At 44.0% G+C, this 72,089-nt stretch overlaps 1 long non-coding RNA gene across 1 annotated transcript; it reads right to left on the reverse strand.

Moving 5' to 3' along the window:
* Nucleotides 1-17,089: 17,089 nt before the first annotated feature.
* On the reverse strand, nt 17,090-40,852 carry LOC137570550 (uncharacterized). The gene is made up of 4 exons (XR_011031084.1): nt 40,787-40,852; nt 35,318-35,424; nt 26,975-27,088; nt 17,090-17,436 (listed from the first exon to the last, which is right to left on the reverse strand). It is a non-coding gene; the product is annotated as an uncharacterized lncRNA (long non-coding RNA).
* Between the last annotated feature and the right edge of the window lie 31,237 nt (nt 40,853-72,089).

Genomic DNA, 72,089 nt, shown 5'->3' on the forward strand with positions numbered 1-72,089 from the left:
CTTACCGATCCATAGGTGGAAGTCTAACTCATTTTTTATAAAAATGCCCCAATATTACTTTAATGTACGATCAATCAAAGAAGCATGTGAAAACAATGGGCAAGATGAGGGTTACAGTCCTCCACATACAAAAGGGAGGAGGTTAGTCATTGGCTCATTGGCTGAGAGGTACATCAAGTCACAAACTACTGCCTCCGAAAAGAAATGGATACTGCGTGCTCATGATAGAGATTGGATGCAGATATGATATCAAGATAGAGATAGTAGACAATCAGGCACTGCAGCAGTGTTCAATTTCTTCTGTGTTCAGATGTTCAGCAGTATATTCCAAACAATATGCGGTGTATAGTGGTATATACAAGAGAAGGAACACCGCTCACCACACCACCTCGCTGACCAGGAGCAGGACCGCAGGCAGCTAGCCATAGATCCACTAGGAAGAGAAAAGATATCCGCTCAACCGGTCCATTAAAAGTCAAATTTTATTGAAAAATGAACACACTGGACATGGCAACTCAGATCACGCGTATCAGAGCCTAATACATCACTCCTTAGTCATAGCTAAAAATTAGACTTTTAACCACTTGAGGACCCACCCTTTATCCCCCCTTAAGGACCAGCGCTGTGCTAAATGATCTGTGCTGGGTGGGCTCTGCAGCCCCCAGCACAGATCATGTAGCAGGCAGAGAGATCAGATCACCCCCCTTTTTTCCCCACTAGGGGGATGATGTGCTGGGGGGGTCCAATCTCTCATGCCTGCATGTGGCTGGCGGGGGGGGGGGGGCAGCTCAAAGCCCCCCTCCGCGGCGAAATTCCCCCCTCCCTCTCCTACCTGCTCCCCCCCGGAGATCAGGGCTGCACAGGATGCTATCCGTCCTGTGCAGCCAGTGACGGGACGTCCCCTGTCACATGGCGGCGATCCCCGGCCGCTGATTGGCCGGGGATCGCCGATCTGCCTTACGGCGCTGCTGCGCAGCAGCGCCGTACAAATGTAAACAAAGCGGATTATTTCCGCTTGTGTTTACATTTAGCCTGCGAGCCGCCATCGGCGGCCCGCAGGCTATTCACGGAGCCCCCCGCCGTGAATTGACAGGAAGCAGCCGCTCGCACGAGCGGCTGCTTCCTGATTAATCAGCCTGCAGCTGGCGACGTAATACTGCGTCGCTGGTCCTGCAGCTGCCACTTTGCTGACGCGCGGTATGAGTGCGCGGTCGGCAAGTGGTTAATGGACCGGTTGAGCGGGATCTCTTTTCTCTTCCTTGTGTATAGTGGTAGGTGAGTGAGTCACAATCACATCCTGTAGTTGTTGCACACAGTGACAAAATCAACATTGGTTTTGATACTGGTAGGACAAAACCAATGTTGATTTTTGTCACTGTGTGCAACAACTGTGTGATTGTGACTCACTCACCTACCAATATACACAGCATATTGTTTGGAATATACTGCTGAACATCTGAACACGGAATAAATGTAATACTGCTTCAGTGCCTGATTGTATACTATCTCTACTTTATTGATATCATTACTTTAACGTACTATAGTGAGGAGCAAAACATCTAACATGCAAATTTCAACTTACCCAATAAGAAATAGAAGTTATGGAATCCAACCTCTGCTGTTCATTAAGCAGCTGCTACAGGTTTTGTTCTGTTAATCCCTTACTAGGCTATGAGGATTTTGCGGCTCATAACTACTGTAATACAAAGTATACGGTTTTAAGTAATTTAAACTTTTAACTCTAATAGATTTTTTTTTGCTTAAAGTACTCCTGAGTTCTGAACTGAATTTTTTTTTGTTTACTTTTAAACACGATGTATGTTTCAGTTCAGTGGTACTTTAATGCTTTCCCTTTCGAGTTAACAGTTAGTGGCACTGAGAAAAAATGTATAAGGGGTCATTTACACTTTGCCATTCTCCACGTTTTTTTTCTTTTGATTCTTAATTGCGGTTTTGCATTTTATGTTTGCATTTGTATGTGAATTTTTGCTTGGGATTTTACCATGAATACAAAATGAAGTTCATTTACATGAAAAAGTAATTTCAAAATTGTGCAAGATTTTTCACCAAAAATTAGATTTTTCTGCAATTTTTCTAGTTTCCAATAGAGATGGCCCGAACGGTTCACCCGCGAACGTATTTGCGCAAACTTCGGTGGTTTGCATTCGTGAACGAATGCAAACTTTATGGCGGTTCGACTCGCGCCCTATACTACATCATTAGGGTCAACTTTGACCCTTTACATCACAGTCAGCAGGCACAGGGTAGCCAACCAGGTTACACTCCCTCCTGGAGCCCCACCCTTATAAAAAGCAGGCAGCGTTAGCAATTTCACTCACTCGTGTGGCTGCAGTAATTAGAGAAGGGAGAGGTGGACTGCTGCAGAAACGTTAGGGAAAGCTTAGTTAGGCTACAGTTAGGCTTGTTAGGTTGCTCTTTCTTACTGATACTTATTGCTAAAAAGCACTCCTCATCCATTTCTCAACAGCTCTTTTGAGAGCTAATATTGTTCTTGTGATCCATTTTTTTTGTGTCTGTCCCACAGGCACTTGTGTTGCATATAGAGCCCTGTCAGTCAGTCGCAGCTGCTGGACCTTGGCCCCTTGGTAATTCCTACTGTGCCACTGCCAGGCCCAGCACATTCCGTGACTACCTGTGTGTGTGACAGCTGCACATTTGTAATACCCATCACTGCATATACCTACCTGTTGTTCAGTGCACCCACCCACCTACGTTACCGCACGCAGTGTGATATTTAATACCACTCCTCACTGTACCTGTTCACAGTACGTGTGTGCGCGTGTGTGTGTGTGTGTGTGTGTGTGTGTGTGTGTGTGTGTGTGTGTGTGTGTGTGTGTGTGTGTGTGTGTGTGTGTGTGTGTGACAGCTGCACATTTGTATTACCCATCACTGCATATACCTACCTGTTGTTCAGTGTACCCACCTACCTACGTGAGCGCACACGGTGTGATATCTAATACCACCAGTCACTGTACCTGTTCACAGTACGTGTGTGTGACAGATGCACATTTGTAATACCCATCACTGCATATATATACCTGTTCTTCAGTGCACCCACCTACCTACGTGAGTGCACGCAGTGTGCTATTTAATACCACCAGTCACTGTACCTGTTCACGGTACCTGTGTGTGTGTGTGTGTGAGACAGCTGCACATTTGTAATACCCATCACTGCATATACCTACCTGTTGTTCAGTGCACCCACCTACTTATGTGACCACACGCAGTGTCACTGCACCTGTTCACGGTACCTGTGTGTGTATGACAGCTGCACATTTGTAATACCGGTCGTTGCATAATTGTTCACAGTACCTGTGTGACCGCACGCTGTGTAATATACCACTCCGTGCATACCTGATAACTGCACCTGTGTGAGAGCTGCACATTGTATTATAATACCAGTCACTGCATACCTTTCACTGCACCTGTGTGACTGCACATTGCATTAGTCAAGTCAGTGTGCATATCTTTCACTTCATCCCCCCCCCCAATATGGACAAAGCAGGTAGAGGCAGAGGCAGACCCAGAGGAAGGCAACCCGGCAGGTCTGTTTGAGGTTGTGCTGATGTGATTTAGTGCGGCCCTGGACCAAAGTACAGTGCTCAGAAGAAGGCACGTCCCATCAACTCCCAAGATTGTCAGTCACTACTGTTACAACAAGATGAAGGCGCTAAGCAAGTTGCACCACCTCATATGTCTGACTTAGGCGACACTATGGACGTAAGGTGTGAGGAGGAGGATGATGAAGTACCTGCTGTTGGTGCAGTTTATGAGGTGTCTGAGGCAAGCGAAGCTGGGGAGGATGATTATGATGATTATGATGACACGGATGCCACGTGGGATCCTAAGAGACAAGATTACCAAGGGGACAGTTCAGAGGGGGAGTCAGAGAGGAGTAGGAGGAGACGAGTTCCTGAAAGAAGCAGGGGGAGCTCATCATCAGAAAAAGCTGGTGGCAATGTCCGGCGCCATGTATCGCCACCTATGGACAGCCAGCCAACATGCCCTTCAACGTCAGCTGCTGATTAAACCATAGTGCCATCACCCCAGGGGTGCTCAGCGGTTTGGAAATTTTTTAGTGTGTCTGCCTTAGATCAGAGCAATGCCATCTGTTCTCTCTGCCTCCAAAAATTAGGGACAACTGCCGTACGAAGGCACATGGAGAAAAGGCACAAACTGCAATGGGAAGAGCACCAGAGGAAAAGCAGCACACAAAAGCAAAGCCACCCTCCTTCTCCTCTTCCTCCTTCAGGTGCATAATCTTCAGCCGCTTTCTCCCTTGCACCTTCACAATCACAGCCACCCTCCTCCACTCCGCCTCTCACCTTGAGCGGTTCCTGCTCCTCTGCCCACAGCAGCAGTCAGGTGTCCGTGAGGGAAATCTTTTAGTGGAAGAAGCCAATTTCTGCCAGTCACCCTCTTGCCCGGCGTCTGACAGCTGGCTTAGTGGAACTGTTAGCTCACCAGCTGTTCCCATACCAGCTGGTGGACTCTGAGGCCTTCTGTAAATTTATGGCCATTGGGAAACCGCAGTGGAAGATACCAGGCCGCAATTATTTATCTAAAAAGGCAATACCCAAACTGTACTGTGAAGTTGAGAGGCAAGTGGTGTCATCTCTGGCACACAGTGTTGGGTCAAGGGTCCATCTGACCATGGATGTCTGGTCTGCCAAGCACGGTCAGGGCAGGTACGTTACTTACACAGCCCATTGGGTCAACCTGGTGACCAATGGCAAGCAGGGAGTATGTGGCTGTGCAGCGGACCAACTTGTGACATCTCCATGGCTTGCAGGCAGGCCTGCTGCCACATCCTCTCCTCCTGCTACATCCTCTTCGCTGTCGTCATCTTCCCCCTCCATGGCTGAGTGGGAGATCAACTCTACTGGTGCTGTGATCTCCTTTCCAGCTACACAGCCCCAGCTCCCCAGGGCCTATGCTGCATGCTAGGTACCAAGGTGTCACGCCATCTTAGACACGTCTTGCCTCAAAACGGAGAGTCACACTGGAGCAGCTCTCCTGGCTGCTCTTAACAAACAGGTGGATCAGTGGCTGACCCCGCACCAACTGGAGATCGGCAATGTAGTGTGTGACAATGGCACCAATCTCATTTCGGCTTTGAATTTGGGAAAGTTGACATGTTCCCCACATGGCACATGTGCTGAATCTCATAATTCTGAGATTTGCGTCTAAGTACCCAGGCTTACAGGATGTCCTGAAGCAGGGCAGGAAGTTGTGTGATCATTTCAGGCAGTCTTACACGGCCATGGCACGCTTTGCCGATATTCAGCGGAGAAACAACTTGCCAGTGAGACGCCTGATTTGCGATAGCCCAACTCACTGGAATTCGACCCTGCTGATGTATGACCGCCTGCTGCAACAGGAGAAAGCCGTCACCCAGTATCTCTACAACTACAGTAGAAGGACACACTCTGGGGAGATGGGGATGTTCTGGACGAAGAACTGGACACTCATGCGAAATGCCTGCAGGCTCATGCAGCTGTTTGAGGAGGTGACAAACATGGTGAGTCGTTGTGAAGGCGCCATCAGCGTCTTCAACTTGATCCCGTATGCTTTCTTCCTGGAGCGTGCCATGCGTACAGTGGTGGATCAAGCTGTGGCCGAGCGTGAACAGGAACAGGAGGAAGAGTTGTGGGATCAATTCTCATCAGAACCAGATGTTTCCTCAACACCTGCGGCAGCACAGAGGGGGAGGAGGAGGAGGAAGAGCCGTGTGGGGAAGAGGAGTCAGACTCAGATGATGAGGAAGGTGTTTCTTTGGAGGAGGAGGAGGCGGCAGAAGAACAACTGCAGCAGGCATCGCAGGGGGCTTGTGCTGCTCAACGTTCCCGTGGTATTATTCGTGGCTGGGGGGAGGAGGAAAACTTACCTGACGTCACTGAGGAAAAGCAAGAGGAGATGGATAGTATGTCTGGATCCAAATTTGTGCAAATGGCGTCTTTCATGCTGTCCAGCCTGTTGAGGGACCCCGTATAAAAAAACTCAAGGGGAATGAGCTGTACTGGGTGGCCACGCTACTAGACCCTCGGTATAGGCACAAAGTGGCGGAGATGTTTCCAAATCACCAGAAGGCAGAAAGGATGCAGCACTTGCAGAACAAGCTGGCAACTATGCTTTACAGTGCGTTTAAGGGTGATGTCACAGCACAACGGAAAAAAGGTACCACTACCAGTAATACTTCTCCTATGTCCACGCAGGCAAGGACAGGACGCTCTAGCGATCTCATGGTGATGTCGGACATGCAGACATTCTTTAGTCCAACACCTCGCCTTAGCCCTTCCGGATCCACCCTCCACCAACGCCTCAACTGGCAGGTAGCCGAATACCTGTCCTTAAGTATGGATGTACACTTAAGACACTGTGAGCAGCGATGAACCCCTGGACTACTGGGTGCGCAGGCTTGACCTGTGGCCAGAGCTGTCCCAATTTGCCATCCAACTTCTGTCTTGCCCTGCCTCAAGTGTCCTGTCAGAAAGGACCTCCAGCGCAGCTTGAGGCATTGTCACTGAGAAGAGAAGTCGCCTAAGTCACAAAAGTGTTCAGTACCTCCCTTTAAAATTAATGAGGCATGGATGCTACTGCCCGCCCGAAGACTAAGTCAGTACCCACACACAGCATCTCTGCATGCACACCGTGTGACTGCCTGCCCCAAGACTAAGTTGCTCCCCACACAGCATCTCTGCCTGCAGGCGGCTTGACTGCCTTCTCCGCCACCACCAACAGGGTCCAGGACACCAGGCGGATTCCTGAATTTTTAAGGCCGCTGCTAGCATGGTGCATGTACATGCCTTTCTGGTGTGTGTACATGCCTGAATCTGCAACAACAAAATAAAAGGCATGTACATGTGCCAATTCCGCCTCGTGATCGTTACCTTGTCGCAGTGAAGGGGCTTCCGTATCACAATGAAGCAATGACCGACGGCTATATGAGTGTCTCGGGGGGGGGGGGGGGGAACACCCACGATAATAAGGTCTTTGCTTCATTGTGGACTGACCAAATTCGATCAGCTGGACAGTCACTGTTCTGTCATTCAGCTACCTCAGCCCGGCGACCATATGGGCTGGAAAGCCGCCATCACCTGCACTCTCGTCATGGTGCACACCAATCCAGCACGGCCGGCACAACACAAACAGCTGTTTGCAGTCATTGCATACCTTTCACTGCATCTGTGACTGCACGTTGTATTATACCTAGCAGTCAGTGCATACCTTTCATTTGAATGGATGACAGACTTGCCCTCCATAACAGATTCTCATTAAAGGATTGAAAGTTGATTCGTCTCATATACAGCAGGGCCTCGAAAGTCCTCCTGTATTGTTATTTTTTGTCACTACCTCGGGACTTGCATGCCAAGCCTGCTGCCTTCCTTGGATGTGTGGTGGTAGCCGTTTCTCAGGCTCCAACTCCGGACCGAAATCGAACCCTGATTCCCTGGCCATTACCCGTGGTCACCATGGTACTGAGAAAATAACATGGAAGCTTGTTTATCAGTGACACAGTTGAATGGATGGCAGACTTGCCCTCCATAACAGATTCTCGTTAAAAGGAACCTTAACTGAACAGGGGGTAAAGAGTTTTACTTACCTGGGGCTATTACCAGCCCCCTGCAGCAGTCCTGTGCCCTCGGCGCCGCTCTGGAATCCTCTGGTCCCCTGCTGTCACTTAGTTTCGTTTTTGACGACTCACCAGTCAACGGCCGCCATGCGTATTATTGGACGCATTCACCAATGCAATTAGCGCTATTGCGGACCGCAACGCATACAAAAATACGCGTCGTCGCATTCCACACGCGTAGATATGTGGCAACGCGTATTTTTGTACGCGTTGCGGTCCGCAATAGCACTAATTGCATTGGTGAATGCGTCCAATAATACGCATGGCGGCCGACGACTGGTGAGTCGTCAAAAACGAAAGTAAGTGACAGCGGGGGACCAGAGGATTCCAGAGTGGCGCCGAGGACACAGGAATGCTGCAGGGGGCTGGTAATAGCCCCAGGTAAGTAAAACTCTTTACCCCCCATTCAGTTAAGGTTCCCTTTAAAGGATTTAAAGTTGATTTGTGTCATATACAGCAGGGCCTCTAAAAGTCCTCCTGTATTGTTATTTTTTTCACTACCTCGGGACTTGCATGCCATGCCTGCTGCCTTTCTTGGATGTGTGGTAGCCGTTCCTGCTCCTTTGCCCACACCGTGCCTGCTGCCTTCCTTGAATGTGTGGTGGTAGCCGTTTCTCAGGCTGCCACTCCGGACCGGGATCGAACCCTGACTCCCCGGCCGCACACGTTCTTTAACAATGGTAAAGAAAGAATCATCGACAGTATGAACAGCGATGGACTACTGGGTGGCAGGCTTGACCTGTGGCCAGAGCTGTCACAATTTGCCATCCAACTTCTGGCTTGCCCTGCCTCAAGGGTCCTAGAAAGGACCTTCAGCACAGCTGGAGGTATTGTCAGTGAGAAGAGAAGTCGCCTAGGTCAAAAAAAGTGTTCAGTACCTCACCTTCATTTAAAATAAATGAGGCATAGATCCCGGAGGTCTACTGCCTGCCCGAACACTAGGTCAGTCCTGACTCCCCACACACACACACACTGTTGTTCTATCATTGAGCTACCACAGCCCAGCGACCATATGGGCTTGAAAACTGCCATGGCCTGCACTCTCGCCATGGTGCGCACCAGTCCAGCACGGCTGTCACTACACAAACAGCTGTTTGCGGTGCGTTACACAGTGAGTTTGGTGTTTCACTGTGAAGCAGTACACTAATTACACTACCTGATTGATGTATACACATGCAAGATGTTTTAAAGCACTTTATGCCTGCAATTTAGCATTGCAATGTAATTTCTGCACTTAAAACGCTGCTCTGCATCAAATCCAGATTTTTCCCCGGGATTTTTGGCGTGTATCCCACTCATCCATGCAAAAACTCAGATGTTAGACCCCTTGAAACATCTTTTCCATCACTTTTCTGGCCAGAATTAATGTTTCTAGTTTTCATAGTTCGCCTCCCCATTGAAGTCTATTGCGGTTCGCGAAAGTTCGCGCGAACCGAACTTTTGCGGAGGTTCGCGAACCGAAAATCAGAGGTTCGAGCCATCTTTAGTTTCCAATTGACCTGTAATGAAACATGAGTCACACAGCCAAAATGATATCTCTTCTATTCAAACGTAAAATGGAGGAAAACTACAAAACTTAAACCTTAGATGAACGTATCAAAAAAGTGATGCCAGTTGAATATATTACAGGTCTGGTGATCACCGTTTTTGAAAAATATGTAAAACACAAGCAAAATCTAAGTATGAACCTTGCCTTAATCCCACAAACCTGGTTTTGGCCAGCTATGAAATCAGACTACTGTAGTTCAAAATGTGTATTCCCTAAGATAACTGTACATGTTTCTGTCCATCACAAGCAATGATGAGAGACCTGTGGCAAAGTGCTCAGCTACTAAGTTCTTATTAAAGAGAAAAACAAATGAGGTTTTGGGTGACAAAGAGATGTAATCTTTCATATTCATTTATTTGTAACAAAAATGTTTTAATGAAAATAATTAAAACCAGTTTACTGTGTTGTATTAACGTTTGTGTAAAGCAAACCTGTAACTTTAAAGAGTTGCTGTCAGCGATAATATCTCAGAAAAGAACACATATACTGTATAAGTAGATACATACTTGCTCTACTTACATAACATATGTATTGCACTGACCACATTTTGATTTTATTGATTTTTTCATATTAAAAAAAGGATTTTCCATTTTGACTGTGTCCATCTTGAAACCAATCCCGAAATTATTTCCTCCCTTATTCTGTCTGTGTATCATTGCCTGCCCTCCTCCCCGTCTTCATACACGCCCACCCAGCTCTGCATTAGAAAGTGCATTGTCTCAGCATGAGAAATATTGGCCAATCAGAGAGGAACAGAGGCGTGGGAGGGGAAAACGGGAGGGAAAGAAGTTTCAGCCAATCAGGCTGCATTAGTTATGTCTGAGGGGAAAGTAAAAAAAGAAAAAAAGAAAACCCAGCATGCCCTGCAACTTCCTTTGTGCGGCAGATATACCAAACAAGAGCCAGGAAAACTGGGGAATTATGTTTTATGGAGAAGAAAAGTAAAAGTGATTTTTCCCTTATTCCCTACCCTTATTACTTTTTTACCAGATAAAAATAAAGAATTTTTTTTAATTTTATGCCTAACAGTTACCCTTTAAGGAAAAAAAGTTAGATACTTATCTAAGCAATAGGAGGCCTCTGGATGACCCAGAGGCTTCCTGACCTATCCACGAGCCCACTGTTGCTATGCAGGGTCCCTCTGAACATTTCAAACAAGATGTTGCTAGATATATTCTTGTGGCCACACCCTCCTTTGTTGAAGAGAAATCGAGAGCCCAATATGGTGTAGCATGTCAAAATTGATTGGATAAATGAAACAGTGAGATGGTAATACTCACAAACACGGGTTACCACCTAGGTAACCACTCATTAGGCAGGTGAGGAGATTAGACCTGTCCTCACTCAGGATTAAGAAGTCGCTCTCTGTAGATAGGAAGAAAGGGGGTAGATCACCCCTCCACCTGGGGTGGACTCAAGTATATTGGTAGGTGAACAGAGGCGCCAGAAGGATAAAAGTACATAAATTTTTTTAAAAAATTGCTGGGAGGAAGTGGTGGACTCGCCTCCGTTAAAGCAGACACCAAGGACTGTAAATGTATAGATATACACATTTATTGAAAATACCCCAAAGATGCAACGCGTTTCGCGGGCACAGCCCACTTCTTCAGGCAATAAGCAGGGGATCAACAACAGCAATTCAGTTATAGCAAGCAGAGCACCTCTGTGTGTATATCTATACATTTACAGTCCTTGGTGTCTGCTTTAACGGAGGCGAGTCCACCACTTCCTCCCAGCAATTTTTTTAAAATTTTATGTACTTTTATCCTTCTGGCGCCTCTGTTCACCTACCAACACCCTCCTTTGTGGCCATGCTCTGTCAACAAAGGATTGCCAATGAGCTTCAGGGGAAAGGTGAGGTGAAGGTGGATAAGGGAAGCCTCTTGATGATCCCGCGACTTCCCTCTACTGGGGAAAGTACCCAAATAGCGCACTTTTTTCCACTTCAGATACACTTAAAGCTTATTTATTTGACATAAGCTAATCAATCAACTAAAGCACAGATTTAAAGGATACCAGAGATGAGTAAAGTTAAAAGTTTTATACATACCTGGGGCTTCCTCCAGCCCCATCCACGCGGATTGCTTCCATGCTGTCGTCCTTAGTCTTCTCCCTCTTCTTTACCGGGTCTTGTAACTTTGGCATTCATGGCCAGTTTGAGACATGCGCTGTGCACTCCCTCCATCTCTCTCCGGTGGAGAATAATACTGGGCATGTGAAGTACTATTCTCTGCCGGAGAGAGACAGAGGGAGCACACTGCTTGCATCAATTGACGTCAAGTCCTGTGGCTGGATTTTACAGGAGATTGCATGCGCCGGTTCACGCACATCTCCACTTGGTAGGTGGAGCTCCATTACGCCCTTAGTCTCCCAGCGGCGATCGTTGCTTGGAGACTGTTAGACCGTCTATTTGCATAGTACAGCGCTGCGATCTAAGACAGCGCTGTAATGGGGACAGTCGTGTGACACGGCTGTCCCCCTGGGACACAGGAGAGCGATCGGTTCTCATAGGCTAAAGCCTATGACAGCAGAAATCTCTGTTGGTGGGGAAAAAAGGGGGGATCACTTGTGTGCTAAGTTGTGTGGCCCTGCAGTGAGTCCTTAAAGCTGCAGTGGCCAATTTAGCAAAAAATGGCCTAGTCTTTAGGAGGGTTAAACAATGCGGTCCTCAAATGGTTAAAAAGGAAAACAAAAAAAACAACAACAACAGAAAACTCTGAGGGACTACACAATAGAACTAGGAAAACATTAGTGTCTGTAGTATTACTTTAAACATTCCTTGAAACCATATGTATATATGAGATGTGTAATTCATGCCTCACCACGCAGTTGATTCTATGAGTGAAAAGAATGTAAATGTTCACTATAAACTCATTTAGAGGTGAAATTAGTGTTTCAATGTACTTTTTTTTCATCTCAGTCTGGAGCCTATTAAAGAAGGCAATCTATTCAATCTGGTTCTGTCAATCCAAATACCTAATAGCTTTTGGCTCTGTAATATATTAGATCCTATCAGATGAATAATTTACTTTATTGATGCCTGCCTTGGCATTCAGAAAACTTTTTACTGTGAGACAATTTCAGTGATTTCTGTCATCAGCAGATGCTCCTCTGTGTACTGGAAAGTTGGTCTGGCAGCGAAACGAGTTCAGAACGTAACCGGCATGATAGCTCTTACCTGTTATAAAAACAGTGCTTTGGGGGAACAAGGTTACAGTCACATTTAATTGCCATTTTCTGAACTTGTCAGCATACAGCCTCCCAGAAGAAGATACCAAGCTGTAAAAGGCTGTAAGTGACCTTGATGCATTGCAGAACCTTCTAAAAGTTCAGTGAATAATCACTTGTCCAAAAGGAAATTCAAATATCGATATTAAGAAAAAGGATATGTGAGAATTATAATAAACTGTAACCATAACTGAAAATGAAGGCAGGTGCAGCTGGTCCTTTTCATAGTAATGCATGTAGTGGCCTTGTTCACTTGCATTTGGTGAAGACAAACAGTCAAACGAGTTTCCTTGTACTGAGCAGATCGGTAAAAAAGGTGGTGCAAGCTGCTGAAATCTGATGTATGCCCTGCTCACATGTAATTACAAAGCTAAGTACATATGGCAGTGCAGTCCCTAGTACAGAACTCAGTGGGGAGGAGGGCAGGCAATGCACACACCATTTCAGGCAGAGGAGAAAAAGAGTAAGGCAGGAAATTACATCAGGATTGGCTTCAAAGATGCGGTAAAGATGGAAACTATCTGGAATAGTTTTCTCTTTCTTTACTATACACTGTAAATTTCACAGAAATTCACTGGTCTTGTGCTTGCTGCAGAAGCCAAATAATAGTGTGTAGGTGTGACATGGTAATATCTTGGCTTCTCCAGTGTTATCACAAACATTTTAGAGTTGTGTGAAGTCAGGAGTAGGAGTGGACTAGCGATAAAATAATACGTTCCAAAATTATATAAGGTCCACTTTAAGCGTTCATTCTTACTCTTTGATAACATATTGTGTGTACATACAGTAAGCTTCATTATGTATAATTCTAACAGAAAGCAGTGGTCTGAATACAATGAGCACTAATGTGCAGTAGATGTGTCATTAATCAAATTTCTTATTTAATTTATGTTCCTTAGCTATATGCATGTGTTCTTCAATAAATGTGAATGCTTAGCATCTCTAAAGGGGGTTTCCATACCCCATATATTTATTATTGTGTGAATGTATCTCTTGTGTCTCCTGTTTTCCATATCTTCCAAATAATCCAATCTTCTTAACCATGACATCATTTGAAAAACAATGGTTCAGAACATTCAGGATTATGAAACAGAATAGCTCGAATACCATAGTATAAACTGGGGGGAAAGCATGTGGACTAAGCTGCTAATACACATTTCCTTTCCTTTCCACACAGAGAGCAAAGACATCTCAGTTGCTTTTCAATTAAGTTTAGTATTGGGGTATGTATTGTCTCATCCCATGTTCGCTTAGGTGCCAGATGATGTCAATAGAAAAAAACGTATACGTATACCCAACATTGTTATCTAGAGCCTCAGATGCCATTGCATGAAGTTCTGCAGGTTATAGCCAAACTCTGGGGCTTTGAAACTCCTTCTGCTGCCAATGTGTAGAGCTCGGCTATTCAAAGCCAAACCCTGGTGGGGCTAGCCACTCTCTGTTGCTGATGTCTGGAACATGGCTAAAAACAGCTGAACCTCTGCCCAGTTACCCGCTCATTGCCGTTATAAGCTGATCACTTCCTGGTGCCCCAATAAAGCATATACCTTACCATAGCCTTGCTGTCTATGGCAGCGCCTTATATAGCTGATCCCCAGTGCCCAATCATCCCACTCGCTGCTACAAAGCCACTAAGAAATATTGCATTCAGAAATTGACGTCCAAATAACCTGATCCACTAAAACAGACCACTTGAGTTCACATTTAAAACTACTGAGCCCATGTCAGCGCAGCACTTTATATGTGAAGCCCCATCAGAAAATCAATGCATCGCATTGGAATGCGGTGATGTTGTCTGTTGCAATGTTATACAACAGACATGGGCCCATATGCAATTAACTTTTTTCTCCTAAGTGTAAAGCAATCCTGTGAAAACAAATGTTGTAATGGTCTTACTATAATAAGTATGGCTATGTGTAATTTCTTAACATGAAATAGCCTTTTTTATATGTGAGACTTGAGTTGTAAAATTGTGCCTATCCTTTTCTTCTTCACTAAGCTGCTCCCATTGGCCAATGGTCACCATCTCTGCCATCATATAGTATTTTCAGTGGCCTAGCTAAGGAGCCAAGTATAGGGCTTGCTGCAGCACTCTGTAGGTAACAATTAATATGAAGCACCAAAACCTGACAAAAAAGCTGCAATGTTAGAGAGATGTAAGCAGGGAGTGGAACAGTTTGATAATGATTACCACAATTTAAAGTCCATAATGAAGTGAACAATCCCAGTATCAATGAAGAGCTAAAGGAAGGCCACTTGTAGGCACCTCAGGCCCAGAAACCCCAGTTCAGTCACTGCCTCTTTATAACCTATTGCTACACCACTGCAAATTAGTGACATGATAAGTGAGGTCTTGTTTTCAAGCAGCCTAGCATGGCAGTTCCTCCTGAGAGGGGAATAAAGCTGTAACCCAAGACCTTATGGAAGCAATATTAGCAGCCAGTTACACTTACTGTTTAATTTGTAAAACAATATTGTAAAATGGCAAACTGGCAAGTAAACAAATTAGGTGAACAGGATTCCTGTGGCCGTGTTCTGCAGTCAGAGATTACTCAGCCATGTGATGTTTTCCATACACATTGCATCTTCTTATACAGTAGAGTCCCAGTTATCCAGTAAATAAAGTCTAATCACAGCCTCTGTAGAAGCGCTCACCATGCGAAACGGCCATAAGGTTCTTGTGCCCAGCAACTACCTCAACTCTGCACTCAGACACTTTCCAGTATGTGACGCTTTTTGTATTTGCCACAATTCTATTTGTATGACATGCATCACTATGAACTTTGAATAAAAGCAGTCTTCAGCAGTGCCGGCTTTCTTTCCTCTCTTAGGCCTGTGCAGATATTGACTTTAGCCTGAGGGCGCTAGAGGCGACTGCACAAGCACCGGGTGTCTGCACTGCCCCCCTGCTATTGTCACCACATGTGCCACTGCAGTGCCAGCAGCTTGCTTTCCTCTTTGGTCCTACATCCAGTAACTAACCAGCTGTCTCAACCAACCAGCACAAATCGCCAGCAACTTCTTAGGCTCCTTTTACACTTGATCTGCTGCGTTGTTCATGCGTTTGGGTTACTGCGCGCTGGTATGCATTAGTACGCGTTAGTTCGTGTTTTTCCCTGAATTGTAATAGAAAACCTATTTGCTACAATCCCCACATGCTGGCATCCACAAAAAAGAGTGCTGCATTTTTTTTGCAGATGCCAGCATGTGGAGATTGTAACAAATAGGTTTTTCTTACATTTCAGGGAGAAACATGCACTAACGTGTACCAACGCGCACTAACACAAACGCATGCCCAACGCAACGATTCAAGTGTAAAGGAGCCTTAGGCTGTTTGTGGGCTTTGCTGTGCTTAAAGCCTTGGCTCTACAGCTCCACCAAGGTTAATGTACTTAGACTGCATTTTAACATTTAATACAGAGTTCATGATATGTATATAGAGTGGGGTATAGTACTGTATTAGCAAGGCCTACATTCAACATTCAGTCCAGCTTCAGACTGTACATTGGCGGCAGAGGTGCAGCCCCTGGGCCAAACTGCACCGCTAAAAACAAGCATTCAGGGATTACTGCATTATAAGTACGCATTAATCCTCGTCTGGCTCAGATCCCCAAAAAATCCCTGCATCGCTATAGGCTTACATGACTTCCGGTTCGCTGCATTTTTGTCATCGCAGAGGTCGCGTGGTAACATTGGTTTGCATGTGCTGTAGATCGGCAACTTCCAGCGCACCGCAGCGCATGCTGTATGATAGCACCCATAGGCTTTAATTAGCATAGTGGTGGGGTGTGGTAAAATGACTCCCCGCACCAGTGTGAAAGGGCACATAGTAACACAGTTATTCCGGTTGAAAAAAGACACACATCTATTTAGTTCAACCAGATCAACATATAGTACCAGTCTTAATAAGAACTTTCCTGTTTATTCATTTTTTTTTCATTGGAATGGTTAATAAACCAGTGTTTTCATTATGCAAATGAAGGCATCCAATTGCAGTAGAAGGTAGGGGAAGATTTCCTAAAAAAAAATAAATAGAAGCCAGAACACTTGTATCTAGCTGAGCACTGCTGAAACATTTTCCTACAAAAAAAAGCCACATCAAAGAAAGCAAATAGGTGAACAGTCCTTATAATGAGTTCTTAAATTCAATTTATAAAGTACATTTTTGATGCATGTTTTCCTTATGTACCGGTATATGCAGCCTATATGCATTGTTCATAAAAATATATATATTTATTTCAATGCAGATAGGTATAAAAAAGTAGAAAACTAGAAAACATCTTCTTTTTAGTGTATTGCTCTTGAAGTTACAGAAATTGTGATATGTTGTTGTGTCAGCAACCCTTAGCTGGAATGTTTTTTAAAAAAAACAGGAGACCTGTGTCCTCAAATAATAGTCATTTATCTAATACATATGCTCCATAATCACGGCAATATCTAGGTGAGTCATTTCTATCAATTTTCTGGCTCGTTTCCTTTTATACACCAAAGTGCCACAGTAACGTATCTTAGTAAAGAGGCCAATTTAAATTACTGTCAGAGTGAAAACATTTTTCAAATTGCTAGTATTTATTTTCGAGGCATCTACATCCTACCTGCTACAGACTTTGATATGGATGACATTAGGCCTTCACAAAACAGTAAACATGCATGCATAATATAATTTATTTCTACCTTGGCCTTTGACTGCAAGAACAAAAATAACCAGACAAATTTGCTGTAAACATCAAATCATTTGACTCGACACTAAGAGTTCATAAGTGCAGGCAGAACAAATTCCAAAGTGCAGTTCAGCATCCAGTGCAGGAAGATGCCATATATAGTAATTTAATTTTTATAGCCTCGTTGCTGAAAACAATACCAAATAAATCTTGGTTAGCCCGAGTCTCTGGGATCATGGCTGTCGATGAACAAAGGCTAACATATTCTATTCTACCATGCAGTATCTTGATGAGATCTTTCCACGAAATAACCATCCAGAGCCGATACAGACTCACAAGAGTTTCTAAAGGAAAGTCAATTCCGGAGGAGAAATATTTATTTAAGATGATAGGAGGAAAGTCACACACTTATCTCCCAAATAGAAATTTGCAATTTAAAAGCATGAATGGTTTAAGATGAAAATAAGAATACATGAAAGGGAACAGACAGCAGACGTAGAAGTTTGAAACCCAAATTTTTGAAGCTGTGAATAAACACTTGATGTTTTGATGGAGTTGGCAGTAAATACGACGTGCACGGCCAAATATTGCAGCTTAGGAAAGTCTGGGATAACGTGCAAAAACAATTTTCATAAGCTAACACAGGAGTCAGAGCTATACACACAAATATCCAGGGAATAACTGCTATGTGAAAGAGGGAAGCTGGCAATGAAGAATGTACACTGGGCAAAAGAGAAATACAGCAACAGCATTATTGCGTGTTTGTAATAATAAGTCATTTGAAAAAAGTAAAATGTACTGTTGCAAGTTAAAGCATTTTTAATAATATTTAAATCCTCCCCCTTCACTCTATTTTGCCATGTTAAATTACAAATGAATTGTTATTTAAAGCAAATCTGTAGTAAGTGCTCCCGAAGATGGGTGGCTCCATACTGCGTAAGCACTCGCGCAGGCACAGTACAGAGCCACCCACCTACGGGAGAACTTGGGGTCCAAAAGACTTCTGAAGCCTCCTGCCGTGGCACAAAGCAATATTCAACCAATCGGTCGAATACTTCTAACGTAGGTGACAGCACTGAAACGAGGGGACTGTGAGAGGAACAGGAAGGCTCTATAGGACCCAGAGCCTTCCCTCTCCATAGGTAAGTATCTAGGGTTTTTTTGTTGACATTCACTTTAAAGGGAACCTGTACTGAGTCAAAATATTTAAAATAAACACTTGGTGTACCTGTAAATGAATATTACATACTTACCTCGCTGTCAGTTCCTCTCAGAAGCTCACTATGTTCTTCTCACAACGATCTCTTCCAGTTCTGACAACATTTTGTCAGAATTGAAATATATCAGTTGATGACAGTTATAGCTGAGAGGACAACTGATGATCAAGGTAATGTCCATGTTTCCCTATGGCTCAGGTGGGCAGTATTACAGTTTAACAGTGTGCTGACTGGGAAGCTGTTATGGGGTAATGGTCATTTTCAAAATGGAGGAAGGAGAATTCCATTGATCACAGCGGTCAAACAGGATGCTGGAGAGGAGAAAGAGATTGAGGAGTAGACTACACAGGAGGCAAGTATGACATGTGTTTGCTTGTTTTGACTTTTAATTTTCAGTTCAGGTTTTCTTTAAGTGTGGTGATTACAACTTGTAACCCCATGCAGGTGGCCCCAAAGCAAACCTGTAAATGTCACCTTCCATAGCTCACAGAACCAGATGCTTCAAAACTCAGCTGTTTACCCCAGAATCAATAATGACAGCCTCAATTTTCATTTCTCAATGTAAGGTTTATTGTCCCAGACAGATACATGTTGCAGGGGGAGTATGAAAAATTATATCTGCCTATTGAGCTAAATCAAAAGTATGGAGAAGCACTTGTTGTAACCCCTTATTTTACAATATTCTTTCCACACTTCAGGTTCGTGGTAAAGCAAATACATATGAAATCAAAATAATCAGAAGCTTTCAGAAACAAATTACATGCTCTATAGGAAAAACAGCATGACTTGTAACAATATAAAAATGAAAACAATGAATGGATGCACAGTGAATACCAAACTGTCATAAAATATAGTAGCTGAATACTTGAGAAGGCAGAAGCTTTCACTAAACAATGTGAGTGTGGGATCTCTGATGTGAGAACAATTGTAAGTAAAAAACAAAATAGAAGAAAAGGTGGTATCCAATCCAAGGTTAATAGAGCCTCTTTTTAGGGCTCCTTTGCACTAAAAAATGTGATCAGTCACGCTGTGATGCGATTGCGTTTGTTCCTTATTCACACTACCACTACCACTACTATAAAAAAGTATAGGAGCTCAACCACACTGAAAATGCAGCAGGACGATGGTTGTGCTTGGGAAAAAAATCATGTTTCAAACGAATTGCACTAATGGAAATCATTGCTGTCAATTCCATTAGTTTGACTGTACAATAAGTTTTGCAATCTGTAAATGATCTCAAAACGGAACATAGTGGAAAAGAGCTATATAGGAGTTATTTCTAACCATGAAGTACCAATGGATTGACATTGAGTAAGAAAAACTTTTGTAAATGTTACCTTTCAAATCTGTGCTCCAGTAGTCAGTGCTCAGGCCCATCTGAGGTCCATGCATGAGACCTGATGAGTGTTAAGGTGGCCACCAGGGGCGTCGCTAGCCCTGTTTTAGGGGGGCACGTGCCCCCAATCTTTCCTGGGGTGCCACGGATCTCCCGGCCGCCGCTGCCCCCTCTGTCAGCGGCTCCCTCCAGCCGCCGCCGCCGCGTCTCAGACCTCAGGATCAGGCGGCGAGCCGGCGACCAATCGTGCGGGCGCTAGGACCCAGCGCCCGCACTGATATGCGGAAGTGACATCACTTCCGCATATCGAGCGGGTGCGTCCAGCGCCCGCTCGTACATCTGGTCGGGTCGCCGCTGATCCTGAGGTCTGCTGAGAGGTAGGGGGGGGAGCGGCGGCGGCTAGAGAGGGGGCCTCCCTGTCACTCACTCACTAACTCACTCACTCACTCACTAAAGGGGCTCCCTGGAACTCACTCACTCCCTAAAGGGGCTCCCTGGCACTCACTCACTCCCTAAAGGGGCTCCCTGGCACTCACTCACTCCCTAAAGGGGCTCCCTGTCACTCACTCACTCCCTAAAGGGGCTACCTGTCACTCACTCACTCCCTAAAGGGCTACCTGTCACTCACTCACTCCCTAAAGGGGCTACCTGTCACTCACTCCCTAAAGGGGCTCCCTGTCACTCACTCACTCCCTAAAGGGGCTCCCTGTCACTCACTCACTCCCTAAAGGGGCTCCCTGTCACTCACTCACTCCCTAAAGGGGCTCCCTGGCACGCACTCACTCCCTAAAGGGGCTCCCTGTCACTCACTCACTCCCTAAAGGGGCTCCCTGTCACTCACTCACTCCCTAAAGGGGCTCCCTGTCACTCACTCACTCCCTAAAGGGGCTCCCTGTCACTCACTCACTCCCTAAAGGGGCTCCCTGGCACGCACTCACTCCCTAAAGGGGCTCCCTGGCACTCACTCACTCCCTAAAGGGGCTCCCTGGCACTCACTCACTCCCTAAAGGGGCTCCCTGTCACTCACTCACTCCCTAAAGGGGCTCCCTGTCACTCACTCACTCACTCCCTAAAGGGTCTCCCTGTCACTCACTCACTCCCTAAAGGGGCTCCCTGGCACTCACTCACTCCCTAAAGGGGCTCCCCTGGCACTCACTCACTCCCTAAAGGGGCTCCCCTGGCACTCACTCACTCCGTAAAGGGGCTCCCCTGGCACTCACTCACTCCCTAAAGGGGCTCCCCTGGCACTCACTCACTCCCTAAAGGGGCTCCCCTGGCACGCACCCACTCCCTAAAGGGGCTCCCTGGCACGCACCCACTCCCTAAAGGGGCTCCCTGGCACGCACCCACTCCCTAAAGGGGCTCCCTGTCACTCACCCACTCCCTAAAGGGGCTCCCTGTCACTCACTCACTCCCTAAAGGGGCTCCCTGGCACTCACTCACTCCCTAAAGGGGCTCCCCTGGCACTCACTCCCTAAAGGGGCTCCCCTGGCACTCACTCACTCCCTAAAGGGGCTCCCCTGGCACTCACTCACTCCCTAAAGGGGCTCCCCTGGCACGCACCCACTCCCTAAAGGGGCTCCCTGGCACGCACCCACTCCCTAAAGGGGCTCCCTGGCACGCACTCACTAAAGGGGCTCCCTGGCACGCACTCACTCACTAAAGGGGCTCCCTGGCACGCACTCACTCACTAAAGGGGCTCCCTGGCACGCACTCACTCACTAAAGGGGCTCCCTGTCACTCACTCACTCACTCCCTAAAGGGCCTCCCTGTCACTCACTCACTCCCTAAAGGGGCTCCCTGTCACTCACTCACTGCCTAAAGGGGCTCCCTGTCACTCACTCACTGCCTAAAGGGGCTCCCTGTCACTCACTCACTGCCTAAAGGGGCTCCCTGTCACTCACTCACTGCCTAAAGGGGCTCCCTGTCACTCACTCACTGCCTAAAGGGGCTTCCTGTCACTCACTCACTGCCTAAAGGGGCTTCCTGTCACTCACTCACTGCCTAAAGGGGCTCCCTGGCACTCACTCACTGCCTAAAGGGGCTTCCTGGCACTCACTCACTGCCTAAAGGGGCTTCCTGGCACTCACTCACTGCCTAAAGGGGCTCCCTGGCACTCACTCACTACCTAAAGGTGCTCCCTGTCACTCACTATCGGGGTCCCTGTCACTCACTACCTAACTGGAGGCGCCTGTCACTCACTAGCTAACCTGGGGGTCCCTGTCACTCACTACCTAACTTGGGGGGCTACCATATTAAGGGGGCATTCTGCCTATTTATGTGAAATGCTGTCTATTTATGTGCCTCATGACTGCTGAATGTGTCTTGTTGGGAGCCTTATGATTTGTTGGGGGCCTCATGATTGCTGAATTTGTCTTGTTGGGGGCCTCATGATTTGTTGGGGGCCTCATGATTGCTGAATTTGTCTTGTTGGGGGCCTCATGATTGCTGAATTTGTCTTGTTGGGGGCCTCATGATTTGTTGGAGGCCTCATGATTGCTGAATTTGTCTTGTTGGGGGCCTCCTGATTTGTTGGGGGCCTCATGATTGCTGAATATGTCTTGTTGGGGGTCACATGATTGCTAACTGCGAGACTATGGGAAAAGCTGAATCCTTATCATATGAGACAATAGCATTAAACCTACTTTTTTAGCCTTTTAAAACAGAAAATAAAACTGGGAGGTTCTAAAAAATTGAATACATTTTTCAGGAGTAGGATGGATGAAATTGTTTATCTTCACAGTTTATTTTCAACTTGGATTTTCCATAATGTTCATGTATGAGTTAAAACATTTGTACAGTATTTAGTTTAAATTGCTGTTGCCACTTTGCGATAGATACCGGTAAGTGACTTTTGGGTTGCAGTTTGGGCACTCGGCCTCCAAAAGGTTCGCCACCACTGTCCTAATCTGATGTCCCACCATTGCTAGGTTCATGTAAATTTGTCTCCACCCGTTACCACACCTATATTCTGGTCCATGGCCCACCCATTTTTTGGTGCGGCGCGATAAGCACGCCACACAACGTGATCGTCATATTTTTGGCACGCTAGCTGCAGTGTGCTGAATTCTGCTGCCTACAGTATGTACAGTATACGCTGTTCTCTAGTGCTTGCACTGTGTGCTGATTTACCTCCAGTGTGTACAGTGTAAGGTGTTACTCTGTGCCTTTATTGATTGTAAACCAGCTGTATTGTATGCTGATCCCTGCTACTTTCAGTATGTACAGTATTAGCTGTAAAGCCTGGTACACACATACAATTTTGATTAGCCAATTTTAGCTCTGTTCATAAAATTCATTGTCTGTTGGCCCACTTACTGCACGGGGGTGGGAAATTGGGGGTCAGTGATTGACCAATCAAAATTGTATGTGCGTATACATCTTTGATCTATGCCTATACTGATTGTAAATGATCGAAATAAAGGACAGGGGGCTCCGTCCAATATTTCGATGGGCAGGCCCGTTATCCGTAGCTTACACCGCTGCTAAGTTCATGTACATTTGGCCCCACCCATGGCCACGCCCACTCACCGCATGGCCACGCCCATTTTTGCCGCGGCGCGCGCAATGTACCTCCCCTCCTGGTGCCCACAGGTGCCACTGATCTCCAGGGACCCTAGAAACGCCCCTGGTGGCCACTAACGGTCCAATTTCTAGCGAAAAATCGTTCGAGCGATCAGAAATTCTGATCGGATTGGTTGTAAATAATCTGCATTGGTGGAAACAATCGATTATGAATGAGTGAAAAAATGTCATCTGAATGAATTTTCGTCTAACCAAAATTTGGATTTTCTTGTTGGTTGTGATAGATAGGAAGCCAAGATTGGTTCGTTGATGGTGTAGTGAACGATGTATTACAATATTTCACTTTCGATCAGAATTTCTGATCGCTCGAACGATTTTTCTCTAGAAATTGGACTGTTAGTGGCCAACTTTAGACATAATTACAGCCTACATGACAGTTTTAGACAAGATGGAATGAGTATGTTCATACTTGGCTGGAAGCATCACAGACAAGAGAATGCGCCTGTTTAGCCTGAATGAAATTGCTTGCAATTCTTCATGCAGCTGGATAAGGTAGTAACACCTCCAAAGGTTTCAAATAATTGCACTGCCTGACATAAGAGCCTTGATTCAATAAACTTTTCTCTGGAGTTTTTCTACACAAAGGGCCATAAGCAATTCCCTCTTTCACCTGAGTTTTCTCCTAGGAGATAATTTTTCATTTTCGAATTAAAATAACTTTCCAGCACTTTTCAACTAAAAAAGTACCAAAAAGTAGGTGAAAAAGTGATATCAAAATTATATTGAGTATTGTCTTGCTATCTAGGGCCATATGCAATTCACTTTTTCACCATAATTTTTCTCCAAGGAGATAACTTTTCAATGTCTTTTTAAAATAAATTTTCAGCATTTTGTAACTGAAAAAGTACTAAAAAGTATGTAAGAAAGCACTATCAAAATTATTTTGAGTGTTTTCTTGCTAACTGGTGGCTTGAAATTCATTTTATTGACAATTTTAAAAATATCACCTAGGAGAAAACTCAGGAGAAAAAGTGAATTGCATATGGGCCCTAGGGCCATATGCAATTCACTTTTTCACCTGAGTTTTCTCCTAGGAGATATTTTTAAATTTGTCAATAAAATGCAATTTAAGCCATCAGAAAGCAAGAAAATACTCAATATAATTTTGATAGTACATTCTCACCTACTTTTTGATAATTTTTTTAGTTGAAAAGTGCTGGAAAATTATTTTAAATCAAAGATGAAAAATTATCTCCTAGGTGAAAACTCAGGTGAAAAAGTGAATTGCATATGGGCCAAAATGTTTTACCAAGATATGAGAAATGACGGTCAAAAGTGTGCAAAGGAGTTTCCCCAGTGGCTTCCTAATTTCTCCCCGTAACTTAACTAACCAGTCTCTTGTGATGAAAACCTCCTTCCTCATGCCCAACCTTAACCTCCCCTTAATGTTGCCCACAGTTTATGAGTATATTCCTGGTCCCTATTCTTAACCAATACAAGTATTCAAGAAGAACCACAGATATACTTATGGAAAAAAGGTGGAAGCCCCAATAATAATAAGAGGGCCACCAGATATCTGCATGCTCCCAGGGAACCAGGTCAAAGGGGTGAAATCTGACCACTTACCCATGTATCGGAAAGGGCAAAAAATAAACAAAAGAACAGTAGCATCGTGTACAAATATTTTAATGAAATAAATGCACCTTATTGTATTCTATTATAATCCAGCTATGCAATTTATTCTCCAATTGCAGAACATTGCCGCACCCACTGCAATTCAAATATATATATATGCTTGGTCTTGGTGTCTGTTATGACAGAATCCATGCCATGTGCTGATGACGATGATGATCAGCAAATCCAAAACAGTCTGTATGCATGTTGGATTAGTTTGGCTCTGTAGGTGCGTTTTGGCTTTTAGGGACAACAAAGGGATGAACTGCATATTCAGCAGTGATGCATCATGGGAGACATCATATGCTCACTCCAACCTGAATAATTGCAAACACCTTCTGTTTTAAGCAGGCAAACGTCTGTTTTGTTTGGTATGAGTGAATCTGTTAAAATGAATCCTTTATTTGTTGCATATTTATAAATAATTCTTCTGAGGCAAACTATGCATTGAAATCTATAGCACCAAGTAAAATTGCAAAGCCCCCATACCAAACTGAGTACATCTGTCAAGGCCACTAGAGGGAACTATTGATGAGCAAATGTGGCGTGGCCATTTTTGTTTTGCCATAATTTTTGCAAAAATATTACATTTTTCCACAGATCCCAATACTTGCAAACATACGAGCAGGAGAAAATACAGTTTTGTACAGGTAAGACTGTTCATAAAAATATAGAGTAATGAGAAGACACATTGATGTCTAATGCATTGAAGCCTATGTGCAACAGAAAACACATTTTTGGACAAATTATAATATGCGCAAATATATATGGAAACGCATGTGAAAATACACTAAAGTCAAATGGGATGAGAAAAATATTTTGATGAAAAATCGAATTAGATTTTCACGAAGGCCAAGTTATAAAAAAAAAAAAATCATGAAAATTACTATGTGCAAATGACTTTGGAGAAAATCAGAGCTCACCCATAGGGGGAACATGAAAAAAAATGGGGAAAAGACTTTATAATATTTGAGAAAATCAAATTTAATATCAACTCTAGGCTATATTTCCCCTGTACACAGCATGGTTCTTGCAAGACGCTATGCCAGCACAGCTGTGATGCGAGGGGGTTTTGAACCCCTCCAGCTGTGCACGGCACAGCAATTCATAAGTGTGATGCGATTTTATGCTGCAGTCACTGCATTGGAAACTTAGCTTTAGTGATTTTTTTTTTATAACATGGCCTTAAAGCGGAACTCCAAGCTAATATTAAAATATAGCAGCCTTGCTGTAAAAAAAAGTTGTATTTTCCTTCGCTGCCTTGTCCCTCGAACCCGTCCCGAATACTCTGCATCACCTGAATTCTGGTGCGTGGACCCACCTCCCTTGCCTACAGGGCCGGCTCTAGACTTTTTGCCGCCTGAGGCAAACTTGTGGAGATGCCCCCCCCATAGGTAGTCTGGACAGGGACGGATCTAGGGGCCAGGTGGGTCTCTTGCCCCAGGCGCAGTTTGTTGAATTCTTAAAAAGGCGGCAAAATCTGGATGGGAATGGCAGTTTAGGTGCCAAAGCCTGACCTTTAGGCACCAAAACCTGACCTTTAGGTGCCAAAACCTGACCTTGCCCCAGGCGCAACTTGGTCTAGATCCGACCCTGAGTCTGGAGGGGGTAGCAGCCAGGAAGGGGGGCAGTGGGCACAGCGATGGGGAGGGGGGTCAGACCCCCCTCCCTTACCTGGGTCCCTCATCCACTCTCCCCCTCCATCTTTGAGCGCAGCATGTGTCAGCGTGTACTTGCGCAAGTACAGTGGGTGGCATTGCAGGAAGTGACGAGCGGTGATACACATCAGTTGGAACATGGAAGGAAGAGGTGAGTAATTATTTACCTGCCCATTGCTGACATTCACGCTGCGCACATAGCTGGAGGGGGAGAGTGGACAGGGGGAGCCAGGTGAGGGAGAGGGGTCTGACACCTCTACCCACCGCTGTGCCCACTGCCCCCCTTTCTGGCTGCTACCCCCTCCAGCTCGGCAGGCTCTCACCCACGGTAGCAATAAATAGCATATAAGATAGGAGGCTTTGAGAGACTGAATGCTTGCCACAAAATACAGACAGCAGAGACGCTGGTGTGCAAAAACACTATGAGGCCTGATAAACGTAAATGATCACCTTATAATAGCTATTTACTCACCAGAGACTGTAAGCAAATAGAGAGGAGCACCATATTTCATATGTGGCAGACTGGCAGTACAGGCTGGCTTCCCCTCTGCTGCAATGTTCATGTGCCCTTCCTCATGTCCTCATCCTATCAGGAAATATTAGAACAGTTACCTAATTATAGTACATGAAATATTACAGCTCTGACTTTCTAAATCAAGGTATAGTGTGATCAATGCATTTACTGTTCACTTCTAAGTAGTCCTATGCTGAAATGCTATAGCAGCATTTGAATGCAATTCAGATGATTTGTATGGTTTCAGTCTATTTTTAGCATGTAGACACCGTATGCCTCTATAGTTGACACATACTGTATGTGTTTTGAAAGATGCCTAGATCTACATCAAAACTGTGTTGGCAAGAAAATGCAGCACATTAAATATGGTATGGTTCAAGTTTCTTATTTCATTTACTTTTTAATAAAACCCACACTGTAGCAGTAAGCTTATCTACAGGAAGATTGCAGTGAGAGAATTATGTCTATATCGGACTTTTCTTTAAAAATGTTGTTTGCCTGGTTGTTGTGTGGATTATCTGTCTCTGCATTCAACACCAAACTCTGCTAAAGTAATACAACTTGTTGAAAGCAATTGTCTGTCAAGCATTCACAGATGTAGGTCACCTTACGGCCACTATCCCTTAAAGTGGACTTAAATTAAAAATACAAGATTTCAGAAATAAAATCTATTTTCTATATTGTAAAAATAGATAGCAGCCTTTTTTTCAGCTGCATGATGACAAATATAAAATATTTTACATTTATTGGAGGGACAGAATGCAGCAGACTGGTGGAGGAGATACAAAAACAGAACACAGGCTGCTACTGATGATGTCACAGGGGAGGTGATCTCAGCTTGTGTGAGATTTCACATAGACAATGACCCTGTGAGGGAGGGTAGCTGATAACAAACCCATGATCTAAAACCTTCTGCTAAGCTCAGAAGTAATGGCTGCCACCTGTATAACCCTAGTTATGAAAAGGGTGAAAAGCATGCACTGAAATTCTCATAGGCTTGATGGAGTGTTTATTTATCTTTGTATGTGTATGAGTGGTGCAACTAAATATTTTGAATTTAAAAAAAAAGTTTGGTTTGGGTCCGCTTTAACATGTGTGGTCACTATCAGTGTGCCATAACTGTGCATAAAAGTTCTCCAATCCATCCCTAATACAATTGATAACTAACTAATGATACTTAAAGGACAACTGAAGAAAGATGGATATTGAGGCTGCCATATTTATTTCCTTTTAAAGGATAATCGAGGTAAGCAATTAAATCTCCCCCCATCGGGAGTCAGAGATACTTAAAGCCTGCCAGCGGGACCCCGGAGAAGACCAGAGCTGAGCCAGGGACGCAAATGACTTCTAGGGGCTGGAAGAAGCCCCAGGTAAGTAAAGATAGATTCAATTTCTCACCTCAGAAATCCTTTAAAGTATGGTGACCAGACGTCCCGCTTTACCCGGGACGCGTCCCGCATTTCAGGTCCCCTGTCCCAGCCTGGAATATGTCCCAGGAAACGTCCCAGGTTGGCCAGCGGACTTCCCAGCCGCAGGACGTCTGGTCATCAATGGCGCTGCCTACTCCTCCTCCGTCATTGTGGTATGTGCCTCGGCCTCTCCTCCTTCCTTTTCCAATGCGGCCCTCCCTTCTTCTCCTCCCTCCTCTTCCAATGCGGACTCCTCCGCCATCCGATTCATCCTCCCTCCGTTCCGCCCATAAAGTTATACTGCGCGCCTGGCCGCCCCCCGATCTCAGCATGAGGAGAAAGAAGCTGCTCTTCTCTCAGCCATGTGCTGCTGCTGCTCATTGCAGGAGATCCCCAGCTGCTATATCTGGTAAGCCACATCACCCTCCTCTCCTCCCCCCACTGTCACCCTCCTCTCCTCCCTACTGTTGCCCTCCTTCTTCCTACTGTCACCTTCCTCTACCCCCACACTGTCACCCTCCTTCTCCCCCCACACTGTCACCCTGCTTCTTCTCCCACACTGTCACCCTCCTTCTCCCCACACTGTCACTCTCCTTCTCCCCACACTGTCACCCTCCTCTCCCCCCCCCCCCCACTGTCACCCTCCTCTCCTGCCCACTGTCACCCTCCTCTCCTGCCCACTGTCACCCTCCTCTACCACCCACTGTCACCTTCCTCCCCTACCCACTGTCAACCTCCTCTGCCCCCACTGTCACCCTCCTCTCCCCCCTCCCACTGTCACCCTCCTCTCCTGCCCACTGTCACCCTCCTCTACCCCCACCGTCACCCTCCTTCTACCCCCACTGTCACCCTCCTCTCCCCCCCCCCCCACTATCACGCTCCTCTCCTGCCCCTGTCACCTCCTCTACCCCCACTGTCACCCTCCTCCCACCCCCCATTGTCACCTTCCTTCTCACCCAGTGTCACCCTCCCATCCCACTAAGCAGTTCTATCCCACCCTACCAGCACCCAGTGGGAAGTGAAACCTCCTTTAATGCATTTAAGTCTGAGGTAGCATATGCTGCATTTAATATATGTGGGGCAACTTGTTTTTCACATGTGTCAGAGATACCATTTGCTACATTTAATGTTTACTGCATTTTATTGTGTGGGTTGTAACATTTACTGCATTTTAATGTGTGGGAGGTAATGTTTATTGCATTCCTGTTTGCTGCATTTCAAGTGTCGAAGGTAGCGGTGGTTGCATTTCAAGTGTCGGAGGTAGCGGTGGATGCATTTCAAGTGTCGGAGGTAGCGGTGGTTGCATTTCAAGTGTCGTAGGTAGCGGTGGTTGCATTTCAAGTGTCGGAGGTAGCGGTGGTTGCATTTCAAGTGTCGGAGGTAGCGGTGGTTGCATTTCAAGTGTCGATGGTAGCGGTGGTTACATTTCAAGTGTCGGAGGTAGAGTTTGTTGCATTACAAGTGTCGGAGGTAATGGGGGTTGTATATCAAGTGTCTTAGGTAGTGGTTGTTGCTTTTTAAGTGTTAGAGGAAACATTTTTTGCATGTCATGTGTCGGAGTTAATGGTTGCTACATTTATTATTTGATGGTCATAATGGCTGTATTTGGTACTTTAAGGTTATTGTTGGCATTTTGGTAACTCTGGCCCACTGAATGAGAGTTTCCGTAGTTACGTTAGTTAGCTCTGTCACATTAGTTAGCCCTGCCCCACCATGTTAAGGCCACGCCTATTTTTTTACGTGCTGCACAAACCCACCCCGTCCCAGGTTGGGCCCTCAAAAATCTGGTCACTGTATTTAAAGGAAATCTGAAGTGAAAATAAACTTATGATAAATTGATTTGTATACGTAGTACAACTAAGAAATAAAACATTAACAGTAGAGATATGAGTCTAATATTGTCTTCAGTACAGGAAGAGTTAAGAAATGCATGTATCTATGCAAAAGAGCTTATCTGAGCTTATCTGAGTTCCACAACTTTCAAAGTCACAGAGAGCTCTGTCTTCTGAAGCTTATTATCTCAAGTGTCTGCCACTGTTGATTAGCCTGCTCTGTGAAATAATTTAGAATGCTGAATGTAGTGTGTAAATTGCAAATATTAGAGGATGGTGCAATGTTTTAAAAAAAACTATATAATTGGAAATAAAAATATTAGACTATTTTCTTTGCTTCTAATGTTCTATTTATTATCCATATTACACATACAATTCATTATATCATAATTTTTTTTCCACTTCAGTGTCACTTTAACCACTTCAGCCTTCAGTCGTTTTTCACCTTATGCATCCAAGCAATTTTCACCTTACATCCATTCGCAAATAACTTTGTCACTACTTATCACAATAAATTGATCTATGTCTTGTTTTTCCGCCATCAATTAGGCTTTCTTTGGGTGGTACATTTTGCTAAGAATTATTTTTTTGTAAATGCATTTTAACAGGAATATTAAGAAAAAAATGGAAAAAAAATCATTATTTCTCAGATTTCAGCCATTATAGCTTTGAAATAATACATGCTACCATAATTAAAACCCACGTATTTTATTTGCCCATTTGTCCCGGTTATTACACTATTTACATTATGTCCCTATCACAATGTATGGAACCAATATTTTATTTGGAAATAAAGGTGCATTTTTATAGTTTTGTGTCCATCACTATTTACAAGCTTATAATTTAAAAAATATTAGTTGTATACCCTCTTCACATGCATATTAACCTCCTTGGCGGCTATCCCGAGCTAGGGTCGGGGCGGAAAACCTCAGCTAAGAGCGGTGATCCCGACCTCTGCTTGGGGTAGCCGCCAGAGGCTGTATGCAGATCAATGCGCGCAGCAGGAACGTTTCTACATACCTACCAGGATCCCGACGTCGGCTGGCAATCTTCTTCCTCTCCTCAGGGGCTCTGCTTCCTGTTGGTGAGATTTCACTTTAGATTTGCAGCGCCACCTGGAGGATGGAGGTCTAACTGCAGCACTGGAGCCAGGGAGGTGAGTGATTGAAGAACTGCTGCAGATCTCCCTGACAGCATGATTTTTTCAAGGTTTTAGGGTCCGAAAGGGTGCAAAAAAAAAATGGCATCGCTTTTAGATCCTAAAATCCAGAAAGAATCATAATGCCAAGGGGGTTAAAAAAGTTCAGACCCTTAGGTAACTATTTATGTTTTTGTTTTTTTAATTGTAATTTTTTTATTATTATTTTTTTTGTCAAAAATTGTATTTGGGTATTGTTTGGGTGTGGGAGGTAAACAGTTAATTTTGAATGTAATTTATTGTGTCTTTTTGTATTAAAAATGTATGTGCATGTAGTTTTACTATTTGGCCACAGTGAGTTTTAGTTTTTCTATGCCGTGCTCGCTCACAGGAACTACAAGGAGGATGTGATTTTTTTTTTTCAGAAAGACTGCGGCCTCTGAAAAGAAGCCGTCGGTTTTTCTATGATGAATGGGAACAATGTTTTCATTCATTGATCTCCGGGCTAGCGGGGGGCGGCACGGGAGCACGCTGGCATGCGCGGGAGCACGCAAACGCGCACAGCAGTCTTTTGGACATGAAAGTCACATCCAAAAGGCAAAAATAGTTAAGCAATACCAGTTGCCCGGCTGGCCTGCTTAATCTCTGCTTACAATACTTATAGCTATGGACCCTGAACAAGCATGCAAGTTTGACTGGATTTGCTGCATGATTGTTTGAGGTGTGTGATTCAGATACTACAGATGCATGAAAGATCAGCAGGATGCCAGGCAATTGGTATTGATTAAAAAGGTAATAAGTATAGCAGTCTCCACATCCTTCTTACTTTCAGGTGTATTTCAGGCACTTATTTTTTGCGTTGTGGTGGGGATGCAATGATCCTGCAGCATCTCACTGCAAGTGCACTGACAGGGTCATATGCATAGCACTGCCCCTCACTCAGGGACAGGAAGTACACACTGGGATTCACTGGGATTCCTGTTGGTCCATGCATGTGCACCAAGATGCACCATGTGTGAAAGTGTGGTGCTTGTGGTAATGTGCTATTGCCCTTGCAGTGGCGTAGCTAAGAAGCTGTGGGCCTTGATGCAAGTTTTACATTGAGGCCCCCCTAGCACTCTATACATAACAATTGATATGGCGCACCATAACCTTCCAATGGCAACTACAGTGTCAGAGCTGCAAGAAGGGGATGGGGAACAGTTTGTTACTGATTACCACTAATCAAAATATCTATAGAAGTGATTTGAGCACAGGACCAGTAGAGAGCTAATATTGTAGTTGAGGGAGGGCCCTTCGGGCCCCTCTGGCCCAAGGGCCCCAATGTGGTCGCAACCTCTGCACCCCTATTGCTTTGCCCCTGTGCCCTTGTATCGGCTTGAATACTTCTGGCTCACCGCAAGGGACTACAATAGGTGTAAAAGTCTCCATAGACTATCATTGCTTTTGCAGCCCCTCGTGTCAAAATAGGTTTAGCTTGCAAGTGTAAAAAGTGGCCTTAATGTAAAAAAATAGTCTGCAACTAGATTAAAGCTAATGGGAGTCTGTTTAAAAAAAAAGAAACCAGATACTTACCTAAGGAGAAGGAAGGCCCTACCCTCCCGGTGCCTTCGTTGTGGTGGCAGCTCCTGCATTTAAACTTCCTGCCACGGGGGACTTTGGAAGTCTTTGGGAGCCGAGTCCTACCGTAGAAAGGCGGTACCATAGTTCACACGCGCGAGCACCCTCTCTTGCGCACTCAGACTTCTGAAGCCTCCCTTCTGCAGTGTAGAGAGCAGTATTTGACTAATTTAGTCAAATACTTCTACCAGGAAGCCAGCGCTGAAACGGGCACTGGGACAGGAGAGGGAAGGCTCTATAGTAACCAGAGTCTTTCTTCTCCCTAGGTAAGTCTCTGGCTTCTTTTTTTTTTTTAAAGGTTCCCATTGATTTTAAAACGTTAACACACCTGAGTCACAGCAGATTAAGTTAGGACTGCTAAAAGTATAGTTCAATCACAGTGATATAATGTATGTTCATGAAGCTGCAAAGAGAGCATTTTAAAATAAACCCAGAACAACATGTTTCTATTGTAGGGTTGGGCATATTCTGTTTATCACCTTTACAGTCGAAAAGCATGAACTGGTTTTCAAGCATTAGCATAATGTACAAGTGTACTGTCAGTATCACTATGTAGCAAGACTGCAGAACATTTCCAATGAATGTAAAACAGATCCGTTTCAGATGAGACATTGACTGTGCCAAAACACAATGACATACAACTGTTCCATTAATATGCCAAATGGACAGATGTTGTAATAGCATTTAGTAATGGATCTTTCACAAGGGTCTGTTGCAGTAGATGGGCATTTGTGAACTAACACGCATACAGTATGTAGCCAGTGGAAACCGTTAACCCTTTCTCAAAACAACTAAAGTGACCATATGTAAACTGAAAATGAACTATAAGAGTAAATTGAATGAGTGACAGATATAATAAAACAGCAAACAGGCAGGTTGTCATATATTGAATGGACACAATTATTTTTAAACAAGCTCTATTTTATTTTTCCCACTAATGTATTTGATGTTGCAAAATATTTGTTTTAATATTTAATCTGTCCCAAACTGAAAAAAACATTTGTTAAATGGACTAAGGAGATATAATAGTTGTCCATCCAGCTCAATATATGGTTCAGATTGAGATATGCTTGTAGGATGAATTATTAGTCTTTTTAGCTCTCTTGGGGATTTTACTGGTGATATGTCAGTGGAGGATGACCAATCATGAAAAGCACCCTTGTTCCAATAAGCAATTGCCATTGATTGCCAGCCAGACCCCAAATTACTTCTTTCTCCGAATTGCTACCCTTTGCCAAAGAGACCGGGCGGCAAAGTGCCATGCATATTGAGCACTGTGCATTTTGATCTAGTAAAGACGTGGTCTGTGCTCTTTCGCTGAAGCAATGAAAAGAAGAAAAGACCCCCAATTATTAACTGAAATAAAGGGAACTTTATCTGACTGAAAAAAAAAAGAGTTCAACTTACCTGGCGCTTCTACCGACCCCCTGTAGACGTCCTGCGCCTGTGCCTTGACAAAACGATCCTTCGGTCCCCTGCAGCGAGCTAGTTTCGTTTTCACAGACTGATCAGTTAGTGGGCCACTGCGCCTGCATAACCCAGTCCTTACTCACGCTGCCGTCACTGCGTGCGCAGTGTGAGAAAATCGTGTACTATGCACGCGCAGGACGGCGACATGAGTGAGGACGCGTGTGACCAGGGCCGTGCAGGCGCAGTGGCCCACCGACTGATAAAAAGGTGAAAACAAAAGTAGCTCGCTGCGCGGGGACTGGAGGATCGGTTTGTCCCGGCGTGCGCACGGTATGTCTGCCGGGGGCCAGTAGAAGCCCCAGGTAAGTTAAAATCTTTTTTCAATCAATTAAGATTCCCTTTAAGACACAGTAGTATGATATACTTTATGTATGTGAGTATGACAATTCCTGATATAGTAAACTTCAGATATAGTAAATGACTTTGCCTGGTCCCTTGGCGTTTACTATAAAGTGATTCTACTGTATACAGATAAGGTTAGAAAATAATCAGAGCACATAAAAAGCGCAACAATTTAGTATCTTATGTTTGTTATTGGATTTGAATAAAAAAGGATGCATTTGTTTTACTTACATCAATTTAACTAAATTTACTTCATACCCAAAGTGAATGCATAAATTATGGATAAGTAGTAAAATGAAGTAGAGAAAGTAAACAGTATGAACTTGTAACTTACTGAAGGAATAGTCCTTATGATTAATGTTTTCTCTGCGTTCTGTTAGTGTTTGCCTTTTAGACACAATTAAGACATCATTTTACGCAATCACATTTAATTCAGATGCAACAGAAGTTTAATTTTTTATTCCATTTGTTATAAAAAGAGACTTCTTACCCAAAAGAACTGGCAAGCAGTATAAAGGGATTCATCAATGTCATTTGGCAAGATTAGAAGCTGTTTGTCCCTGAAGACAGGATTCTGCCAAGAAGATGCCACTCATTCTATGAACACAAAAAAGACAAAGGGGGTTATTTATCAAAGTCTTCCAACTTCAAACTGGAAAGGAACTGCTCCCTTTTGCTTTAAACGTTTATCAAGTCTCAAGCTATTTTACAAAACCGTTAACAAATGTAGACAGAATTTCAATTGAACCCTAACCAAAAAAATAAAAATAAAAAATAAAATAAAAAAATGTGCATGAAAATCTGGGAATGGTTTCAACAGCAATTGCCTTACTCACTTCTAACGATGAGCACATTGTACAAAGTACATCATATTCTCATATTCCATATTTCTCATGTAAAATTGATATACTGTTGTTGGTTTTAGTTTTTTTTTTTGCAACGCGGCACATGGAACACTAGGTCAAATGCCATCAGTGTTGGACTGGGAGCTGGAAAAGCTGAGGAAATCCATTTGCTGGTCAAGCAGCAGTATTAAGGTGTTGCTGCTCACAGTGAAGACTTTCTGCAGGTTTGTATTGGGAGTGATAACACAGGGTTTCTGCTGCTTGGCCAGCAGGTGGATTTCCTCCGTTTTTCCACCTCCCAGTCCGACACTGAATGCCATCATTATTGTACCAGCAGATGCATGCTAATGTAATGTCTCATTTAAAGTAGCAGATGCATGCTAATGTAATGTCTCATTTAAAGTAATTCTAAGCTAAAATCTTCTCCACTTGATCTCAGGTCTGCTATATTCTACATACTTAACCACTTGATGACCCAGCCTTTACCCCCCCCCCCCTCCCCCTTAAGGACCAGCACTGTTTTCGCTGCGATCGGCGGCCCGCAGGCTATTCACGGAGCCCCCCGACGTGAATTGACAGGAAGCAGCCGCTCGTGCGACTATGACGCATATCTGCGTCGCTGGTCCTGCAGCTGTCATTTTGCCGACGCGCGTTATGAGGTTGGCAAGTGGTTAAATAACATTGGTTTAGTAATGTCCAATGCCATCTAGCCTTGCTGGAGAGCTGTAGAAAGTGTTACTTTAAGTTCATGTAAGTTTTCATTTTGCTTTCTGCAAATTCTAAAAATCACATCATATTTGACATTGTTTTCCTGACTCAAAACAGCTGGGCCTTGGATACACTGTGGCCCACAGAAATTGGGACTTGATCCCCCAGGTGATAGTTTAGGGCTGTGTGCTAGGCAGACATTCTGTTTTAAGAAGGGAAACTTCTGTTTTGCGTAGCATTTTAGTGAGAGTGCTTTTTGGTCCTTTTCAGCCCCTTACATACCCCTAGGAGTTCTGGTTCACCATGAGCTTGGGTCTACTCCATACCGCTACATTAATCCATGCCATGCACTAAATAGGCCTAACCAGTCTGAAACTATCTGTATGCGTGTTGGATTATTGTGGCTCTGTACAATTAACAAACTGACACTTCATTGCATTCCAGTGGATCTGGAGGTGTAGTTAGCTTACAACAAAGGGATGATTTGCATATTCATCAGTAATGCATTGTGGGAGACATCATATGCGTACTCCAACCTGAATAATCCCAAATAGGCATAGCTAGGTTTTTCAGCATCCGGTGACAAATACAGTTTTTGCGACGTCTGGGAACTCCTGTGGCACACACATAGCCTATTACTATGTAGATGGGGGAGTAGATTGAGAGTTGGCAGAGAGCAGAATAGAGCAGGGGACAAGATATGCCCCTACTTTATTCTTTCAAATGTGCTGCAGGGACCTGGAGGTATTGGGGGATAGTGTGGTCTGATCCAGCACCCCCCAGATGTCCCCCCTTGCCCCCCCCCCCCCCCCTTAGCTACACCTTTGCAAATACCTTCTGTTTTAAGAAGGAAAACTTCTGTTTCAGACGGCAGGATAGCAATAAATGTGTTGCTATGGAGTAGGGATGATGACAGCTTCTGGTAGGCGGGGTAAGAGAACAATGTGCTTGGGGTAAGTCTGGCTTTGGATGTCACTAAAGATCTGGCATGGGGACTTTTCTATGCACACTAGATTCCTTAATCACCTCAGCATATGTTTTTTTTTGTTTAAGTAGCATCTAATATCTTATTTCTTCACTGCTATTGTTAAAGAGGAACGTCAGCCTAAACAAACATACTGTCATTAAGTTGCATTAGTTATGTTAATTAAAATATATAGGTAATATTATCTCTTACCCACCCTGTTTTAAAAGAACAGGCAAATGTTTGACAGGGAGCATGAGACACAGTTCCAACTGTCCTGTGTCCTGATCACCCTCCTGCGTGCGCTAAGTAACGAGAACAACAACATCTGAAATCCCATCATGCTTTGCACAGCATCAGGGAAAAAATGCAGAGGCAGATTTCTTTGATGGGGCGGTGCTTAGCTTCTGTGCAGCTAATAATGAGGCTTGGGCAAGAAAAACAAAGTTCTGATGCTGTGAAACTGTTAAAGAAACACCAAGCCTTTTCAGTGCTGCAGAGTAGATTTTTAGTCTGGAGGTTCACTTTAACCTAAATAAGGCTGCTGGTATTATTAATCATGCATACAGTACTGTATATTTTGATTTTCTTTTGTTTTTAAAAAGGCTCTTTGCATTGTTAACCATGTATACAGTGGTTATATCGGGTTTCTTGAGACCAGCAGCTGATACACAGTGCACTAGAGGATTAATAATGGGTTGTCTAGATAGAACTGATAAACTAGAGTGTGATGAAAAATTACTTTTGCTGCCATTTAATCATTCTGTAAGGGTAATGGTTCATTTGCAGATTGGAAATATTTCTAATTACATCGTTTATGAAAAGCATATGCCCCTCAGCTACCAAATTATAGTCAGCTGTATATTATTCCTAGCAGCCTCATTAATAATGCAGCAAATATTAGTAGTAGAATAATTACAAATAATGACACGGAAAGTAAGAAAGAGTGTGTTAAGTTGCCTGTCACTGGAAAAAGCTGGAAATATATGAGGGCTTTAGAAAATGTACCCTTATGGCAATTGTTTTGTTCTTAGCAGCGGAATTTATCCTTGACTGAAACATTAGTTTGACAAATATAGCAAGTTACAATCTAATAGAGTGTGAATGGTTCCACCGTTTGCTTCCATTAGGAATTATTAAAAAAAGAAACTGTTCCATTTCAAAGGTCTACAATTACAGCAACTGATTTCTATGAGAAACGGTGCCACATGATAGTGTAAACCATACTGACAAAACATAAATAAATACAAAACCTACAGATTCTACGTCTTCAGCGAAAGGTAGAGTCTATTTATGTATTATCTGTGAAAGAACCCACATGGAACGCACTCCTCCACATTCTGGCTGTTAGCAGGAGTAGGATTTAAAGGAAAACTTTATGATGTATAGCTGGGCAAGGTATTCAATAAGAAAAATGTTAAAGTGACACTGAAGTGAAAAAAAAACTTATGATATAACGAACTGTATGTGTAATACAGATAATTAATAGAACATTAGTAGCAAAGAAAATAGTCTCATATTTTTATTTTCAGTTGTGTAGCTTTTTTTTATAACATTGCATCATGCTGTCATATTTGCAGTGACAAACCACACACTGTATTTTAAACTATGAAACTGAGAAGAGCTAATGACCCTTTAAATGCCCCTGCAGTAAAACCTTATCCAAAGCTGCCTCTTACTGTTTCTTTGATGTATAAGTGCTTCCGAAAATAGAACTGTCTCGGACCCAAATTGAGTCAGAGAGCTCAGAGAAGCTCTTTTGCATAGATAGCAAGTAAAGTTTCTTAACACAATATGTTCTATTTCTTAGCTGTACTACACATACAATTCATTATATCATAAGTTTATTTTCATTTCAGATTTCCTTGAATAATTTATAATTTTTTTTCAGATTTAGGGGCACTTTAGAAAACATCAGTAAAATTGCCATGCATAGGTAGCACACAACAATTTTACTGGAAGTTACGGTGTTTACACAGTGCACATTACACAATTACCGCAACCTATGGTACCTAGGTAATGTGTGTATTGATGGTGTAACGTGTGCATAAGACACCTGCTTACCTTTGGTAAAGGTACACAATCGTTTTAGGTAATCCTAGTAACAAGTGTATAAAAGCTTTAACCCTAACCTCAGACCCAAACTGTTGCACAGCACACAATGAAAACATTTTCATTCCACATATAATAGTTGTGTGTGTTTGTTTAACCTACATCAGAGCGTAATTAGCCTTATCAGTAGCTGTGACTCACAGCAGGGGGGGGGGGGGGGGGTAACGCATCTATCCCGGGCTCCAGTCAGATCACAGCGGACCAGCAGGACGGACACTACATTGTCCATATCCCACTGGCCGCACGTGATCCGGCTACAGGTGGCAACCAAGCCTAAGGCCCCGTTTACACTTAATCAGTTGGTATGCGTTAGTGTGCGTTAGTACACATTGGTAGGCGTTTTTTCCATAGTAGTGCATTGAGAAGAAGATTTCTGTCAAAACGCATTAAGTGTGAACTGTGCTATAGGAAAACATGGGCATTACTTTGAAAATCCGTTTTCCTTCAGTTATAACTGAGAGCAACTGATTAAGTGTAAAAGGACCCCCTAACGCTTTCTGTGCTCCCTGAAAATTAATCCAATTTAAACGTTAGGTTTTCTTAGAATTTCTGTAAATTATAACACGGTACAGAATCTAGTTTGCTACTGTAAATTATAATGAAGACATATTTGCCCCCTAAAGGTTACCATGCTGTGCCTAATCTTTTACAGCAGAGAGGAAGTTCTGAGTTTATATCCACTTTAAAAGTCATGGAAAAAGTGTTTTGTACTTCCTGGAAACATGTCATGCACCTGGAAACATGCCAATGCCACATGTAATCATGTGCCATTGACATTTACTAAAATGTCATCAAGAATTTACACGCGTAAAATATAGTGCATACATCCATGCGTTACAGTATAACACTGCTTTGTGAATCAATCTCATTGTGTTCATCACTAAACCTGAGAAAGGTTAATTTGAATAGATGTATAGGTGTCTTTTCAGGCACCTGCCATGCATGTGCCTTCATCAGCAGCCTTGACTGAATTATGGTTCTTCTCTTGTTAATAGAAAGCTCCTCTCTGTGCTGCTTGCATTCTTCTGTTTTACTTGAATACGGTCTGAAGGAGGTCTTTCTTCCTGTAACTCTTTTCCCCATTTTGCTTGTAGCCTTCTATCTAGTTTGAAGATGGTCTAGAGGAGGTTCATCCTCTTCAAGTTTTTTTTCACAACTAACAGGCTGCTGCTGACTCCTCCACTATTTACAGACCACTAATCTGCACTTTATATAGTTCTCTACTTAAAAATGCATTGCTTTCTGTTGCCAGTCAGTGGAGCTTGTACTATATTAATAAATGTAGCATATATTACATAAAGCACTACTGGTTGTCTATTACTATGCATACTCAGCGAGTCGATGGCCACTGAGCCTGTGCAGTCCTGGTCCCTGCATCATCAACTGAATGGTTGTGTGTCCCTTGCTTTTTTGTACTGAGCATGTGCGCAGCCAGGGCAGTTAGGACACAGATCGGATCTGACAGTTTGCTGTGTGTGGTTCACAGAGGTTCTCATTGCATTGTGGGAAATAACAGCTTTTTCCAACTGCCAAGCAAGCAGCTCCCTGTGTGCATATACTTGACAGTGGTGGGGAACGAACAAGCAGGACGCGTATGTGCGCGCATTGCGGGGGTTAGCGGCTGTGACCTAGCGCCCGTTTTTTAACGGGCGGGCCTTTTTACTAGTTGTAAAATAAAGAGATAAACTTATTTTACTCCATTTCGTTTTAGCACATTTTTATGTACTGCCTGTCCAGTTACAGAGGAGGTGTGTCATCTTCTTAGCATCTTACTTCCAAGCCTCTAAGCCTCTGGCAGCGCCCTCCTCCCTAGTGTTTCCAGCCTGATTATGCAATCTTATTGTCAATCGCCCCTCTTGTGGACTAGAACAGTCTCTATTGTTTGCATGATCTTGTTTTTGTTGTGAGTTGCCTGTATGTCCTACCTTGTATGTTCAATTCAATTCAATTCACTTTATTGTCATTGTGTAACACAACGAAATTACTTTTCATGACAACCCCACGGTGCATATTGGGAACATTTGATAGTAACAAGGAAGAGAAGAAATTGTACACATATGCCAGGTATTACAGATATTTAAACAATTTGTACACAGTGTTAATTATTGCAGAGAGGATTTAGCATTCATCAAGTTTATGGCAGATGGGAAAAAGCTGTCTTTCAGTCTGTTTGTGTGTGTGCGGATTGATCTAAAACGTTTACCTGATGGAAGGAGCTCAAACAAGGCATTTCCAGGGTGAGTGTTGTCCTTGATAATGTTTTTGGCCCTTCTCACGCTGCGAGTATTATACAAAAGTTCCAGTGATGGTAGTTCAGTGCCAATAATGGCTTCTGCTGTTTTAACAACTCGCTGCAGGGCTTCTCTAGTAGTATGTTAACCCATTTATCTATTGTGCAGCGCTGCGTAATATGTTGGTGCTTTATAAATACAATAAATAATAATAATAAGCCTCTGTTATCATAGTCAAAAAGATAATTTCTCCAGTTAGTGTTGTCAGAAATAATAATAACAATTTCTTCTAGTTAGTGTCTGTAGATTATTAGTCACAATGCATCTAGTTATATAGGGAAGTTCTGTTTGCTTAAAATCTAATTGCCAAGTTAGTATCACCCTTAAAAAAAATGACTTCACTTTCAGGTTGACTCATTAAATTGAGCAGCGCACGTGAAAATTTCAGCGGCACGCTATGTGGGGTAGTGCTGCGTAGTGTGCGCTGGTTACTTATGTGCGCTCCTTCTAAATAACGGACGCTCCTTTAATTCCGCCCTGAGCCCCATCAGGTCCAGTGGCTTTCTAGGACGTGATCCCCGCACTTTGATTGGCCCAGTAGGCTGCCTGTCAATAAATGCACTTGAGAGGTTTTTTTTGTAAAACGTCCCACACATTTATAACAAGTTAGTGTTGCTGTTGGTAACACTAGCGTCGTGAGGCGGGGCGGGGAGTGCGACCCGCACCAGGTGGGGTGAATGATTGCCAGGGCAGGGGTGATGTTGAAACAGCAGACGCTCGCCAGGATTAGGTCCCTACAGGCAGAAGAAAAGAAACCTCAGTTCTCCTTCTCCACTCCTACATACACTTCTCTCTCGGCACCTCCCTCCAGCCAATAGAAAGGATAGAGGCAGCCGAGCCCGCCCCGCCCGCACAAGTTGAAGGCAACGAAGCCCGCGTTCAGGGAGAGAATGTTGGTCCAGGGCAGGCTTCCCACAGACAGCACACACAGCAGCCCCAGGTTGTGCTGCAGGAGTGCCCCTGCGACAGATCAAAGCACAAGTCACTCCAGCCTGATCTGTGCTGCAGAGGCTCTGAGTGTATAAGGACGGAACTCAGCTCTGCCAGCCAGCTGCAGCAGAAGGTAAACAAACAGCACACTGCACAGTAATCAGTCCAGCTACAATCTTATATGTGCCTTTAGACAGAGATTAGGCTACCTGTTGTATTTTTGCCTTCTCTCAGCTCTGTAGTAACAGATCATTATGTGAAATGAGTGTAATATGATTTGCTAGGAGCCCTCTGAAGTTACTCATTTACACGGTTAAATAAGCTGCACCTAAAATACACAATATAAAACAATCCTGAGTAAGACCTCTCTTTACTATCATACTTTGATTAGGGACCATCTGCTCCTCCTCTTTTTTTTTGGGGGGGGGGGGGTCTGTAAATTACCAGCACCGGGTGTCAAATACCCTAGCTACGCCACTGGTTGGTAAAACAATCCATAAAATACTCTTGCTGACCATGTTATTTTTTCAGTACCTTCAGTAGTTGGGGGGGCAATGGAGGGGAAGAAGAAAAAGTCGGCACTGCATAGGATTTACATCTGCTCTTGTGAAGGACCTGCAGGGCTGTAGTGAGTTAAACTCTTGTGGCACATTCAGCGTGCTCTGACTGGGATAGGCACTGGGTGCAGGAGTAGCCTTAGCCTTAGGCTACTCCTGCACCCAGCGCCCACCACCAGCTCACAGCTATAAGCCTCCCTTGCACGGTATGTGATTTATTTATATCTTGCACGCATTGTGATGAGAGCAACATCTGGCAATAAACGCACAACATGCAGCAGTGCCGACTTTGTATCCTCATTGTATCTACCTTCAGTAGTTGGGCTACCAAGCCTGGGATGAGGAAGAGGAGGATTTGCAGAGTTGTAATATCTTGGAACAGGCAAATGTGTTCTTTAAAATCTTTTTAGTGTTGTTTGCCTTCTTAAAACAGAAGGTATTTGCGATAATTCAGTTTTTATGTGAGCAACTGAGGTCTCTCACAATGCATCACTACTGAATATACAAATTATTTCTATATTTGATGGGCTCAATTCCAAGTTTGATGCAATTTCCAACAAAGCATCAATTTGCAACAGCTTGGAACACAGCTTCTCATTTATCCTGTCTATTAGGGAAACCTGAAACAAAAAAAAGTTCTCCTAGGGGGTACTTACCTCAGGAAGGGAGAAGCCTCTAGATTCTAAAGAGGCTTCCCTCATGCTCCTCCGCAGGCCCATTTCAGTGCTGGGACCCCAAAAAGAGCTTGTCGACAGCTCACCCAGGTGCACTAGCACCTTTCCATATGGCTTTCTTTGGAAATAGCCGGGCCAGATTGGGTCCATGCTACGGCACAGTTTGTGCTTGCACAGTAGTACTGTCCTGATAGGGGTTTGTCTATTTCCACCAGAGCGCAAGCTGAATAATGCTAGTGCGCATGAGCAGGGAGGCCACACTTTGGGTTTCCCAGAGCTGGAATAAGCTGACGTATGAGGATGGGGGAATCCTCTTAAGAATTCAAAGTGCACTTAAGCAGGGACTCCATACTTTGGCTTTCCCAGAGCTGGAATAAGCTGGCGTATGAGGATGGGGGAATACTCTTAAGAATTCAGAGGCTTCCCCTCTGAAGGTAAGTATCTAATTGCACCCTTTGCAAACTTCACAGGTTTGCTTTAATAACATGAAGGAAACTACCACATAGTCATAGTGTAGTTATTTATCTAGCTGACATCTATCTATCTATCTATCTATCTATCTATCTATCTATCTATCTATCTATCTATCTATCTATCTATCTATCTCTTAGAGGTTTGTACATTTGCCCAGAGTTCATCTTTATTCCCATTACATGTCTCTGCATTCTAAGCAGGGAACAAAGCGCACAACCTATTTCAGATTTATTGTAACATAGCCTGGAGTCTCCTATTATTTTTGTGGAGTGGGTTGATGACAAAAACCTAGTAAATGACTGTTTTACAGAGTTGCTGCTGTGTCCTCAGAATACAGAGCTGCGTTTAAAAAGGTAAAAGCTTTTTTTTCCTTTGCCTTCTGTTTGTTAGGCTTTGTTTAATTGCATTGTGTTACATTACATTGTTCATTTCTGAATACATTTTAGTATGAAAAATAATTTTCCTCTCTAATAAGGAAAACATTTCCTTCTGTAATAAAATATGCATAAAGGGCAACTTCAATATTGTTAACTTAATCTCTTCCTGCTTCTGCTAATAAGACATTCAAATCATTGCAGTTAAACTGTTATTTGGTTGAGAGAATATATTTATGGTTCTGTGGACTTAGCGCCGGGGCACGGTTAAATTGGTATAATATTGAGGTAATATTTTTTTTAAGTAGACCAGCAAGGAGAGTTCCAGGATAGTGATAGTTTGTTCATTGTCAATAAAGTTTATTTTATCCTCCAATCTTACTAGGACTGGACTAGGAGGTCATAAAAGTCTTGGGTCAAGTCATTTAGCAGAAGATAGTGATTTCATAAAGGAAAAATTAGTAATTGCAGCCTGGAGAGTTACAGCAGTTTGTGGAGGCATAACATTTTCCACCATCATTGGAGACGTTATAGTGAGCTTTAGTTATCTGGAGGGAATTGTGGATATGTAGTCGAGTTGGAAGGTAAAGGTACGTACACACGTCTAATTTTATGCCGGATTGTCATTCAAACTGGACGTTTGAATGAATTGTCATTTAAACAAAAAGTCGTCCAAACTCCTTGTACTTACAGACAACAAAATGTTCAAAATGCTAATTACAGCTAATTTAAAGCCTTGTACACATGCTGTACTACAGGGAACGCCCGCCCAGTGGGAGGATCTGACGGACCTGCCGTTCCCTTTAGTACAGCGTGTGTACGAGCCTTAAGTCTTTTGACTGGTCAATGAACTGGATAGAACAATGAACCAGATCAAAAGACTGATCAAAGGATTTGTTGTTTGAATGTCTATTAGTGTCAAAGTACACACGTACGGACCTAACTGTCGTTTCAACAACAGTTAGTCCACGGATCCGCTGAGCGGGTCAGTCAAAACTGCTATCAGTCTAACGATCGAACGTACACACGTCCAACTGTCGTTCAAACGACTGGTTTGAACGACAAGTTGTTCAGAAATATCAGACATGTGTATGTATCTTAAGACCAAAAGTAAACAATACTATCTAATGCTGGGAATACATGGTTCGTTTGAAATTATCAATCGAGCCGCTGATGGCTCAATTGATAATTTCCGACCTGTCCGATACCCCGCCGGATCGATTCCGCGCTCGATATCGGCGGGGAGAACAAAAGAAGAAACACATGGAAGATTAGGAAATGCCCACGGGGACGAGCGGGAATCGATCCACATGCCCGCGGGGATGAGCGGGGACACGCCGGTATCGAGCCAGTGGCTCGATTCCGGCGCATAAACGCACCGTGTATTCCCTGCATTAAGGCCCATACCCACGGCTCAATAGTTGCAACGATGTTACCCAACATTGGGCAACATCGCTTTTTTTTATATATATAAGTAAAGAGTAAGACTTCTAGTCATGTGATATGGTGGCAACATGTCGTTTATTAATTCACCTGGAACAAAGATTTTGTCGTTAACCTTAAAAGACAACTGAAGCGAGAGAGATATGGAGGCTGCCATATTTATTTCCTTATAAGCAATATCAGTTGCCTAGTTATCCTGCTGCTGATCCTCTGCCTCTAATACTTTTAGCCATAGATCTGAACAAGCACATGCAGATCAGGTGTTTCTGACATTATTGTCAGATTAGCTGCATGCCTGTTTCTGGTGTGAATCAAACACTACTGTAGCCAGCAAGACAGCCAAGCAACAGGTATTGTTTAAAAGGAAATTAATATAGCAGCCTCCATGTTCATCTCACTTCATCTCAATAAGTGTATGATTTGCTCCTAGCAGTATATTCATTCAGTGCCATTTGTAAATCCATCAACTTTAACTTGATTTCCAATAAATACTGATTGTTTTGCAATTTATGTTAACTATTGATCATTTTTTTCTGTTATGAAAAGTGAAAACATAACTAATTGATCGTCCACCATCTGGAAATGGTATCATCTTTTTAATAATCTGCTTGATCTGAGTTAGCGGGAACACTGGTGAGCTATTCAATCTCCTCAGAGGCTCTGCCGCTGACACAGGAGAGTCAGGGTTTAAATACTGGCTTTTCCTGTTCAGTAAGCCAGCACCTATTCAGTAGGAGACCCTGGGCAATACTCTCTAACACTGCTACTGCCTATAGAGCGCAACCTACTGGCTGCAACTCTGGTGCTTTGAGCCCGCCAGGAGAAAAGTGCAATATAAGTATTTTGTGTCTTGTCTTGGATAGCATCAGTAGCTAATAGCTAAAATCAAGAAAATCCTAAGCTTAGCTTACATAGATGAGTATGAACTGGAAAGGGTGAAACTACCAGGGTAATACTGCTTTACTGGGTGTCATATTCACTGAGCATTACAACGAATGTGACCAGTCGGCTGTGCGTGGGTTACTGCTGGAAGGGAGAGCTGAAAGGCCGGCGGCTATGCTTAGTAAGACGGTTATGGTATATAAGTACCAAGCAAAATGCGATGAGACCACAGTGTTATTTATTGTTTGGTGCTGACTCTGCTTCAAAGGCACAATATGCATTCTCATTTAACTGCTTCAAGTTGAACTGAGCATTAAAAGACTCTTCAGCCTCAAAACCACTCTCACAATATTATTAATATGTGTGCTATAATACACAGCTTAAATGTCAAGCAATGTTTGGCAGAGATAATTGGATTTTTTTTCTAGCTGAGTGAATCTGGCATGGCTTAGGCTAACTTATATAGTCATATGCCATACGTACTTCTGGTATATTACTGAAAAAGTCTATAAATCATGATAATCCCGCAATAAACATATCTATATCCATAACATCACCCTATTTATAGGAAACATACAGGAAAGCTTCTCTGCCTTCCTGAAGAGCTCCAGCCACGGATACTGTACATTTTATAGCAGGATTTCACAGAACTGCAGTTGTTCTCTTTTTAAACCCTCAGCTGCATAGAGATGGAATACCTTAAAGCCCATTTCCAGGCATAGATCTATAAACACCGTCTAATAGCTTAGTCATCACAGTAGTCAAATTTTATTTTTTACAAATACATATTTGAAAAAAAAAGACATCTGCAGATAATATCCTCTTTTGAAATTTTAATCACATGATCAGAAGCTGCTGTGAGAGAGAGTTCCATTTCAGGCTCTGTGGGCGTGGCTGCTTCTTATGTCTGGGTTTTATTCCACCATTCAAAGGGAAAGGGGGCCAGCTTGGAGTAACTGGCTTCAATGCAAAACATCTTACTGCATCCGGTAAAGCAGAAAACAGCTGAGTTTACAGAACATTTAATGAAATATCAATTCACTGTTACCGCATGGAAAACTAAAATTACTGACTAGTGAGAATAATGACTTTGTGATTTAGAAAGATATGCACCTTTTTTCAGTGCAGTCACAATTTACATGCATTGAAGGTGTTACATGGCTGGAGAGGGAAGGCAGCCACTAGACCACAAGAGAACAGTGTATAGGAGAGGGCAGGCAGCCACTAGACCACAAGAGAAAAGTGTATGGGAGAGGGCAGGCAGCCACTAAACCACAAGAGAACAGTGTATGGGAGAGGGCAGGCAGCCACTAGACCACAAGAGAACAGTGTATGGGAGAGGGCAGGCAGCCACTAGACCACAAGAGAACAGTGTATGGGAGAGGGCAGGTAACCACTAGACCACAAGAGAACAGTGTATGGGAGAGGGCAGGCAGCCACTAGACCACAAGAGAACACTGTATGGGAGAGGGAGGGTAGCCACTTGACACCCCACAGAACAGTTATGGGAGAGGGAAGAGGTAGCACTAGACACCAGGTAACGTTTTATGGGAGAGGGAGGGGAACCAATAGACACTAGGTACACTTTTATATCAATTCATCAAAGGCTGTTCGATAAAAAAAAAACAAGTCGACAAATTACTGCATTCAACATCAATTTTTACAGGTGCAGTAGAAGTTCGGTAATTTACTGAAGCCCATTGTCAGTAACGGTAGAAGAGTGTGTGTAGAGACAGCATTACAGTAGTAAGAGGCATTCCGGCATCCCTTTAGATGTACATGTTTTGTTATACTGTATGTTATATTGCTTCTGGTCATTTTGAATCTGTCCATTAGTCTTTCTTAACATTTTATTTAAATTACCACAGCTTACATGAACTTCCAGGAGACTTTACACATGCCCTGCTTAGGTGATTTCCCCACTAGCTCATACGCATCATCAAACAGGAACCTAAAAGGTTAAACTGCCGAAGGGAGGTAGGGGAAGCCTCTTTGGTTACATGGTCTCTCTGCTAGCTGCCTGAGGATAGAAAAGCTAGACACTCCGGAGAAGCCTGCAGGTTCTATCAAAGTGCATCTTCGGGACTTGCAGGAGACCGGGCCTGTTTCTATTGGCTCCTGCTCCAGTCAGTCATAGATAATCGTCTCTGCTTCTGTGAGTTCTGTGAGTCCTGCACTGATTCCGACAGAGAAGAACTGCCGGTAATGGAACTGTGTTTTACCACATGCTGTAACCTTGATGAATTGACATTTATGACATTTGTTGAGGTATTTACTGCACAAGTCGGTAATTTACCTCACTGCTTGATAATTTCAGCTTTTCATGCGGTAACAGCCTTGATGATTTGACATTTTCCTAATGCTCAGTAAAATCAGCTGTTTTAAGCATTACCGAATGCGGTATTGCTTTATGAATTGATGCCTTAATGGAGGAAGAAGGGAGCACCACTAGACACCACGAAGGGCTGTATAGGAAAGGAAGAGAGGACCATTAAAAACCACCAGGAAACAATATAAAGGGAAGAGGGGAAACACTAGACCTCCAGAGAAGCTATATGGGAAAGGGGATGTTAAAAGTAGTGGCCAGGGTTTCTACCCTAGGTTTATACTCGAGTCAAACAATTTTCAGCATTTCTGAAAGAAAAACAAAAAAAACCTCAGTCTGTATTCGAGTATATATAGTATTTTGAAAATCACAGAAGAACCCAGACAAATGTCTAAGTAAGGCCTCTCTCAGAATAGTTTATACAATTCTCCAGGATTCTACCATTAGAAAGACACGTATTTAAATTGAATTGGTGAAAACCACTGCTATATAACTGGAACATTAAAACACATCTAACATTTGCCAAAAAGCATTGTGATTTCCTCCAATTTCTTTGGGATAATGTTCTGTGGATTGATGAGTCATAAGTGGAAAATACTGAAGGGGAAAATCCAAACACAAATTCAAGACTCAAATTCAAATTCAAGCTTAAGTAAAATTGGGTTGGAAAATAGAAAATGGTCCAATGTACTAGAGCATCCTTTAATAGCTTAAAAATCATGCTTAAAAACACCCAACTGAGATGCTGAGGTGGGGCCTTAAGTGAACTGTTCGTAGTCAGAACATCCAATTTGGTTGATTAAAAAATCCTGCAGAGAAAAGTGGATCAAACATTTTCCAGAGTAGTGTCAAAGCTTTCCTATTAGCAAAAGTTTTTGATTGAAGCAATTACTTTTTCACTGTACATTTGTTTGTTTAACTTTTTATTTTTACAATAATAAATTTGCTTGAAAATCAGACATAATTTTAAGCGTGATAACAAATTACCGTATTTTTCGCCATATAAGACGCACTTTTTCTCCCCTTAAAATGGGGAGAAAAAGTCCCTGCGTCTTATATGGCAAAGGCAGGGAATCCCCGACTTCCGAACGCCCGCCGATACAAACCGTCGCCACGTCGGGGATTCCCTGCCTGTGTGCGTCCTCCTGTCACCTCCACGTTGTCCCCCGCATGTCTGTACTTGGCTGCCCGGCTGCCCCCGCGTGCTGTCTAGCCCCCGCTGTGTGCTGCCTTCCACCCCCGTGATATCTGGCCCCAGCTGTGTGCTGCCTCCCCCTGCGTGATGTCGGCGCTTCTGTGCCCGGCTGCCCCCGCATGCTCTCTGGCCCCCGCTGTGTGCCCGGCTCGTGCTGCCTGACCCCCGCTGTGTGCTGCCTCCCCCCGCGTGATGTCTCTGCCCCCCCCCCCCCCGGGTGTTTAGCGGCAGCTGCTTACCTCCTCCTTCATGCCCGCGAGGACTGCAGACCTCCGGCTTCTGTGTGCGGCTTGCGTGACGCGTCATTAGAAGCCCGGCACTAGAGGAAGCCGCACACAGAAGACGGAGGTCTGCAGTCCTCGCGGGCATGAAGGAGGAGGTAAGCAGCTGCCGCTAAACACCCGGGGGGGGGCAAAGACATCACGCGGGGGGAGGCAGCACACAGCGGGGGTCAGGCAGCACGAGCCGGGCACACAGCGGGGGCCAGAGAGCATGCGGGGGCAGCCGGGCACAGAAGCGCCGACATCACGCAGGGGGAGGCAGCACACAGCTGGGGCCAGATATCACGGGGGTGGAAGGCAGCACACAGCGGGGGCTAGACAGCATGCGGGGGCAGCCGGGCACAGAAGCGCAGACATGCGGGGGACATGGTGGAGGAGACATGGAGAGAAAGGAGGACGCACACAGGACCTGAGTGGGGACTGGTAGATGAAGGGGGTGATGGGGCAGACAGTAGGTGGCATGGGGCAGACTGGGAGGAGGCATGGGGTAGATTGGAAGGAGGCATGGGGTAGACTGGAGGAGGCATGGGCAGACTGGAGGAGGCATGGGGTAGACTGGAGGAGGCATGGGCAGACTGGAGGAGGCATGGGGTAGACTGGAGGAGGCATTGGGCAGACTGGAGGAGGCATGGGGCAGACTGGAGGAGGCATGGGGCAGACTGGAGGAGGCATAATGCAGACGGGAGGAAGCATGGGGGCAGACGGGAGGAGGCATGAGGCAGACTGCAGGACGCATGGGGCAGACTGGAGGAGGCATTGGGCAGACTGGAGGACACCTGAGGTAAACAGGAGGCTACCATTTAAGGGGTAACATGTACAAGACACTCCTGGAATATGGACGCACCAGGTTTAGTATTTTTTTTTTCTCTGGATTTTGCCCTCTAAACCTGGGTGCGTCTTATATTCCGGAGCGTCTTATAGGACGAAAAATACGGTATATAAATTGTGTTGACCTGTCTGTGTTTTCTGAAATGCCTATGAGACAAGTAAGAACTTATTGCACCCTTTGCTGTTTATTTGGGCTGTCTAGAGGTGTTTGAATCCCGAGACTAGCTAGGCAGAATTACAATTTTTCGCTAGCTAAGGCATTTCAGTCATACATTATTTGAAACAGTATAAACTAGAGATTGCCTAGAAATGTGATGGCCTACCACTCAACCCATAAAGAGCCAGTGTAGTGAATGCCTGCTTTTATTTCCATGAGAAAGAAGTGTGAAATAATTCTTTACCACATCATGGAATAAAATCTATTTATTGCACTCAATAGTACCACTAACGTATCACAAAAATAATTGCAGTAGTTAAAGCATCAAGTTTTTACTGTTTCTACCAACCTGCACATTGATTTTAGACACACTAACCAAGATTTTTAACCCTAAACATTAAACTTTAAAAAGTAAATATCCTGATCGCTAGCTTTACCAAATACCAAGAACTTAATGCTACCCAAATACTCCCCTATTTCAACCTCCCCTCACCTTCATAGCCATCAAAACCTTTGATACTTACCTACTTGCATCTGGATAATAGAAGTATCAGGTCCAAATGAAGAGGTTCTTTTGTTTATCAGGTGCCAATATCTCCTGTTAATCGAAGGTGATGGTGGGGGTAGCTTTTCTAGCCCCTGACACTAAGTCCATGTTTAATTCACTATGTACCCAGGAAAAGGAAGCTCATCTAGGCTATGAAAGAGCACCTTAAAAAGATAACATTTAGATAGGCTCTGCCACTCTGGACTGCCTATTTGCCATTCTTTCTGCTTTGTATATTTATATGTTCCCTGTAAAGGCCTGCAGCTTACTTACCACTACAGCTTAATGGCAGAGCAGTTAGATTTTCATAGTGTAATCCAGATATATAGTGTTTGGAAAAAAGATAACACCCAAGAGGAAAAATAAGTGCTTGTGAAATATTCTTGTGCTATGCTGAATATATTTCACATTATTCTCCCTTTTATTTCAGGAGCAGAAAATGAAAACATTAGAGAGTTAAATAGTCATAAGCCTTTTAACGGCTATACCGGACAAAAAATCTCTTTGTAGTGTAAATGCTTTTTGTATCCTTGAATAATAAAACAAAGTATATGGACATAAAAGCTTTCCCTTTGTAGTCAAGCAGAGTTAACTCCTCCACCACAGCTATGGGTCACTTGATGCAGTGAAACTATCCAGATACTGTGTATAGATAGCTTACTTCCTATACCTTTAATTTACAGTACAGTAATCTTATGAACCAATCTGCACTTGAATCCAAATGATGTAGACATCAATGGCATATTACAGCACGTCCATTTTCAGGACTTTTCCAGTTACCGCATTATGCAATCCATATGGGGAGGGGGACAGCACTAGATACCAGGGACGTGTATAGGAGAGGGAAGCGGCCCACTAGACACCAGGGAACCATATAGGGGAAGGAGGCTGGGCACTAAACACCAGGGAACTGTGTAGGGGATGGAGAGGGCTATTAGACACCAGGTACCTTTATAAGGGAGAGAGGTGGCCTCTAGATATTGAGGTTGGCCCACGACTTAGTCCCAGGGCTCAATTTCGCCCCACTTTGTATTTGAGTTTGACACCCCTGCTTTAGATGTAAATGTTTTGTTATGCTGTTTGTTATACTGCCTCTGCTTGCTTTGAAACTGTCCATTAGTCTTTCTTAACATTTTATTTAGTTGCCACAGCTTAGATTACCTTCCAGGAGACTTTACACATGCCATGCTTGTGTGATTTCCCCACTAGCTCCTCCGCATCTTCAAACAGGAACCTGAGAGGTTAAACTCGCTGAAGGGAGGAAGGGGAAGCCTCCTTTGTTCCGTAATCTCTCTGCTCGCTGCCTGGGGGTGGGGGGTAGAAAAGCTAGACCCACCGGAGAAGCCTGCGCGTCCTATCACATCGATCAGTGGGACTTGCAGAAAACAGGGGCTGTTTCTATTGGCTCCCTGCTCATGTCAATCATTGTGCTATCCACAAGGAAGGCATTTGAAGCTGGTAATGATCAAACTGATACTGCATGCTGTAACCTTAAAGGAGTCATCAGGGAGATTTGTATAAAATAAGCGCTACTTACCAGTCCCTGGCGATGACGTCAGAGCGACCTCCAGGTCGCTCTGTACTGCGCCTGCATGAGCGGCGCTTTCAATCACCGCCACGTGGGCCGGAGCGGAACTACTGCGCTTGCAGGTCGCTCTGACGTCATCGCCGGGGACCGGGACGGACCTGCGGTGAACGGCTGTGGGCAGAGCTGCGACGAGGGACATCCTGGGAGCTTGGGGCTGGAGGAAGTCCTCGGTAAGTAACGCTTATTTTATACAAATCTCCCTGATGACTCCTTTAATGAATTGACATTTACTGACATTTGTTGAGGTATTTACCGAACAACTCAGTAATTTATCTCATTGCTTGGTAATTTCAGCTTTCCATGTGGTAACAGCCTTGATGAAATGACATTCTCGTAAGTGCTCGGTAAAGTCAGCTGTTTTCTGCATTACCGATTCCGAATGCGGTACTGCTTGATGAATTGAGGCCATAATCTCTGTTTTACTATAAAAAAAATGGTTATACTACAGTAGATAGTGTATTTAAGTAGTATGCTGCATATGTAGCAACAGCACTATAGTAGCTATGCCCTCTGGAGCTCAGCACTGAAGGTGGGTGCTATGTCATTTGATGGAGACACAGCACCTTCCAGTAGGATTTCTGGGAGGGAGCATGGACAGAACTTTCTGGCATTGGGACTTTTCCAGGACTAGTTTGGCCATAGAGGCTGACGAGAAGGGGACTAGACTGAGTATATATTGTAACTCTGCAGTCTATGCAATGTGTATTTATGAAGCCTACTGTTTTTCCCATATTAAGGGGTGGAGCATGCAATGTGGAAGTTTTTATAAAAAACAGGTAATATAAGGTCATTTTTCAAATGAAAGTGTTTAAACATGAGAGCACATTGCACAAATAGAAGAGGAAACAAATGTCAGCCTACACCAAATGTTTTGCTTGTAAAGTTTTATTAAATAAACCCTGCCAAGAAACAAAACCCTGGTGCCTGCTGATTCTTGCTTTTCAGAATTGTCCTAAAATGTCAGCCCTCATCGGGTCCTCCGGCCCAGGATATGGCTGAAGGCTCTGTTATCTGTTTATCTCCAGCTCTCTATTCAACTGTTTCTTCGCAATTCAAAGGAAGATTTCCATCTCCCTCCAAACAACTTCAAGCAGAAAACCGAGAATGCAAGCGGCTGGAAATTGGCTGCGGTTTTCTGACAAGCCTAAGCTAGCATGGGCAGAATTTAAATTATAACTCTTGTTTTTATTGTAATTTGATAAATCACTAGTCAGAGTAAAACCACAAATCAGCTGCCAGCACTGTTATATTTCAGTTTGCCAGGTTCTAGAGTCCAGAAGGCACATAAAACCTCTCCTTTATTGTAAAAGACTCACAGCACAGGATTGCTTTGCTGCCAATCCAGAGGATGGCTTAACTCTCACCCATGCATAGTATGGCAGTGCAGATATAAGTCTATCCAAACTTTCCTCAGCTTGCCTTACATAATGGTTATAATCATAAGACACAGACTATAAATCTAAGAAAATCATTAAACTTTTAAACAAGTATTCAAAATCCTTCTATTCGAACTCATCTATACATCTTTTCTGATATCCTAACCATTACTAATTAGCCATAGTGCAAATTCCATTACATATTTTTGTATATAAAGAGGTGCTTCAAAGTTTGTGAGCTCTTCAAAATGTTCTATATTTTTAAATGAATGTAACCTAAAACATTATCTGATTTTCTAACAAGTCCTAAACGAATGAAGAAAAGCTAGATAAACAAATGAAACAAAAAATATTATATTTGGTTATGTATTTGTTGAAAAAAATCAATAATATATCAGTGTGTGGCAAATGTAAGTGAATTGTGCTCTCAGTAATTGCTCATGCATCTGATGAGTCACTTAAAGAGACACTGAAGCGAAAAAAAAATATGATATAGTGAATTGGTTGTGTACTATGAATAATTACTAGAAGATTAGCAGCAAAGAAAATATTCTCATATTTTTATTTTCAGGTATATAGTGTTTTTTCTAACATTGCATCATTCTATAATATGTGCAGATTACACAACACTTAGCATTCAAAATGATTCTTTCAGAGCAGTCTGTGAACTAATGACCTCACCTCTGGCAGAGAAATAGTAAATAGTTCACAAACAGTTGAGATAATAAAAGTCAGAAAACAGCCCTCTCCACGACTTTCAAAGTCGTAGAGCTTAATGGCTTTTTTGCATAGAGATAACAACTGGAGTTTCTTAACTCTTCTTGTACTGGAAACAATTAGACTGATGTATCTGATCTTAATGTTTTATTTCTTAGCTGTACTACACATACAAATCATAATATCATAATTTTTTTTCTCGCTTCAGTGTCTCTTTAAAGAAACAAGTAACTATGTAAAGTAGAACAAAAGAATTCCATTTTCTAAAAACAGCAACAAAAGCAAAGAATCCCCCACAGCAGCTGATAATACATAACATGTAGTTAAACCCAGTTTCTAATTAAGTTGTCAAAATACAATGTTATACCTATATATCGAATGTTAAAACTTAGCTTTTATTTAATACTTATTAAAAGAGTACAAAAAACAATAAATAGGAGGCCTTCGATGATAAAAATACTTATTAAAGCAGGTTTAAACTGATCTGGTAGAGGCAATTATAGTTTGCATGCTAAACAGGTGGTTGTATCAGTTTGTATCCACCTAGAGTCTGGTCTCTGAGCCAGAAAGAACTATTTGCTAATAATAACAACACATCACCCCACTACAATCCAACATGTTTCAACCCCCTAAAAAATGGGGCTTCGTCAGAGGTAACCAAAGTGCATAGGTGCATACAGTGCCATACAGTATAGTGCAAATGTTAGAAAAATAACAAAAACCGCATCATAGCCACACGGCTATCTTTGCAGGCCATAACATGAAGGGCAATTGTGTAACATTAGGGTGGTGTAAGAGTCAGCAAAGTGGAAAGAGAGAGGTCTTGGTGCTTTAACAGTGGCTGGCTTAGGAATGGGTGAGAATATGTGTGGTCTTTCACAGGTCTGTGTAAGAGAAATTGCTTTAAAATCAAGTAGGTAAGAGTACAAGGTAAGAGTGGGATCGGGACTCGAGGCTGTAGAGACATGTCACTAGTCTCCATGCTAGTGGCACGTTCTAGTCTCCATGCTAGTGGCACGTTCCATGCTAGAGCATAGACAGTGTGCAGGGTGAATGGGGAGAACATTGACCTTGACAACACATCTATTCACTAGGCCGATCACTGGTAGAAGCACTGAGGAAAAGATCATTTAATAAGAGTGTGCAGTAAAAATGGCATCATTTTATCGGCAATTCAGCCAAAGGAGAAGTAATTGTGGCTATGATAGTGGGCTGCTATAATATTACCATAATTTAGTAGTGCCGGGTTGTCGGGTTAGTGCCAGGTATACAAGGATGAAGTTAGTGTTAGGAGTAGGTAAGGGAAGTCTGTTTAGTGGCACCAGGTTATCGTGCTAGTGTAAGGAATATACAGAGGAGAGATTAGTGTTAGGTATAGGTAAGGGGGGTTATCTTAGCATCACTGGGTTATAGGGGTTAGTGTTAGGCATATACAGGGAGATTAGTGTTAGGAATAGGAAAGGTGGGTGAGTGTTAGGCATATGTTAAAGGTAGAATAGTGTTAGAAGTAGGTGGGTGAAGGTTAGTGATAGGCGTAGATAGGGGAGGGTTTGTTTGAGACATAGGTTAGGTATGAGAATTAGGTTATCAGTATAACAACCAATGTTCTACTATCAGCATTATCTCGTGCCCTTTTTACTGTGCTCCTTCATTTAATGTATGCCTGTGGAACCATCTAGTGTGTGTACAAGGCTTTAGAGCTTGATCTATTGAGTGGTGTCTGGAAAGGAAAAGTGTCTTGTGCCTCCGCTGATTGGGCAGTCTCTTAACATCACACCTGCCTACAGTGGGTCTTTATCCATAGTGAGTCTCCCATATAGTTCTGGTTTAAGGGCGCTTACTGCTGTCTGGATATACATGCTCACGGGTTGTTGCTAGGAGATAGATATTGCTTTTAGCCTGAGAACTAAGTGTTTTATAGCTGTAAGACGCATATAAGTGCACTCTGTGATAATTTTCAACTGTGCATTGATGCATATGACTGTGTTGATTCTGGAACGAATCTCATACTGAAACCAGAACTTATTACATATGGTATATGCATTACTGTAGTAGCATGTAGTAGCTGAAATCTACTCACATCTACGGACTACTGGCATGCATTGCAGCATGTGCATGCGCGTAACCCCGCTGAGAATTACAAATACTTGCAGAAGCTGATGGTTGGGTGCAGGGCCGGGCTGAGGCATAGGCTGGAGAGGCTCCAGCCTCAGGGCGCAGTGTAGGAGGGGGCGCAGAATTCATTCAGCTGTCATTCCTAATTGTGTTTGAAGCAGAAAGAAATAAGAAAAGGGGATACATGGCATTGACTGCAAGCCATATAACTAGATATTAAGGTGTTGGGGAGGTTGTGGGCCCTGTGGCGCCTCTTAGTCTAATAGCAATCAGTGTGTGATGGCTGGGGTGGCAGGGATGGAGGGGCGCACTTTGGTGTCTCAGCCTTGGGTGCTGGAGGACCTTGTCCCGGCTCTGGTTGGGTGAATAGGATGGGGCATATTGCAAGGGCTGGGGGCCAGAATAACAGCACCCTGTGGATAAGTAATGGTGCTTCCCAAACCCCCCAACCCCAATGGCACACACCAGTACGAACCTCCTTATGGGGAGGTAAGTTTAAAAAACAAAAATACAGTACTCAGTTAACTTTAATAAATGAGAACATGCTGTAATAACATCAAGAAACACTGCTATAAACATAATCACAGGTCAGTTGGTTTCTTCCCAGAAAATACAGTCTTTCCCCAAAAATAAGACAGTGTCTTATATTAATTTTTGCTCTAAAAGACGTGCTGGGGCTTATTTTCAGGGGATGTCTTATATTTCTATTAGGAAGTGTCTCTTAGCGGAACATTTCCTGTTCTTTTGTATTGTGATGTTCATGGATTTGAAAGTATGCTTCTGTACTGATCAGGCACCTGCCCTGTCATTCCTGCACAGCTGATAACCTTGCTTTGTGCCGAGATGACAGGATCAGTGCCCGATTGGCACTGCACCACACTGGCCCCACTTACTGGCTGCCTCTTTCTCCTCTTTAGCTTCCACTAGGGCTTATTTTCGGGGTAGGGCTTATATTTCAAGCATGCTCAAAATTCCAACTAGGGCTTATTTTCAGGGTAGGTCTTATTTTCAGGGAAAGAGGGTAGTAGCATTATTAAACCATAGCTGTAATAGGGACAATGGATTATTATCTTTTCTGTGGGACAGTTAGGGACATTATTTCTTGCAAGTACACACTGCGCGCTGATAGGAGAACGCTGACACAGGCGTTGGAGAAAAACTGGTTCGCCCACTCTGTTTAAAATATGTAAATCAAATCACCAGAGGGGGCGCTCACAGCCTCACAGCAATGTCACATCTATATTACAGTCCTAAAGCAGATATAAGCAGAATGGCGCAATTCCAAATTCCACCATCCACTATGACAGAAAAACATACACCCCATAGTTTCTGTGCTTCACTGAGGATATATACATACACCACCCTATCTGGGTGAGGGACGACAAGGGAACAGTCCCAAGGCCTGAATAGACCTTGCATAGGTCGCACCACACAGTGAGTTGCTGAGTGGCGGTGGTGTTTTATTCCATCTACGTGGTCAAACTTTATGCATAGACAAAGAAAAATAGAAATGATAAGCTGAATATGAAAATTTCTGATCCAGTGAAACATAGAGACTCAAGTGTATATGCTTCTCTTGAAATTTAGCTTTTTAATGTGGAGTTTGTAAGTGGACTACCTTATTTGATCATTGATTCTGTGATAGGTGGTGTATGTATATATCCTCAGTGAAGCACAGAAACTGTGGGGTGTATGTTTCTCTGTCATAGTGGATGGTGGAATTTGGAATTGCGCCATTCTGCTTTTATCTGCCTTAGGCATCTGAACTGTAATATAGATGTGATTTTGCTGTGAGTGCCACCTCTGGTGGTTTGATTGAGGGACATTAATTATTCAGTGTAATCTGTAAACCTCTATGAAAAATGTGCTCTATATGGTAAAGGTTTGCGTAGCATCTATGTGTGTTCTATCAGTTTCTAGCAAATGCCAAGTTACTCCATTAAAGGGAACCTAAACTGAGAAGAATATGGATTTTTCCTTTTAAATTAATACCAGTTCTCTCCTACTGATCCTGTGGCTCTAATACTTTTGGAAACAGCCCCTCAACAAGCATGCAGATCAGGTGCTCAGACTGAAATCAGACTTGATTAGCTGCATGCAGGGGCAAACCCAGGATTTTGAAGGGGGGGATTCCACGAAAGGTCTCTTTCAGAAAGCCGCTCACTACTGCGCATGTGTGCAATCTAGACCACCTGGCTGGAACCTAGCACAGAGGGTGAGTGAGATAGGAGGCACAGTGAGAAGACAGGACAGTGGATTGTAAACAGGGGTGGCTTCCAAGATGTTTTGTTTTTTTTTGCGGGTGCTATGCAAGTGCTAGATCCACTGCAGGGATAACTGACCTGCGGCACGCATAGCGCGCTGCGGCAAAAAATTGGCTTGTCTGTGCACTGGAAAGTGGGCGCGCCGCGGTAATGACGGGTTAAGAGCAGGGCCAAATGCTCATGAACTTAGCAGCAGTTAGAAATTCACTGACAGTGGACTTCAACAGGAAACTTTATATGAAGCCCCCTCTCCTAATAAAAAAAGGATATCCTACATACTACACATATAGCAGAGATCAGGGCCAATTTCTACTTTTTAACACCCAAGGCCAGCTATCACCAGCCGCCGCCCCCCCCAACTTACACATCTAAATGAGGCCTGTACATGTGTTTGATTATAGCGCATGGTATGCTTGTATTTTCCTCCTACAGCCCCCAAAATATTAATTTAATTGGCCCGGCACAAAACTGGCCTAACTAGGACTATGGTAGGATAAAATTTTGAGCTCCTCTGAGGACAGTCAGTGAATTGACTATGTACTCTGTAATGTGCTGCAGAGGATGTCAGTGCTATGGAAATATACAATAACAATATGGTAGAACATTAGACTATGACTATGGTAGGATTATACTGAGCTCCTCTGAGGACAGTCAGTGACATGACTATGCATTCTGTAAAGTCCTGCAGATGGTGTAAGTGCTATTCAAATACATATTAATAATAAGGTAGGACATTAGACTATGACTATGGTAGGATTAGATTGTGAGCTCCTCTGACGACAGTCAGCGACGTGACTATGTACTCTGTAAAGTGCTGCAGCAGATGTCAGTACTATATAAATACGTAATAATAATATAGTAGGACATTACACTATGACTATTGTAGGATTAGATTGTGAGCTCCTCTGAGGACAGTCAGTGACATGACTATGTACTCTGTAATGTGCTGCAGAAGATGCCAGTGCTATATAAATACATAATAATAATATGATAGGACATTAGACTATGACTATGGTAGGATTAGATTGTGAGCTCCTCTGAGGACAGTCAGTGACATGACTATGTACTCTGTAATGTGCTGCAGAAGATGTCAGTGCTATATAAATACATAATAATAATATGGTAGGACATTTGACTATGACTATGGTAGGATTAGACTGTGAGCTCCTCTGAGGACAATCAGTGACATGACTATGTGCTCTGTAATGTGCTGCAGAAGATGTCAGTGCCATATAAATACATAATAATACTATGGTAGGACATTAGACTATGACTATGGTAGGGATTAGATTGTGAGCTCCTCTGAGGACAGTCAGTGACATGACTATGTACTCTGTAAAGTGCTGCAGAAGATGTCAGTGCTATATAAATACATAATAATAATATGGTGGGACATTACACTATGACTATGGTAGGATTAGATTGTGAGCTCCTTTGAGGACAGTCAGTGACATGACTATGTACTCTGTAATGTGCTGCAGAAGATGTCACTGCTATATAAATACATAATAATAATATGGTAGGGCATTAGACTATGACTATTGTAGGATTAGATTGTAAGCTGAGGATAGTGAGTGATAGGACTATGTACCCTGTAAAGTGCTTCAGAAGAGGTCAGTGCTATTAAAGGGAACACAAGCTGAAGCTTGGGTTTAAACAGAGATATCAACTTAAAGAGAGAGAAGCCTCAGGCTTGTATTGAGGCTTCCCTCCATGCACCGATGTCCCCTCCCTTAATCAAAGCAACCCCCTTCCACACTGTGGCTGCGCTCCTCTTGCTATGAGTGTGGACGCACATGCGCAGTAGCACGGAGTCCCTCCTAGCAAAGCAGCTCCAGCTTACTGTGCTGATGAAAGAGGAGGCAAGCAGCCCTAACATGATTAGTGGCAATCCATTGTGGCCAATCTTCTGGAGGGCTGCGGTCAGCGACGAGGGACATCATAGCACTGAAGGAAGCCTCAATAGGATCCTGAGGCTTCCCTCTCTTTAGGTAAAGATAATTTTATACCTGGTTTGGGTACACTTTAAATACATCGGCATAAATTTACAGACAGGTAGGACGAAAAAAGCATGAAAGAGAGAGTGGATAGAGAAAGCAATATAGAGGGGTTGGCAGGGAAAGTGAGACAGAACAGCAGGCATAGAGAAATTGAAAGGAATGGTGGGAGAGCTAACCTAGAGGGAGAAAAGAGAGAGTGCAATAGTACAACTATTAGTTTGATTAAAAAGTACAGTATAGGCCATATGTACAATTCTATTTGCAGAGCCAGACCATAATCATTCAGCTTTTACAGCCCCCATCCAACATAAAACACACACATACACACAAATCCCCCCCCCCCCTTCCCCAGTGGACACACACCCCTCCCTTCCCAGTGGTCTCACCCCAAGCATATTGCCTTGCCTTCTGTAAACAAACATACTGTGAGCTCCGTACTGCAGACCAGCCTGTCAGTGCTCTCACCCTCACACATGCCTGACATTCCTGACGCTGCCTGCAGAGTCCGGGCTGCACTGAGAGGGAAAGGCTGCAAAATGATTGAATACACAAAATGCACAGAGGGTGATACAATTGCAGAGTTGCAGTCACAAATGATGACACACAATCTTAATTACCACCCCAGCCCGTTCTTCCTCCCCCTGTGCAGAGCTGGCAGCGGCTCTTTCACATTACCTCTCTGTGCAGGCACTATTCCCTTCCTCCTTCAGCAGGTCTGGCTCTATGCAGCTCAATTTTCCCATGATGCCAAGGGGAGGGACGGAGAGCCAATCAGACCTGCTGGAGGAGGAAGGAAGTAGAGCGTGCACGGAGAGGGAAATGTGATAGAGCCACTGCAAAAAGGATCAGATAGCCTCCCCGGCCTCTGCGGATATATCTACCTGACAGCAGCCGCAGGGGGGTTGGTTCCAGACACCCGGAACACCCCCTTCGGTGCGCCAGTGGCATGCCTGTTTCAGATGTGAGATCCAGATACTACTGCAGCAAACTGATCAGCAGGAGAGTCAGGCGACAGGTATTGTTTAAAAGGAAACATTCATATCCCTCTCAGTTTAGGTTCCCTTTAAGTGTTATACAGAAACATTTTTCTGCAACCAGTGGTTAAGCTATTGACACTTTCTCCACATGTTGGGATAATAGAAAAAGAACACTGTGTTCTTTCTTTCATCACAAATACAGCACTTTGTTTTTAACGATCCATTTGCCTAAGTGTTCTTATAAAAAGAGATGTCTCCTCACAGTACCTTAACAGTAGTGTCACAAAGCTCCAGAGTGGTACCTTGCATACCACTATTTTCAGTGTTGAAAAAAAAATGCTTAGTAGAACTAGCCAAACCCCTCTGCCCCGTTCATCCATTTCCTCCTAGGATAAGATATGTGCAATCCAAGATGCTACTGTAATTTCATGCTTACCCATACATAAACGTTTAATTTATACCAGGGGTGTTGAACTCCAAACCTTGAGGGCCGAGGTCTGCACACGTTTGGCACAGCTCAAATTAACTGATGGCCCTGAATCAGGAAACGTGTGCTTCATCAAGAAAAACACATTTCTCCCTTTCTCATTCCAATCTAAACACTGGCATAGATATGGCCCTCGAGGGCTGGAGTTGGTCACCTGTGATTTAGACATTTCCAACTACAGTTTAAACAAGGATTCTTCAGCCATTTCTACAGCCAAGAAAATACCTTAATAAGATTTAACACAGCGTAAAAACTTCTAGGAATAAAATGACTGGTCTAAAGTTATCAAAAGCGTTAATAACGCAAAGTTCCACTTCCCTCGGAAGCTAATTGAATTATTTGATAACAGTACCAGTACAAAACTATCAGATCAAAAAAGGCATAGAAACTCCACTGCCTTCTCCCTGTTATACTTAAGCTGTATACTTGCATACTGCATAGTGTTTTGTAGGAAGATAGGAAGACATATATATATATATATATATATATATATATATATATATATATATATATATATATATATATATATATATATAGTATTTGTAAGTTTGCCCTCTTACAAATATATTAACAGTTTCAAATATAATAAGTTTCAATTTAAGAGACAGAAAATCAACCAAAAATCCAGAAACAAATAAATAAAAGGTATACATTTTTTTGTGTCATTGAGTGGGATAACTATTTGATGCCCTTCAACCCAGGCAGAAATATGGCTACGGCAGACTCTATTATGTGCCCATGCAGCACACAGATAACAATCAATGAACTGTAGATATTCCTGATTTATTCTGGAACTCATTGTGTGCATAAAGCACACCTCTCCAAAGAATCAGTTCCTTCCATAACCACCTTGTAAGGACTTACAAGACAAGATTGTAGTAATGCACAATACTGAAATGGGCTTTAAGATTATTAGCAATAAGTTTGATTAGGAGGTGACAATGGTTGGTGCAACTTTACAGAACAGAATAAATATAAAATGACTATCATTCATCTTCAGACTGGAGCTCAATGTAAGATCTTGCCTCGTGGAGTGTGGATGATCATGAGAATGGTGAGGGATCAGCCCACAACTACATGGGAAGAGCTTGTTAATGACCTAAAGGCAGTTGGGACCATTGTCACCAAGAGCACCAATGTTAACATATTATACCATAATGGATCCAAATCTTGAAGTTCCCAGAAAGTCCCCCTGCTCCAAAAAGCACATGCAAAGGCTTAAGTTTGCCAGTGAAACGTAATTAGAGAAAGCTTGGGACTGTGGTGAGATGATACCAAAAAAAGTGCTCTTTGGAATCAATCGGAACAGCCATGTTTAGAGAAAGAAAAATACTGAGTATAATGTAAAGAACACTCTCTCCACAGGTAAGCATGGAAGTGGAAACATTTTGATTTGCAGCTGTTTTTATTCTAAGGGTGCAAGACTGCACTGAGGGGCCAATAAACCTTAAAGTTTTGGATGAGAACCTCCATTCCTCAGGCAAAAGGCTGAAGATAGTTCATGGATGGGCCTTCCAGCATGGCAATGACTCAAAACATATGGCCAAGACAACAAATGGGTGGCTCAAGAAACCGCTCATAAAGGTCCTGGGGTGGCCCAGCCAGCCTCCAGTCCTTGATACAGTAGAAAATATGTGAAGGGAGCTGATTTTTTAGATGCCAAACATCAGCCTTGAAACCTTGCTGACTTAAAGACGATCTATAAAGAGGAGTGGACCAAAAAACATTCTTACCCTCCTGAGATGTGTTCAAACCTGAAATGTGGTTGCCAAGAAGGGTTATGCTATAAGTTCTGAGTCATCTTTTGATAGAGATCAAAAACTCATTTCACTAATAACAATGCAAGTCACGCTCTGATTTTGGGGTACTGGGTTTTTGAGAGATCTTTTGTTGCTATTCTGTCTGTAATTATAGACTCGTGATTTCTTGGTCAGAGGGCAAATGAGAAAAACCAGCAGGGGATCAAACACTCCAAGTAACATTCCCCTGGCTGTCAGTTCCTAATTAGCAGGGGCAGGAAATGTTTTGTCTGAGAGAGCCATAAACGCCACATATTTTAAAATGTATTTCCATGAGAGCCATACAATATGTTTCAAACTGGCACAGTGCGCATGCGCAGCAGAGGGCTCATGTCCCTGTTGCCATGGTGATGTGTATACAGTTGATTCTCTGGGCAGCGGAAGTGTCAGACTCGTGTTCAGCTTCTCTTGGGTTTCAGCAACATCAGAAATTTCCCTGAGAGCCAGACAGGAGAAATGCAAACTAACAGCTTGTACAATTAGCTAGCTGACTTGGGGGCTGATTAACGTTGTAGGATGAGATCCCCGCACTTTGGCCCAATAGGCTGCCTGTTAAGTAACAGGCAGCCTATTGGGCCAATCAAAGTTCGGGGATATCATCCTACAAGGTCACTGGACTTGACAGGGTTGAGAGTGGGACAATTGGAGCAGTTGGGGGGAAAGCGAGTAAGTTGGTAGTGCATGCTACAGCAGTAGTGCGCCTATTTTGAAAATTTTACTTGCACTGCCATACTAAGCTGCGCTGCTTGAGCAGTGTAGCTTAGTGAATCAACCCCTAAATGTGAACCAGATGTAGCCATCAAAAGAGCCAGATATGGCTCCCGAGCCATAGGTTCCCTACTCCTGCTGTAAGGGAACAGTTTGAAAACCCCAATAGACAGCATTAGTAGGGTGCACAGTTATAGTTTTTTCAGCACCAGGGGCATAGTAATCAGTATAGCAACCATAGCGGTTGCTATGGGGCCCGCGGCAGCTCTACGTCACAGGGGGCCCGTAGCTCAGTCAGAGAACTCTTTTTTCAATTATTGTAATGCCGCCCCCCCCCCACCGATAATTATAAAAGAGCAGGCTCCCCAGTCATCCCCCCCGGCCCCCCTCATCTCGTAAAGTGGCTGGTGTGAGGAGGATGGACTACTTCCAGCCAGCGCGCATTGACACGGCGGCCCGGCCGGCCAGCCAGGGAGGAAGAAGGAGGAGTGACGTCGGAGGAAGAAGGAGGGAGCGGACCGCGGACTGCCTGTGACTGGAGCCGGACCGGAGGAGCGTGCCCTGGAGCCGGAGGCCAGCCTGGATTGGACCCGCCACCGTGCATCACCCGAGGAGGAGCGACCCGCACCTGACCCATCACCCGATCCTGTGCCAGTCAAGCTGCAGGATTGTGTGTAAGTATGTATGTATTTGCCTGGTGCTGGCTGTTGTGGATGGAGGTGCGAGGGGGCCGGGGGGAAAGAGAGAGTTGCTGACAGACCAACCACCACCCTATAAAGGGGCAGTGGCCAGGGCAGGGCACCATATTGCTATTTGCTAAACTACATGGGGAGGATGGGTGGCTGCAGTGGCACCCATATGGCTAACCTATATGGGGGGCTGCAGTGGCACCTATATGGCTAACCTTTATGGGGGGCGCAGTGGCACCAGTATTGCCAACCTATATGGGGGGCACGCAGTGGCACCCATATGGCTAACCTATATAGGGGGGCAGTGGCACCCATATGGCTAACCTATATGCTGGGGGGGGAAGTGGCACCACCACCACCATATGGCAGGCTAAGGGGGCAGTGGCACCACCATATGGCTAACCTATATGCTGGGGAGGGGGGCAGTGGCACCCATATCTGGCTAACCTTTATGCTGGGGGGGCAATGGCAATGGCACCCATGTCTGGCTAGCCTATATGCTGGGGGGGCAATGGCACCCATGTCTGGCTAAAGTATATGCTGGGGCAGTGGCACCCATGTCTGGCTAACCTATATGCTGGGGGGGCAGTGGCACCCATGTCTGGCTAACCTATATGCTGGGGGGGCAGTGGCACCCATGTCTGGCTAACCTGTAGGCTGGGGGGGGGCAGTGGCACCCATGTCTGGATAACCTATATGCTGGGGGCAGTGGCACCCATGTCTGGCTAGCCTATATGCTGGGGGGGGGGGGGCAGTGGCACCCATGTCTGGCTAACTTATATGCTGGGGGGCAGTGGCACCCATGTCTGGCTACCCTATATGCTGGGGGGGCAGTGGCACCCATGTCTGGCTAACCTATATGCTGGGGGGGGGGGCAGTGGCACCCATATCTGGCTAACCTATATGCTGGGGGGGCAGTGGCACCCATATCTGGCTAATGCTGTCCACGTTGCGATTATTTTCTGGTGAAATGCTGCCCACTGTATGATTATTTTCTGGTGAAATGATGCACACATTGTGATTATTTTATGTTGAAATGATGCACACATTGTATGTATGTATTTGCCTGGTGCTGGCTGTTGTGGATGGAGGTGTGAGGGGGCCGGGGGGAGAGAGAGAGAGTTGCTGACAGACCAACCACCACCCTATAAAGGGGCAGTGGTCAGGGCATATTGCTATTTGCTAAACTACAATGGCACCCATGTCTGGCTAGCCTATATGCTGGGGGGGCAATGGCACCCATGTCTGGCTAAAGTATATGCTGGGGCAGTGGCACCCATGTCTGGCTAACCTATATGCTGGGGGGGCAGTGGCACCCATGTCTGGCTAACCTATATGCTGGGGGGGCAGTGGCACCCATGTCTGGCTAACCTGTAGGCTGGGGGGGGGGCAGTGGCACCCATGTCTGGATAACCTATATGCTGGGGGCAGTGGCACCCATGTCTGGCTAGCCTATATGCTGGGGGGGGGGGGGGGCAGTGGCACCCATGTCTGGCTAACTTATATGCTGGGGGGCAGTGGCACCCATGTCTGGCTACCCTATATGCTGGGGGGGCAGTGGCACCCATGTCTGGCTAACCTATATGCTGGGGGGGGGGGCAGTGGCACCCATATCTGGCTAACCTATATGCTGGGGGGGCAGTGGCACCCATATCTGGCTAATGCTGCCCACGTTGCGATTATTTTCTGGTGAAATGCTGCCCACTGTATGATTATTTTCTGGTGAAATGATGCACACATTGTGATTATTTTATGTTGAAATGATGCACACATTGTATGTATGTATTTGCCTGGTGCTGGCTGTTGTGGATGGAGGTGTGAGGGGGCCCGGGGGGAGAGAGAGAGAGTTGCTGACAGACCAACCACCACCCTATAAAGGGGCAGTGGTCAGGGCATATTGCTATTTGCTAAACTACATGGGGAGGATGGGTGGCTGCAGTGGCACCCATATGGCTAACCTATATGGGGGGCTGCAGTGGTACCCATATGGCTGACCTATATGGGGTGGCGCAGTGGCACCCATATGGCTAACCTATATGGGGGGCTGCAGTGGTACCTATATGGCTAACCTTTATGGGGGGGCGCAGTGGCACCAGTATGGCTAACCTATATGGGGGGCACGCAGTGGCACCCATATGGCTAACCTATATGCTGGGGGGGAAGTGGCACCACCACCACCATATGGCAGGCTAAGGGGGCAGTGGCACCACCATATGGCTAACCTATATGCTGGGGAGGGGGGCAGTGGCACCCATATCTGGCTAACCTTTATTCTGGGGGGGCAATGGCAATGGCACCCATGTCTGGCTAGCCTATATGCTGGGGGGGGCAATGGCACCCATGTCTGGCTAAAGTATATGCTGGGGGGCAGTGGCACCCATGTCTGGCTAACCTGTATGCTGGGGGGGCAGTGGCACCCATGTCTGGATAACCTATATGCTGGGGGCAGTGGCACCCATGTCTGGCTAACCTATATGCTGGGGAGGGCAGTGGCACCCATGTCTGGCTAACTTATATGCTGGGGGGCAGTGGCACCCATGTCTGGCTAACCTATATGCTGGGGGGGCAGTGGCACCCATGTCTGGCTAACCTATATGCTGGGGGGGGGGGCAGTGGCACCCATATCTGGCTAACATATAAGCTAGGGGGCAGTGGCACCCATATCTGGCTAATGCTGCCCACGTTGCAATTATTTTCTGGTGAAATGCTGCCCACTGTATGATTATTTTCTGGTGAAATGATGCACACATTGTGATTATTTTATGTTGAAATGATGCACACATTGTGATTATTTTATGGTGAAATGATGCACAAATTGCGATTATTTTCTGGTGAAATTCTGCCCTCATTGCGATTATATTCTGCTGAAATGATGTCCACATTGCCATTATTTTCTGGTGAAATGATGCCTACATTGCGATTATTTTCTGGTGAAATGATGCCCATATTGCGATTATTTTCTGCTGAAATGATGCCCACATTGCGATTATTTTCTGCTGAAATGATGCCCACATTGCGATTATTTTCTGCTGAAATGATGCCCACTGTATGATTATTTTTGGGTGAAATGATGCCCACATTGCGATTATTTTCTGGTTAAATGATGCCCACACTGTGATTATTTTCTGGTGAAATGCTGCCCACTTTACGATTAATTTCTGGTGAAATGCTGCACACATTGCGATTATTTGATGGTGAAACATTGCTGCATTACAATTATTTTATGGTGAAACATTGCTGCATTATGATTATTTTATCGTGAAATGCTGTCCCATTACAACACTGCCCCAGTACGATTATTTGGCACCTATGTGGGGGGGGGGGGCATCAAATTTTTCGCAAGAGAGCCCAGTGATTTCTAATTACGCCCCTGACTACTACCTAAACTGGGACACCTATAGACCTGGCTACTTATACTGTACTTAGACGGGTGTGGGAATGTTGGGGTGGAGGGTCCTGGAGGAATTTTTGGGTGGGAGGTCTGTGGGGTTTGGAAGGTCGTGGGGAGGGCACAACATTTTGTTGCTTTGGGGCCCAGTAATTTCTAGCAGCACTCAGTTTTCACAGTGTTTTGGATTTTTTTTTATTGGCTTTGCAAGGATTTGTATAATTAGTTTGTCCAGACATAAAAAGCTTTCACACATGCCAAAAAATACTGGCTGTGTTTAGTTAGCTTTTGGAATTTAGAAAGTAAAGCAGGATTGTGAGCAAGGCCTTAAAGAGTACTTATCATTCTTGACACTATGAGCCTGTGTCCACTCTACACAACAGGTTGCCAAGAGCTGAGGCATGTAAAAATCATTTGTTCCATCAAACTGCTGAAAGCAAAATCAGCATAAGATGTATGCCTTGTGGGCATTAGAAATACAGTTACTATGACTGAACTCAAGTCAAGGCCCATGCAGAGCCACCCATTGCCACCTATTAACACCCATACTTGCAATAAGTATGTCTGGCTGTTAGTTCCTAATTACTGTAAGGGAACCGTTTGTAAAACCCAATAGACAGCATTAGTAGGGTGCACAGTTATAGTTTCTTCAGCACTCAGTTTTCACAGTTTTAGATTTTTGGCTGTGCAAGGATTTGTATAATTAGCTAGGCCAGACTTTCAACAAGCATCAGACCCCCCCCCCCCCCCCCCCCCCGACCCCTGTTACCTAACACTAGCCCCCCTGCCTGAGTGTGTACAACAGCCGCGATTAGCAGCAAGGAGGGTAAATTATGGTGCCCGATATTTATGGGCACCATATTTTAACTTCCTTGCCGCTAATCACGTCTTGTACTATTGCAGCCCATGCGCCATATTTTCACCTTGATACTGGAAAATATAGTTTTAGTTAGCAATTCAATGCAGCACCATTTTTATACATTAGCACTGTGCGCCATTTTTATCTGATCCCCTTTAGAGGTCTCCATCTGTTTAGTGAAGAAACACCAGTTCCTACTAAATATATGTTAATGAAAAAAAAAGAGAATCCAACACATTCAGTCAATCCGACCAGGTTAGTAGACTTTTACTGAGAATGACAGTAAGGCTGAATATACACTATATGCACTTTGCATAATGCATGCATAAAAATGTGTGTGAACTGCAATGAACACTGTGCATGTTATACTGCACAGCTGAGATGAGCAAACATGACTGATTTCAGCAGTGAGGACATAACTGGTCTTCCCAAACCAGGACTCAACTGGGATTGGACTGATTATTACAGTAGGATGATTTTATTTACATACTGTACATGCTTAATAAAATCTTCAAGGGCTCATTCACGCTAGGGGCTTGATTCACTAAAACATGATAACTCATATGAGTTATCATGATGGAATATTGCACTACAGTACACATCTTTATGAGATGCCAATTTTTATTATTGTTGTTGTTTATTTATATAGTGCCATCATCTTCTGTGGTGTTGTACAATAGGAGAAACAAACAGGCATACATAAGTAT

Source organism: Hyperolius riggenbachi, chromosome 4 (genome assembly GCF_040937935.1).
Source record: "Hyperolius riggenbachi isolate aHypRig1 chromosome 4, aHypRig1.pri, whole genome shotgun sequence".
Lineage (NCBI taxonomy): Eukaryota > Metazoa > Chordata > Amphibia > Anura > Hyperoliidae > Hyperolius > Hyperolius riggenbachi.